This window comes from Lasioglossum baleicum, chromosome 19 (assembly GCF_051020765.1).
Source record: "Lasioglossum baleicum chromosome 19, iyLasBale1, whole genome shotgun sequence".
Lineage (NCBI taxonomy): Eukaryota > Metazoa > Arthropoda > Insecta > Hymenoptera > Halictidae > Lasioglossum > Lasioglossum baleicum.
The window spans coordinates 8,964,612-9,036,700 of NC_134947.1; the positions used below are offsets into that span (position 1 = coordinate 8,964,612).

General features: G+C 37.1%; 4 protein-coding genes across 9 annotated transcripts; 3 read left to right on the plus strand and 1 right to left on the minus strand.

Annotated features, from left to right (window-relative positions):
- The first annotated feature begins 17,838 nt into the window (after nucleotides 1-17,838).
- Nucleotides 17,839-27,759, plus strand: LOC143218263 (uncharacterized). 4 transcript variants are annotated; one of them, XR_013011010.1, is made up of 10 exons: nucleotides 17,839-18,197; nucleotides 18,753-18,895; nucleotides 21,555-21,664; nucleotides 21,738-22,214; nucleotides 22,824-22,887; nucleotides 24,660-24,834; nucleotides 25,718-25,892; nucleotides 26,840-27,102; nucleotides 27,404-27,512; nucleotides 27,621-27,759. XR_013011010.1 is itself a non-coding variant. In XM_076443351.1 (9 exons), exons 1-8 carry the CDS (start codon nucleotides 17,910-17,912, stop codon nucleotides 27,100-27,102), a joined length of 1,695 nt encoding a protein of 564 aa, XP_076299466.1. In that variant the 5' UTR covers nucleotides 17,839-17,909; the 3' UTR covers nucleotides 27,404-27,759. The 4 variants fall into 4 exon arrangements, 3 of the variants coding, with proteins under 3 accessions (XP_076299466.1, XP_076299468.1, XP_076299467.1); XM_076443351.1 differs by having other exon boundaries at nucleotides 27,404-27,759; XM_076443353.1 differs by lacking the exon at nucleotides 27,404-27,512.
- Nucleotides 27,760-27,802: 43 nt separating this feature from the next.
- On the minus strand, nucleotides 27,803-30,840 carry LOC143218264 (lymphotoxin beta receptor inhibitor). The gene is made up of 6 exons (XM_076443354.1): nucleotides 30,664-30,840; nucleotides 30,386-30,507; nucleotides 30,154-30,204; nucleotides 28,832-28,989; nucleotides 28,597-28,745; nucleotides 27,803-28,513 (listed from the first exon to the last, which is right to left on the minus strand). The coding sequence occupies exons 2-6, from the start codon at nucleotides 30,491-30,493 to the stop codon at nucleotides 28,338-28,340; spliced, it is 642 nt and encodes a 213-aa protein (XP_076299469.1). The 5' UTR covers nucleotides 30,494-30,507; nucleotides 30,664-30,840; the 3' UTR covers nucleotides 27,803-28,337.
- Nucleotides 30,841-33,337: 2,497 nt separating this feature from the next.
- Nucleotides 33,338-45,417, plus strand: LOC143218291 (uncharacterized). Of its 3 annotated transcripts, none has more exons than XM_076443413.1 (10): nucleotides 33,338-33,906; nucleotides 34,974-35,086; nucleotides 35,164-35,306; nucleotides 37,500-37,641; nucleotides 37,721-37,956; nucleotides 41,946-42,009; nucleotides 42,074-42,279; nucleotides 42,370-43,544; nucleotides 44,047-44,181; nucleotides 45,046-45,417. In XM_076443413.1, the coding sequence occupies exons 2-10, from the start codon at nucleotides 34,993-34,995 to the stop codon at nucleotides 45,065-45,067; spliced, it is 2,217 nt and encodes a 738-aa protein (XP_076299528.1). In that variant the 5' UTR covers nucleotides 33,338-33,906; nucleotides 34,974-34,992; the 3' UTR covers nucleotides 45,068-45,417. The 3 variants fall into 3 exon arrangements, with proteins under 3 accessions (XP_076299528.1, XP_076299527.1, XP_076299529.1); XM_076443412.1 differs by having other exon boundaries at nucleotides 33,339-33,906; nucleotides 42,071-42,279; XM_076443414.1 differs by lacking the exons at nucleotides 33,338-33,906; nucleotides 34,974-35,086; nucleotides 35,164-35,306 and having other exon boundaries at nucleotides 37,527-37,641; nucleotides 37,708-37,956; nucleotides 42,071-42,279.
- Nucleotides 45,418-52,581: 7,164 nt separating this feature from the next.
- On the plus strand, nucleotides 52,582-54,675 carry Jra (Jun-related antigen). Its single transcript, XM_076443303.1, has one exon. It carries the CDS (start codon nucleotides 53,290-53,292, stop codon nucleotides 54,097-54,099), a length of 810 nt encoding a protein of 269 aa, XP_076299418.1. The 5' UTR covers nucleotides 52,582-53,289; the 3' UTR covers nucleotides 54,100-54,675.
- The last annotated feature ends 17,414 nt before the right edge of the window (nucleotides 54,676-72,089 follow it).

Genomic DNA, 72,089 nt, shown 5'->3' on the forward strand with positions numbered 1-72,089 from the left:
AATTTTTTAAGAAATACAAAACATATTCTAGGATGAACCATTAAACCCGGTTTTTAAAAAAAAAATTTAGTCCAAATTTCGCTTTGATATCTTTTTTAGATCAAAAGTTATAGCAAAATGTGCACCGCGCCGCGCCGCGCCGTCCCGGGATTCAAATGCGCGCCGTCTCCAAATCCCGACTTTCCGACTCGTGCTTCCGAAACTTCGGCAACATGAAAATTGGTGAAAATCGAAGGAACGCGTCGCCGACGCGTTCGGTCGAGCAGGTAGTCACACGGACATGGTAGAGGTACGCTTGGTGTGTAGCGCGCGTGCAATCGAGCATGCACTCACACGGGCAGAGTAGAAGTACGTTCGTGTGTAGCGCGTGCGCAGCAGAAGCTACGGCGAGGACGGTCCGTCAGAGAGGGGGAACCTGTGCTGGAGGGGAAGCGTCCTCGCGTCCCCGATTCTGGCATCACTGTTTGGAACTGCCAGGAATAGTCCAGAGCGTGGAGTGAATTTGGAGGGCAGTATCGTTCCAGACGCCGCTTATTGGCTGCTCGGAGCAACGGTTGGAGTACATCTAGAAAGAGTGTGGAGTTGCATGCCAGTGGGCTTCCAAAAACGATTACAGGTGTACAAAGTCCGCCGTCACAGCATCTAGAGGGCAGCTTCTTCCGTCCAGATGGAAGGCAGCTCGTGGAGTCTGTGTGGAGCGGCGGATGCCGTTATACAGGGCAGCACCGTCGGTGAGGTTATGTCAGTAATGTTGGTAATGTCGGTGAAATGAATTTCTACACATTGTACAAATATGTAGCAGTCTTCCTTTTTACCGACAATTCCAAATACCGATTCTGAATGAAAACGAAATAATAAACCCGATATAAAAAAATATTAAATTTTATTTATTTCTATTACATCTATATTATTTTTCCTAGACTGCGGATCTTTGTGCAAAATAAAAATTGTCTGCATCGATCGCAAGAGAGATGGAAACTATATGTACAAATTGAATGTTACGTTCTTCCCCCCTTGCCGTAATTTTCTTTACAGTTACATTAAGAGTAAACCTACACATAAATCAATAAACTAATAATACATTAATTATCCCCTAATACGTACAGTTACACGAATTAATATTCGGACGATCTAAAGAAGATGATAACTTTTTAAATATTGTACTATACGATTTGAATTTTTTGGGGGAGCTGGAACAATTAGTTTACTGCAGGATGTGAAAAGAAATTTTTTCAAAAATTGCGTTTGGTCGGAATTGCAGAGAAAATACTAAAAGTTACATTTTACAACTTTTTCGCGCGGGCCTATATTGAAAATTTAAAAAGTACGTTTTGTAGGCCTGCGTAAATAATGTGCACTGTGAAAGTTTCATCGAAATCGGTTGATGCGGGAAAAAACGACAGGCCTTGAAAGATGTAAGAATTCTTCGATGTAGGCTGAAAATCTGCGATTTTTACCATCTTTAAACGTTTGTAGCTCATTGCAACGTCAACCGATTTTGACGAAATTTTCAAAATATGTTTAGTCGACACAGATCTACAAAGCGTATTTTTCAATTTTTCAATATGGGCCCACATAAAAAAGTTGTAAAATGCAACTCTTAGTACTTTTTCATACAATTCCGATCAATTGCAATTTTTGAAAAAATTTCTTTTCACATCCTGTAGTAAACTAATTGCTCTAGCTCCCCCAAAAAGTTCAAATCGTTTAGTACAATATTAAAAAAGTTCTCGTCTTTTTTAGAACGTCCGAATATTAATTCGAGTAATTGCAGTTCCAGTATAGCCTTTTTCCAGGATTGCAAGGGTGCGGGATTCGCCTCTTCTCATCTCTCGATAGTAATACAAACACGGGGTTTCTCACTAGTTAGAAACGCTAGATAAAAGATCGATCTAGGGCCCCATCTCCGTCAAAGGTCCTATTTTCCGTTTACGAGGCGAAATTTGCATTAGGCGTCACCGTAATTTGCATTATTCGGAAGAATACAAGCTATTTTCATAGCTACATGCTGCCGAATAATGCCAATTTGCCTCGTAAACGAAAAAATAGAACTTTTGAGGCAGATAGTGTCCTAGATCGATCTTTTATCTAGCGTTTTTGACTAGTGAAAAACCCCGTGTTTGTATTATTATCGAGAGATGAGAATAAGAGGCGAATCCCGCACCCTTGCAATCCTGAAAACGAGTCTACTTCCTTTTAATAAACTAAAGCAAGGATTTGAAACCAAGGAGTATGTTCGGTTGCAGGTAGCTACGGTATAAAGTTTAGTACCTTAAGGGGGTAGTCTACCCTCGATTTGTAACTAGAAAGGAACTAGAATCTTACTAGAAAAATGGCTCGAAACATGGGTTTGCGCGCTGTCGGTTTTCGTCCTTATTTCAGAAAATTTTGGGCTGAGTGAGGGCTTATCCTAAAGAGGAAGGTTAAACACACTGCGCCCTGGTTACGAGGTTAACGAGATTATGTTTATAACTAATAATATTAGTGTCCAAAGTAGAGAAAAAATCTAGGAAAAAAAACCAGCAGATTTCAATGCATTTTTCTGTCTCCAAAAGACTTTATGACTTATGAGATGACCAGGGCGCAGCGCGTTGAACCTTCCTCTTTAGAATGAGCCCTCACACAGCCCAAACTTTGCTCAAATAAGGACAAAAACCGACAGCGCGCAGACCCACTTTTTCGGACCCAAAATCTAGTGAGATCCTAGTAAATAGCAAATATCTAGCAAATAACTAGAATCTTACCAGATTTTCGATCGAAAAAGTGGGTCTGCGCGCTGTCGGTTTTTGTCCTTATTTGAGCAAAGTTTGGGCTGTGTGAGGGCTCATTCTAAAGAGGAAGGTTCAACGCGCTGCGCCCTGGTCATCTCATAAGTCATAAAGTCTTTTGGAGACAGAAAAATGCATTGAAATGTGCTGGTTTTTTTTCCTAGATTTTTTCTCTACTTTGGGCCCTCATATTATTAGTTATAAACATAATCTCGTTAACCTCGTAACCAGGGCGCAGTGTGTTTAACCTTCCTCTTTAGAATAAGCCCTCACTCAGCCCAAACTTTGCTCAAATAAGGACGAAAACCGACAGCGCGCAAACCCATGTTTCGAGCCATTTTTCTAGTAAGATTCTAGTTCCTTTCTAGTTACAAATCGAGGGTAGACTACCCCCTTAAAGGTGAGCGCATACTAGATGGTCGCGGGAAGGCCGCGGGAAGGCCAAAGCCGCCGATGGACGCCCAAAGCAGTGATGCCAGAATCGGGGACGCGAGGACGCTTCCCCTCCAGCACAGGTTCCCCCTCTCTGACGGACCGTCCTCGCCGTAGCTTCTGCTGCGCACGCGCTACACACGAACGTACTTCTACTCTGCCCGTGTGAGTGCATGCTCGATTGCACGCGCGCTACACACCAAGCGTACCTCTACCATGTCCGTGTGACTACCTGCTCGACCGAACGCGTCGGCGACGCGTTCCTTCGATTTTCACCAATTTTCATGTTGCCGAAGTTTCGGAAGCACGAGTCGGAAAGTCGGGATTTGGAGACGGCGCGCATTTGAATCCCGGGACGGCGCGGCGCGGCGCGGTGCACATTTTGCTATAACTTTTGATCTAAAAAAGATATCAAAGCGAAATTTGGACTAAATTTTTTTTTTAAAAACCGGGTTTAATGGTTCATCCTAAAATATGTTTTGTATTTCTTAAAAAATTTTTCTCGTTGATTTTTAAAGTTAAGGTAGTCCAGAGGGCCCCCAACACAAATTGATTTTTAGTCGAACCATGCTCAATAAACAATTACGAAAAAATTTATAAATATTCCACTTAATAGCACACATGATTGAGATTTTTTTCAGATTTTTCAGATTATGCAGACATGTTTAAAAAAATTGAAAATCTCGAAACATTCGAAGAAAATGCATATTTCGTATTGAACTTTTCGAGATACCAGTTTTATAAAAATTCATTAGTCCGATATTATTGAAACAATTGTCCTTAATTTTTCTCAGAATTTTTTATAAATTGTATCGTTAAAAAATCAAAATCAATTTTTTCCATACTTCTTTGTTGATGTATTATGTAATACTGAATATTTTTATAATCAGAAAAATAATGTACAGACTTGATAATGCAATATAAAATATTTTATTTACGTTATATTTCAATATACATATGTGCATCACTCCTAACAATTTTGGTAATCACATAATTATTGTAACGACATTTTACATATATCAGGTCGTTAAGTATGAAACTAGACAAATAAAACACAAATTTCAAACACATTTGTCAAGTTTCATACATCTCCGGTTACGAAAATCGATTTTAAATGGTCCCTGCCTTTCTATAACATAACAAAAAAAAAAAAATTAGTTAAAGTCATGATTGCAAAGTATAGAATAAAATATTAATGTATAACTTTATAGTATGGTTTATACTTATCTTTTTTCTTTCAAGTCATTCTTGAATCTGCTAATATTGATTTTACGTTATCGCGATTTTAAATGGTCCTCTGTCTTTCTACAACATAAAAAAAACACATAGTTAAAGTTATAAGTACAAAGTACTTACAGAATGAAATATTAATGTAACGATACACTTCTCTTTTCTTTGAAGTCATTCTTGAATCTGCTAATATTGATTTTACGTTACCGCGATTTTAAACGGTCCTCTGTCTTTCTACAACATAAAAAAAAACACATAGCTAAAGTTATAAGTACAAAGTACTTACAGAATGAAATATTAATGTAACGATACACTTCGCTTTTGTTTGAAGTCATTCTTGAATCTGCTATTTCATTACCGCTGATACCCACGCGTTGCTATGTTCAAGGAAAAAGTAGACATAATTAAAATCGTAATTCTAATTGCAATCTTGTAGGACTCAATATAAATAGTAACGTATACTTATCTTTTTTTATCGATGAATATGGTCACCACTAAAATAAATTCCTAATAAGATAAAAAAATGTTAAAACCCCATTAAAAAGTATTAAAAACGCGACAAAGAAACTGGAGGCTGTTTACTATAATAATAATAATAATAATAATAATAATAGTATTTTATTTCCCATTTCGGGGTACAAACGCGGACCTCCGCTCCGCTTACAAACTTCACCTTGCTTATCTCTTCATTCTTAACTTAAATTTACACTTAAACGCGATAGAGAGAGAGCCCGCCGTTCACTCATTCCTCACACATTCTTCTTCACTCATTCACACACTTTGGACCCCCGGTTCCGCTGCTCATCCTTTCTCTCATCACTGCTCTTGCCCACTCTCGCCTCTCGCCCAGTGATGCCAGAACATGCCAGAATCGGGGACGCGAGGACGCTTCCCCTCCAGCACAGGTTCCCCCTCTCTGACGGACCGTCCTCGCCGTAGCTTCTGCTGCGCACGCGCTACACACGACGTACTTCTACTCTGCCCGTGTGAGTGCATGCTCGATAGCACGCGCGCTACACAACAAGCGTACCTCTACCACGTCCGTGTGACTACCTGCTCGACCGAACGCGTCGGCGACGCGTTCCTTCGATTTTCACAAATTTTTATGTTGCCGAAGTTTCGGAAGCACGAGTCAGAAAATCGGGATCTGGAGACGGCGCGCATTTGAATCCCGGGACGGCGCACAGTGGTCGGAACGTATGGGAAAATGGAAAAAACTTCATAACTTCAGCAATTCTCAATATTTTTGAATAATTCTTTTTTTTTATTGCTTCTCAATCTTCAAACTTCTCATATTATTAAACGAAATATTAAACAATGAACTTAATATAATTGTTTATACATAATATTGTTTATTACATTACGAACTCTTATTTCAGCATACTAAAATTGAATACTTGAAATAGTATTAAGCAAACAGACTAGAAATAGAATTAAACAAACAAACTTCAAATAGTATTAAAGAAACAAACTTTAAATAGTATTAGACAAACAAACTTGAAATAGTATTAAACAAAAAGCTTAATATCATTTTGTATAAATTATATTACCAATAATATTATTAACGAATAGTATTATATTGATAGTATAATAATATTTACATAATATACATAAACACTATTTCAATAGAGACTGCGCTTGTTCAGTAAGTGGCAGTGATTTGGTCTTCGGTTCTGGTCTTAAAAGATTAATGTATGGATCCGAAATTATTAAAAGCATGTGTAACTCATTTGTTGCTAAACGAGATCACTTTCTGGTGTGGTGTATTCTATAGTATCTGTAATCTTTATTCCTACCCTCCTGGGCCTCTTCCGACAGCGAACCCATAGGCACGGATATCTCTATCCATGGTATTTAGAAAAAAATACTTCCAATGACATTTGTATGGTTTTCAAACAGCTGAGACGCAGAAAGTTAAACATCTTAGACTTGTAGAACCGGCAAGAAAATATTTAAACATATTCTAAGAATATGCTAAGAAAATTGGTATCCCACAAAAAACTCATTTATTGTTAGAACATTAAAACATCAGATTTTTCTCTAATACACTAGATGATTACATTTTTTGTAATCGGAGTGGTTTTCAAATTAAATTTTGTATCTATTTTATATACCCATACTTTGCTTTCGAAAATTAGTAACTGTATCCTAAAAATTAATTCGAATTAAAAAGTGGATACATACAGTATTTACATACACGTGAAATAATCATGGCGATTGATCATTTTGTTGGAATTTATTCCTATGAGAATAACAATTCGGTACAGGGATCATAATCCTTCGAACCGTCTAGCGAAGTGCCGCGAACTTATTCAGGAATCCTGCTTCGTTGCTGAAACTTCATGCGCTCTCAAACTTTAAACGTTAATATCAGCTAAACGTGGAAAAACGTGGCGCTGATTTTTGCAGGACTATTGTGTGATGGTTTTTTCTTTCAAAAGATGCCACTCAGAGAATGTAGGAACGTGTAGCTTTTTTTGTAGAGCTACAGAAAGCAGCTGTAATATGAAATTATACGTATCCTACTTTCGGGCTTTATATTGTTATTTTGGTTGTGAGTTTTCGAAAATTATTAACATCGGGCATAAGCTGAGACTATATACATTTATAATATATAGCATATATGGTTATAAATGTCCCCAAAAATGAATGAATAACGTCGAGCGTGTGGTTAGAAATCTATAAGAATCCAACTAGAATCTGAGAGGTCTACTTTAGATCTATTTTTCTCCGTTATTAAAGAGAAAAACATAGATCCATTTTCATAGCAAGATACATTGGTTTATGGCCTATCAGGAAATAGTGGTCAATATTTGAAATAACGACTTTCATAATTTAGGGTTTTTTCCTGCTTCCGACCACTGTGCGGCGCGGCGCGGCGCACAGTGGGTAAAATCGACGTTCTAGCTGTTCACGGGCTAAAAACTCAAAGTCCTCATATCGATTTTTAACGAATGCACAATGTTTCTTAAATGTCTATTACATTCGAAAACGATAATATTAATTAAAGCTATTAAAAACTCTCGTTACAATAAACATTCAAAGATCAAACTTTTTCAGATACGATTTATCACCGAAAAAATTCCTTGTCTTCATAATGATGTCCTGGAAAACCTACTGAAGATTAAGTGACCAATTTTTTTTTATATGAAGAATGTATATCTATGTTGAGAACGCACCAGGAACTAAACATCATTGTTCATAATTTATTATAAAAAAAAATATTTAATCAACTAAGGAAAATTGTCGAAGTTTTTCACCTTTGACAAGGGATAAGTTAAAATGTCCGGGGATGTCCATGTTCTGACAAAGTGGAACATTTTCGGCAAGATCTTCTCTAAAAGATCGTGCAAAAGATATCTTTTTTAGATCAAAAGTTATAGCAAAATGTGCACCGCGCCGCGCCGCGCCGTCCCGGGATTCAAATGCGCGCCGTCTCCAGATCCCGACTTTCCGACTCGTGCTTCCGAAACTTCGGCAACATGAAAATTGGTGAAAATCGAAGGAACGCGTCGCCGAAGCGTTCGGTCGAGCAGGTAGTCACGCGGACATGGTAGAGGTACGCTTGTTTGTGTAGCGCGCGTGCAATCGAGCATGCACTCACACGGGCAGAGTAGAAGTACTGTGGTGAGCTGACGAGAAGATCCCTGGCAGGAATGCGGTGACGTAGGCAAGAATGCGCACCCGATTGGTTGGCTTGGAGGGGGGCGCCTAGGCTCACACGCAGTTTCGACTAGAGCGTTCTATTGGCCGACGCAGTCATCCCCACTACTCGAGTCGCGTGACGAAGAGAGGGAATCAGACGTACCCTAGGGTACTCAGTGAGGGTACTCAACGGCGTAGGCACAAAATTCAGAATACTGCTGAAAAATTGTCATGACGTAAAACTTTCTTATTTTCCTATTCTTATTATAAAATTCTCTCTCTCCCGCTCTCTCGCTCTCTGTCTCTAATGTAAAAAGCTAAAAAAAAAGTATAAAAAAAGTTATTACGACGGGACACGAACCCGAGCCCACGGCATAGCAGTTCAGCTCGCTGCCACTACGCCACACCATTACTTAGTAAAAAATTGAACTATGTAAACTGACATGTTGCGTCCACAAAACTTTAATTTGCAAATATCTCGAAAATTACTGAATAGTTGCCCCTATAATGGGGTATATTCGTAATCAGGGGAACGAGATCTGTAACTCTGTAAAGTCTCAACTAAATCTGTGACGCGAAGGCTTTGCATTCTCCTTGTGTAAATTGTCACTTTTCATGACTGCAATAGGATCCTCGTATTCACGGCATTGAATATTGGCTGTAAGTCGTGAAACATCGTAGCCCTCCGTAAATACGGGAATCCTGCTACTATGCGTCGTGTGACGTAGCAGTTGAAAGGGCGTGGTCACGCGGCGAGTACGGGACCGTCAGAGGTGGGGGTAGGCGGCGAGTACGGACCGTCAGAGGTGGGGGTAGGCGGCGCTAGCTGGAGACCCCTCTTGCCTCTGTGCCCCCTCGGGGATCTTCTCGTCAGCTCACCACAGTACGTTCGTGTTTAGCGCGTGCGCAGCAGAAGCTACGGCGAGGACGGTCCGTCAGAGAGGGGGAACCTGTGCTGGAGGGGAAGCGTCCTCGCGTCCCCGATTCTGGCATCACTGGCCCAAAGCCGCCGATGGACGTCCACGCGGGAAGAAATCTCTAGCGGGTCGACGGCTCCACAGCAGGGAGCAGGGCTCCCTGAAAGAAAGGTCCCTTTCCCTAAAAGAGGTGGGGAGCCCACGGAGACCTTTTTTTCTGCCACGCACAGCAGGTAGCCCTGCTCCCTTGCCGCATGGACGTCCATCGGCGGCTTTGGGCGTCCATCGGCGGCTTTGGCCTTCCCGCGGCCTTCCCGCGACCATCTAGTATGCGCTCACCTTTAGGGGGTAGTATACCCTCGATTTGTAACTAGAAAATACCTAGAATATTACTAGAAAAAGGGGTCGAAAAATGGGTTTCGTACTGAACGTTGTTTGACCTTATTAGAACAAATTGTGGGCTGTGTGAGGGCTCATTCGAAAGAGGAAGGTTAGACGCAGCGCGCTTTTCTCACGAGGTTAACGAGATTATGTTTATATCTAATAATATGATGGCCCAAAGTAGAGAAAAGATCTAGGAAAAAATCCCGCAGATTTCAATGCATTTTCTGTCTCTAAAAGACTTTTTTGACATATGAGATGAGAAAAGCGCGCTGCGTTGAACCATCCTCTTTAGAATGAGCCCTCACCCAGCTCAAAATATGCTCGTATAAGGTCAAACAACGTTTAGTTCCGAACCCATTTTTTCGACCCAAAATCTAGTACGATTCTAGTAAATAGCAAATATCTAGCAAATAACTAGAATCTTACTAGATTTTCGATCGAAAAAGTGGGTCTGCGCGAATCGGTTGTTTGTCCTTATTTGAGCAGATTTTGGGCTGGGTGAGGGCTCATTCTAAAGAGGATGGTTCATCACACACGGGTCTGGTCATAATATAAGTCAAAAAGTCTTTTGGGGACAGAAAAATGCATTGAAATGTGCTGGTTTTTTTTCCTAGATTTTTTCTCTACTTTGGGCCCTCATATTATTAGTTATAAACATAATCTCGTTAACCTCGTAACCAGAGCGCAGTGTGTTTAACCTTCCTCTTTAGAATAAGCCCTCACTCAGCCCAAAATTTTCTGAAATAAGGACGAAAACCGACAGCGCGCAAACCCACGTTTCGAGCCATTTTTCTAGTAATATTCTAGGTATTTTCTAGTTACAAATCGAGGGTATACTACCCCCTTAAGGGGCTAGTCTACCCTCGATTTGTAACTAGAAAATTACTAGAATCTTACTAGATTTTGGGTCGAAAATATGGGTTTCGTACTAAACGTTGTTTGACCTTATTAGAACAAATTGTGGGCTGTGTGAGGGCTCATTCGAAAGAGGAAGGTTAGACGCAGCGCGCTTTTCTCACGAGGTTAACGAGATTATGTTAATAACTAATAATATGAGGGCCCAAAGTAGAGAAAAAATCTAGGAAAAAAACCCGCAGATTTCAATGCATTTTCTGTCTCTAAAAGACTTTTTTGACTTATGAGATGAGAAAAGCGCGCTGCGTTGAACCTTCCTCTTTAGAAGGAGCCCTCACACAGCTCAAAATATGCTCGTATAAGGTCAAACAACGTTTAGTTCCGAACCCATTCTTTCTAGTAAGATTCTAGTTATTTGCTAGATATTTGCTATTTACTAGAATCTTACTAGATTTTGGGTCGAAAAAATGGGTTCGGAACTAAACGTTGTTTGACCTTATACGAGCATATTTTGAGCTGTGTGTGGGCTCATTCGAAAGAGGAAGGTTCAACGCAGCGCGCTTTTCTCATCTCATAAGCCAAAAAAGTCTATTAGAGACAGAAAATGCATTGAAATCTGCGGGATTTTTTCCTAGATTTTTTCTCGACTTTGGGCCATCATATTATTAGTTATTAACATAATCTCGTTAACCTCGTGAGAAAAGCGCGCTGCGTCTATTCTTCCTCTTTCGAATGAGCCCTCACACAGGCCACAATTTGTTCTAATAAGGTCAAACAACGTTTAGTACGAAACCCATATTTTCGACCCAAAATCTAGTAAGATTCTAGTAATTTTCTAGTTACAAATCGAGGGTAGACTACCCCCTTAAGGGGGTATAGATTTTGGGTCCGAAAAAGTGGGTCTGCGCGCTGTCGGTTTTTGTTCTTATTTGAGCAAAGTTTGGGCTGTGTGAGGGCTCATTCTAAAGAGGAAGGTTCAACGCGCTGCGCCCTGGTCATCTCATAAGTCATAAAGTCTTTTGGAGACAGAAAAATGCATTTAAATGTGCTGGTTTTTTTTCCTAGATTTTTTCTCTACTTTGGGCCCTCATATTATTAGTTATAAACATAATCTCGTTAACCTCGTAACCAGGGCGCAGTGTGTTTAACCTTCCTCTTTAGAATAAGCCCTCACTCAGCCCAAAATTTTCTGAAATAAGCACGAAAACCGACAGCGCGCAAACCCATGTTTCGAGCCATTTTTCTAGTAAGATTCTAGGTATTTTCTAGTTACAAATCGAGGGTATACTACCGGGGTAGTATACCCTCGATTTGTAACTAGAAAATTACTAGAATTTTACTAGAAAAATGGCTCGAAACGTGGGTTTGCGCGAATCGGTTGTTTGTCCTTATTTGAGCTAATTGTGGGCTGGGTGAGGGCTCATTCGAAAGAGGAAGGTTCATCACACACGGGTCTGGTCATGGTTTTAACGAGATTATGTTTATATCTAATAATATGAGTGTCCAAAGTAGAGTAAAAATCTAGGAAAAAAACCAGCAGATTTCAATGCATTTTTCTGTCTCGAAAAGACTTTTTGACTTATATTATGACCAGACCCGTGTGTGATGAACCATCCTCTCTAGAATGAGCCCTCACCCAGCCCAAAATCTGCTCAAATAAGGACAAACAACCGATTCGCGCAGACCCACTTTTTCGATCGAAAATCTAGTAAGATCCTAGTAAATAGCAAATATCTAGCAAATAACTAGAATCTTACCAGATTTTCGATCGAAAAAGTGGGTCTGCGCGCTGTCGGTTTTTGTCCTTATTTGAGCAAAGTTTGGGCTGGGTGAGGGCTCATTCTAAAGAGGAAGGTTCAACGCGCTGCGCTCTGGTTATCTCATAAGTCATAAAGTCTTTTGGAGACAGAAAAATGCATTGAAATCTGCTGGTTATTTTCCTAGACTTTTTCTCTACTTTCGGCCCTCATATTATTAGTTATAAACATAATCTCGTTAACCTCGTAACCAGAGCGCAGTGTGTTTAACCTTCCTCTTTAGAATAAGCCCTCACTCAGCCCAAACTTTGCTCAAATAAGGACGAAAACCGACAGCGCGCAAACCCATGTTTCGAGCCATTTTTCTAGTAAGATTCTAGTTCCTTTCTAGTTACAAATCGAGGGTGGACTAGCCCCTTAAGGGGCTAGTCTACCCTCGATTTGTAACTAGAAAATTACTAGAATCTTACTAGATTTTGGGTCCGAAACATGGGTCTGCGCGGATCGGTTGTTTGTCCTTATTTGAGCTAATTGTGGGCTGGGTGAGGGCTCATTCGAAAGAGGAAGGTTCATCACACACGGGTCTGGTCATGATTTTAACGAGATTATGTTTATATCTAATAATATGAGTGTCCAAAGTAGAGTAAAAATCTAGGAAAAAAACCAGCAGATTTCAATGCATTTTTCTGTCTCCAAAAGACTTTTTGACTTATATTATGACCAGACCCGTGTGTGATGAACCATCCTCTCTAGAATGAGCCCTCAGCCAGCCCAAAATCTGCTCAAATAAGGACAAACAACCGATTCGCGCAGACCCACTTTTTCGATCGAAAATCTAGTAAGATTCTAGTTATTTGCTAGATATTTGCTATTTACTAGAATCTTACTAGATTTTCGATCGAAAAAGTGGGTCTGCGCGAATCGGTTGTTTGTCCTTATTTGAGCAGATTTTGGGCTGGGTGAGGGCTCATTCTAGAGAGGATGGTTCATCACACACGGGTCTGGTCATAATATAAGTCAAAAAGTCTTTTGGAGACAGAAAAATGCATTGAAATCTGCTGGTTTTTTTCCTAGATTTTTACTCTACTTTGGACACTCATATTATTAGATATAAACATAATCTCGTTAAAATCATGACCAGACCCGTGTGTGATGAACCTTCCTCTTTCGAATGAGCCCTCACCCAGCCCACAATTAGCTCAAATAAGGACAAACAACCGATTCGCGCAAACCCACGTTTCGAGCCATTTTTCTAGTAAGATTCTAGTAATTTTCTAGTTACAAATCGAGGGTAGACTACCCCCTTAAGGGGGTAGTCTACCCTCGATTTGTAACTAGAAAATACCTAGGATATTACTAGATTTTGGGTCGAAAATATGGGTTTCGTACTAAACGTTGTTTGACCTTATTAGAACAAATTGTGGGCTGTGTGAGGGCTCATTCGAAAGAGGAAGAATAGACGCAGCGCGCTTTTCTCACGAGGTTAACGAGATTATGTTAATAACTAATAATATGATGGCCCAAAGTCGAGAAAAAATCTAGGAAAAAATCCCGCAGATTTCAATGCATTTTCTGTCTCTAATAGACTTTTTTGACTTATGAGATGAGAAAAGCGCGCTGCGTTGAACCTTCCTCTTTCGAATGAGCCCTCACACAGCCCACAATTTGTTCTAATAGGGTCAAACAACGTTTAGTTCCGAACCCATTTTTTCGACCCAAAATCTAGTAAGATTCTAGTAAATAGCAAATATCTAGCAAATAACTAGAATCTTACTAGAAAGAATGGGTTCGGAACTAAACGTTGTTTGACCTTATACGAGCATATTTTGAGCTGTGTGAGGGCTCATTCGAAAGAGGAAGGTTCAACGCAGCGCGCTTTTCTCATCTCATAAGCCAAAAAAGTCTTTTAGAGACAGAAAATGCATTGAAATCTGCGGATTTTTTTCCTAGATTTTTTCTCTACTTTGGGCCATCATATTATTAGTTATTAACATAATCTCGTTAACCTCGTGAGAAAAGCGCGCTGCGTCTAACCTTCCTCTTTCGAATGAGCCCTCACACAGCCCACAATTTGTTCTAATAAGGTCAAACAACGTTTAGTACGAAACCCATATTTTCGACCCAAAATCTAGTAATATCCTAGGTATTTTCTAGTTACAAATCGAGGGTAGACTACCCCCTTAAGGGGCTAGTCTACCCTCGATTTGTAACTAGAAAATTACTAGAATCTTACTAGATTTTGGGTCCGAAACATGGGTCTGCGCGGATCGGTTGTTTGTCCTTATTTGAGCTAATTGTGGGCTGGGTGAGGGCTCATTCGAAAGAGGAAGGTTCATCACACACGGGTCTGGTCATGATTTTAACGAGATTATGTTTATATCTAATAATATGAGTGTCCAAAGTAGAGTAAAAATCTAGGAAAAAAACCAGCAGATTTCAATGCATTTTTCTGTCTCCAAAAGACTTTTTGACTTATATTATGACCAGACCCGTGTGTGATGAACCATCCTCTCTAGAATGAGCCCTCAGCCAGCCCAAAATCTGCTCAAATAAGGACAAACAACCGATTCGCGCAGACCCACTTTTTCGATCGAAAATCTAGTAAGATTCTAGTTATTTGCTAGATATTTGCTATTTACTAGAATCTTACTAGATTTTCGATCGAAAAAGTGGGTCTGCGCGAATCGGTTGTTTGTCCTTATTTGAGCAGATTTTGGGCTGGGTGAGGGCTCATTCTAGAGAGGATGGTTCATCACACACGGGTCTGGTCATAATATAAGTCAAAAAGTCTTTTGGAGACAGAAAAATGCATTGAAATCTGCTGGTTTTTTTCCTAGATTTTTACTCTACTTTGGACACTCATATTATTAGATATAAACATAATCTCGTTAAAATCATGACCAGACCCGTGTGTGATGAACCTTCCTCTTTCGAATGAGCCCTCACCCAGCCCACAATTAGCTCAAATAAGGACAAACAACCGATTCGCGCAAACCCACGTTTCGAGCCATTTTTCTAGTAAGATTCTAGTAATTTTCTAGTTACAAATCGAGGGTAGACTACCCCCTTAAGGGGGTAGTCTACCCTCGATTTGTAACTAGAAAATACCTAGAATATTACTAGAAAAATGGCTCGAAACATGGGTTTGCTGGTTTTCAGTTAGTGTCCTTATTTGAGCAAATTTTGGACTGGGTGAGGGCTCATTCGAAAGAGGAAGGTTCACCGCAGGGGGCTCTGGTCATGAGGTTAACGAGAATATGTTTATATCTAATAATATTAGTGTCCAAAGTAGAGTAAACATCTAGGAAAAAAAACCAGCAGATTTCAATGCATTTTTCTGTCTCCAAAAGTCTTTTTGGCTGATGGGATGACCAGAGCCCCCTGCGGTGAACCTTCCTCTTTCGAATGAGCCCTCACCCAGCCCAAAATTTGCTCAAATGAGGACACTAACTGAAAACCAGGAAACCCATGTTTTCGACCCAAAATCTAGTAAGATCCTAGTAAATAGCAAATATCTAGCAAATAACTAGAATCTTACTAGATTTTGGGTCGAAAACATGGGTTTCCTGGTTTTCAGTTAGTGTCCTCATTTGAGCAAATTTTGGGCTGGGTGAGGGCTCATTCGAAAGAGGAAGGTTCACCGCAGGGGGCTCTGGTCATCCCATCAGCCAAAAAGACTTGTGGAGACAGAAAAATGCATTGAAATCTGCTGGTTTTTTTTCCTAGATGTTTACTCTACTTTGGACACTAATATTATTAGATATAAACATATTCTCGTTAACCTCATGACCAGAGCCCCCTGCGGTGAACCTTCCTCTTTCGAATGAGCCCTCACCCAGTCCAAAATTTGCTCAAATAAGGACACTAACTGAAAACCAGCAAACCCATGTTTCGAGCCATTTTTCTAGTAATATTCTAGGTATTTTCTAGTTACAAATCCAGGGTAGACTACCCCCTTAAGGGGCTAGTCTACCCTCGATTTGTAACTAGAAAATACCTAGAATCTTACTAGATTTTGGGTCGAAAATATGGGTTTGCTGGTTTTCAGTTAGTGTCCTTATTTGAGCAAATTTTGGGCTGGGTGAGGGCTCATTCGAAAGAGGACGGTTCACCGCAGGGGGCTCTGGTCATGAGGTTAACGAGAATATGTTTATATCTAATAATATTAGTGTCCAAAGTAGAGTAAACATCTAGGAAAAAAAACCAGCAGATTTCAATGCATTTTTCTGTCTCCAAAAGTCTTTTTGGCTGATGGGATGACCAGAGCCCCCTGCGGTGAACCTTCCTCTTTCGAATGAGCCCTCACCCAGCCCAAAATTTGCTCAAATGAGGACACTAACTGAAAACCAGGAAACCCATGTTTTCGACCCAAAATCTAGTAAGATTCTAGTTATTTGCTAGATATTTGCTATTTACTAGGATCTTACTAGATTTTGGGTCGAAAACATGGGTTTCCTGGTTTTCAGTTAGTGTCCTCATTTGAGCAAATTTTGGGCTGGGTGAGGGCTCATTCGAAAGAGGAAGGTTCACCGCAGGGGGCTCTGGTCATCCCATCAGCCAAAAAGACTTTTGGAGACAGAAAAATGCATTGAAATCTGCTGGTTTTTTTTCCTAGATGTTTACTCTACTTTGGACACTAATATTATTAGATATAAACATATTCTCGTTAACCTCATGACCAGAGCCCCCTGCGGTGAACCTTCCTCTTTCGAATGAGCCCTCACTCAGTCCAAAATTTGCTCAAATAAGGACACTAACTGAAAACCAGCAAACCCATGTTTCGAGCCATTTTTCTAGTAATATTCTAGGTATTTTCTAGTTACAAATCGAGGGTAGACTACCCCCTTAAATGATTTGATTCTAAAAAAAGAATGTATACCAAGTGTATTTGTATATATTGTGTAACTCGTAGGACACGTCCTGGAGTCTTTGTGTGCGGTAAGATTATTTCGGTACATTCCTGCCAATATAACTGCCTCAGGGCTCTGGCCGCTCTGCTACCCAATAGTATGTAGATTGATGTAGATACGTTACTGTTTTTTCCGCGCAGCGCCTCTAGCGGCCATCCATCGTACGAACATCGTTCCGCAACATCGTTCCGTAACACCACTTCCGTTACAAAAGAAAATCGTTACCCTCAGCACTGCTCAGGGCTCTGCTACCTCATCACAGTCAATCACAGTGTTCCGATATCGTCCAAAATTTTTCATACGATGGATGGCCGCTAGTGGCGCTGCGCGGAAAAAACAGTAACGTATCTATGATGACGAGGTAGTGGAGCCTTGCGCCCGATGCGCCCTGCGCCTTGAGACAGTTATATCGACGTGGAAGTACCGAAACAATCTGTTCCGGACAAAAAAACTTCAGGACGTATCCTACAAGTTACAAAATATACACAAATGCACATGTTATACATTCATTTTTCAGAATCAAATCATACAAATCTTTTCAAATTATGCGGGCTGCTCAAGGTACCCCATTTTATCGCGAATCTTACTTTACTGAGGCTGAAAGCGCCACCAGCGGTCATCCATCGCACGAAAAATCTTGGTCGATATCGGAACACTGCCTCATCATAGATACACGTACGTTACTGTTTGTCGCGCATGCGCATAAAATCTTGCGCATTTCTGGCATCACTGATTCGAATCCAACCAAAGTCCGAATAGGTCCGAATAAGGATCGCTTTATGCTGGCAGGGTGTGCTGTCCAAAATCGAGCAGATTCCGAGCATCCTGAGCTTCGAGCGCGTTCTGATGCATCTGCTGGCATCTTACGATTGCAGGCTATGCTCGATATCTGCTCGAGGCAGGCCTGGCTGACTGGGTAAGTAATAAGATAATACTTCAAGTTATTGATTAATAAACGGGAATCTCGAAAAGCATGCGCGGTTTTACCCAGTTTTACCGTAAGTTGTGAGGATGATGTTTCACGAAGTTGTGCGAATCCTTTTCCATTTTGTTACAATATTTTACTATGTGACTGGTGAAACGTTAACAAAGAGAAATGAAAAACGAATTAGTGTTATGAACAATTATCCAATGTGTCTCGACAGCTTCGACATACACAGAGATAAAATAATTCGGACGTACGAATCTCTCCACAGGAGTGCTAAGTATTTAAATGAGACAGAGGTTGATTCAAAGGAAGAATGTCTGAAGTTTTGCTGTGATACCGTGGGCTGCGATGTATTTATTTTTGAAGAAAAGGTACATACAATTTCCAACATTGTTTATTAAGTGCTTAATATATTATTATTTATAACTAGACTGCGTTGATGTTTATGCAAGTTTCAATTTTTGTAGACAAACTTTAAGAATAGCTTAATTAAGTAATAGTATTTGTATAGATCTAAAATAAATAAAAATCGTATTAAATTCTGTTGAATTTGATACTCTAGCAGTTTTTGAAAATTTTTAGAGAGCATAAATGCATAAAGATCCGCAGTCTATTTACATATAGTATTTTCTGTGCACTGCTATATGAAATTATTTACATAGCTACTGGTAAGCAAATAAAAGAGTAACACATTTGCATCTTTATGCAAAATAAAAATTGTCTAGCTGGATTGCAACAAACTGGAGCGAAACAGAAATTTATTTTCCATCTTATAATATTTTAAATAAGTTGAAAATAATATAATAGTATTTTTAAATTCTTCTAATGTTTTTACTCTTTCGAATTACAAAAATATATAAAATCTGCTGTCTACTTATTAGCATTCCGTTAATAATAAATTGTTATTTATGTAACATACAATTTAGAAACCCGGATCTTGTTATCTTTTCCAATGCGGGCCATTGCATGATTTTAAATGTAAATTTACAAGTCATGCAAATTATAGTAGTGCAGTACGTACTAAATATAACATGGAACAACAACAAGAGCATGAGTTAAAGTCTCTTAGGTGAGTAATGATTATACAATGGTTCAGTATACAGTTATTCGGCGGGGCAACTATTGTGACGGAGAAGTTCTTTTTCTCCAGGTCATATTTTCCGATATTTCAAGGTCATTGTCATTCTTTTAAATGGATTTTGATTAGTGTAACATTATAGCTAATGAAAAGACAAATTCAATCATGTATAATATGTTGGCCTCCAAATGACCTTCGAACGAGTTATTCTTCAAAAAGCATAACTTAACGTACAAAGACCATCTTCGTGCTTACCGTACTCTACCAGGGTTCCGTTGATGTGGGACCATGATTGCAGCAAGTCCAAATATCAAGTACTTGGGTATACATCTAACTAAGATGAACAATTATTTCTATCGTGTGGACATGTTAGAGGAACGCGTGAGCAAAGTGATCGGAGAATTGTCCAGGATAATGACAAATATTGGCGGACCAATGTATGCCGGATGTCGACTCTATTATAATATTACAGAATCCATTGTGTGTTACGGTAGTCCCGTATGGGCAGAGACTGCCCTTAAATTCAAACGTTGTAATTGTAGAAGACTTGCAAGAATTCAACGCGCAGGATTGAACAGAGTAGCCAGAGCATACAGATCTGTTGGAAGGTATTCATTGCGTATCATCACCGGATACTTACCTCTGGAATACACATTGGCCAACCGTAAACCTCTTTACGAGGCCTCTAGAAAATATTTAACTAATCCAGATGACGATGACAATCTTGTACAATGGAAAAATGATCAACTAGAGATGGTTAAAAAGGACCTTCTGGAACAATCATGGAGAAGATGGCACAATTTATGGCATCGGCAAACCACAGGACTATGGACGAAACACGACTGATCCCAGATCCTAGAATATGGACAGAATGAAAATTCGGATTTCTAAATTTCAGGCTTATCCAAGTCTTAACGGGACACGGGGTCTTTAAAGCTTACCTTTTCAAGATCCAAAGGGCATCTAATGATTGTTGCTGGTGGTGTACAGGCATACGGGACGACGCCGAGCACGCTGTATTCTCCTGTGAACGATGGGCAGAACAGAGGTTACAATTAGAGATCGACTTATTTATTTAGATCGAAGTTTTACAGTAGATACATTTACTGAATGTATGCTACACTCACCGGAATACTGGAAGAAGATGAACACCTTCATAAACGTTATTATAGCAGGAAAAGAAGACCATGAAAGACAACTCGAAAAAGAAAATATAGATAAATAAGAAAAATATAATAAATAACCGTTATCTTACTTGAAGAGGTTGAGCGATGAACCAGAGCCGGATAGCATCACGGATAAGACGAAGACCTGGAAAGAAGACCGGTAAAAGAAAAGATTTGAGTATTAGTTTTAGTAATTATATGTAAATAGTTCTGGTTTGTGATAGAATATTTAACTAAGTATGATTCGGTAAAAAAACTATCCCTGGAACACTAACAAAATAAAGAATAACATCAGTAAAGCCAAGAACAGGCTATGGCCCAACTCGGGATAAGATGTCGGTAAGCGAATCGAAGAAAGGGGCTGTACCGACATCCCGAGATAGTAAGGGAGGAAGAAATCCCTTAGGGAGCAAAAACAAAGGGTTCCGTTGATGTAAACATTCTGTTTCATTGTTTACATTTGTTTTTGGTTTATTTCGTACACGTTTTTTCTTCTCTACACTTCCACTTTCTCGAAAGAGCTTCAAGACGCTTCTGATAGTTTGAACGCTATGCTCTCTCCGATCAGAATATGTTCTTGCATATTATAATTGAGCTTGCACTGCATTTTGTCTATATTTGCAGTTGACGGTTACAATATCACATTATTCAACGATCAAATACAACATTTCAACAATATTTCAGTGTTTACATCAACGGAACCCTGGTAGAGTACGGTAAGCATGAACATGGTCTTCGTACGTTAAGTTATGCTGCTTGAAGTATAGCTCCATCAAAGGTCATTTGAAGGTCAACATATTATAATATTTGAATTTGCCATTTCAATAGTTAGAATGTTACACTAATCAAAATACTTTTTAAATATCTCGAAACAAGAAATACAGTAGCGGACAAAAGCTTAAGACCGCTCTAATAAAGAAGACGATAACTTTTTTAATATTGTACTAAATGATTTGAACTTTTTTGGAAAGCTAGAGCAATTAGTTTACTAAAGGATGTGAAAAGAAATTTTTTCAAAAATTGCAATTGATCGGAATTGTTGAAAAAATACTAAAAGTTGAGTTTTTAGATTTTCAGCAATAAATCTTGAAAATCTGCAATTTGTACCATCTTTAAACGTTTTGACGAAATTTTCAGAATATGTTTAATTCACACAGATCTACAAAACGTATTTTTTAAATTTTCGATATAGGCCCACAACAAAAAGTTAAAAATTCAACTTTTACTATTTTTTCAACAATTCCGATCAATTGCAATTTTTGAAAAAATTTCTTTTCACATCCTTTAGTAAACTAATTGCTCTAGCTTTCCAAAAAAGTTCAAATCGTATAGTACAATATTAAAAAAATTACCGTCTTCGTGAGAGTGGTATTAAACTTTTGTCCGCTACTGTATATGACTTAGACCACATTCATAATTATGGACACATATATCAACAAATTCTAAATACAACTGATATATGCGCATAAATTTGGTATAAACAGAAACCTAGCAGAACCTGCACCAATGGAATATTCCTACACTGAACCATCTATGAAATTAATTGCAACTTTGGCACCAAAATTATCATTGACGACGCAACTTACTAAACAAGGTACCTGTTAATTAGAAAATTATCCAATAACAACAAACACGAACGAATAGTAACATATTATTTCATATAATAGCTTGCAGCCGCATCAATCAATATGAATGTAGAACATCTGGAGATTGTATTGCGGTGTACAATGTGTGCGATGGTATCCCACAATGCGCAGATGGATCTGACGAAGCTGCAGATCTATGTCCAACAGAGAAACCAACAATACCTCCTCCTTTAATGCAAAGGCCTCAACCACCACAATCACTTTTGCCAATTGACGTTCTAAAGTATCCGGGAGTGGATCAACAAAAGTCTCTTGCACCATTGTATGCTCGTGCTCCAGAAGTTAATCCTAAGTCATGGGAGTCACTATCTAACATAGCCCATCCAATGATACCACAACAACCGCCTCTTTTATATCCAGCGCGACAGCTGGAAGGTCCACTGCCTAAAATATACGGCGCTCCAGGGTATCAGTGGGATTATCATCAACCCTTATATGAACAAAACAAAGACATGTATAATTCTTTTCATGAACCGAATAATATAAATTCGTACGAACGTAAGTCAAGCATTTGTACAGGGTGTTTCGTTTATCTGAAAACGGAAATATCTCGTGACGCACTGAAGTTACGAAAATAATTTGTTTACAAAAATTGTTCGATGTGAAGGAAACAATGATATGAAGTAATTTTTTTCAGGACTCGAATGTTGGAGGAGGAAATTTCAAAATCAAATTAATTTTTGATAAAGGGAACCATATACATTTTTATCATAATACGGTAGCATTTTCCGAGACGAATTCAACGACATATCTAACAAACAACAAGAACAAATTACAAGAAGGTCGATCTTTCTTTACAGCGTCTAGCTAATAGCCGGTAATTTCGAATGTTTTTTAACAGTAAATAACATAATGTGATATGTCGTTGAATTCGTCTCGGAAAATGCTACCGTGTTATGACAAAAGAAATATATGGTTCGATTTAAAAAAATCAATTTGACTTTGAAATTTCCTCCTCCACCGTTCGAGTTCTTAAAAATATTACATCACATGATTGTTCCCTTCACACCGAATAATTTTTGTAGACAAATTCTTTTCGTAACTTCAGTCAATACAACCATATTATTAAAAAACCTAAAATTACATTATAGATATATTGTCTTCTAGAAAATCAACCGCATATTTTCAATCACATGGGATCAGGTGTTATAGGCGAAAAAGAAGCCGATAAGTAAGATGTTATAATAATACACAGGGTGTTCTAGATAAAGTGTTACAAGCTGTTTTCTCAGAATCTAATGAAGATATATTATATTTTAGTAATATAGCTAATATAGCTAATATTTTAGTATGTATTAAGTATTTTTTGAGGTAATTCTTTGGGGGAGAAAAGGGAGCCCCAACATTTTTGAAATGGAAAGTATTATTGATTTTTTGTTATTGTGATAGCTCTCTCATTAAACTCAATAGCATTTACTTGAACTTTTTTTTATTGCACATAGTTACAGAGTTACAAAGAACAATTTGTTGCGAAAAATATCATAATATTATCACATACAACGTTTTATTATATGTTTAAAATCTAAACAAGAGTAACACTGTTGACAAAATCTTTCCAGAAGTCGTCGTTGCATTTTACCAAGTTGTATGTACAGAAGAACGGTAACTTTTTAAATATTGGACTATACGATTTTATTGAGGAGTCAGAGCAATTATTTTACTACAGGCTGTGAAAAGAAATTTTTTTAGAAATATCAATTGGTTGAAATTGTAGAGAAAATACTAAGTTGCATTTTATAACTTTTTTATGTGGGTTTATATTGAACATTTAAAAAATATGTTTTGCAGATCTGTGTCACTTTTTGTGAAAGTTTCATCGAAATTGATTGTTGCGGAAAAGAACGTTAGACATGGAAAGATGTAAGAATCCTTACATTTATTGCAGTTAGAGGCCGAAAATCGTGAAAAACTGCAATTTTCACTATCTTTAAACGTTTGTAGCTCATTGCAACGTCGACCGATTTTCATGAAATTTTCAGAATATGTTTAATTGATACAGATTTACGAAACGCGTTTGCTTAATTTTCCATGTAAGCCGACATAAAAAGGTTGCAAAATACAACTTTTAGTATTTTTCTGCAATTCCGACAACTTGCAATTTTTTTAAAATTTTCATCATGCCGTGTAGTAAACCAATTGTTCTAATTTCCCAGAAAATTTCAAATCATATGGTCCAATATTTAAAAAATTGTCGCCTTTTTAAGATTGTCGGAATATTAGTGGGAGCCACTGTACAGGGTGTTTTAAAATTACATGTCGCAATCACTTCATTCTACACCTCTAGATAGGTGTTTGTTATAAAAATGTACCGCAAAATTTACCTTAACATTGAATCCCAAGATCAAAATTGTTCTTTTGTTTATTGCATCCTATAGTACTCATCGCGACGAACAAAAGTCTCAAAGAAACTATAGGTATCGATCCAACCGTTATAGGAGTTTCTTCAAGATTTTTACAATTTTTACAATTTTTATAGTACAATGAGTACTATACAATGAAATAAAAAACAATTTTGATCTTGGCATTCAATGTTAAGGTCAATTTTACTGTCCATTTTTGTAACAGATTTCCACCATTCCAGAGGTGCAGAATCACGCTATAGTGGTCACGTCATATAATTGTGAAACACCCTGAAACTAACTTTGTAACTGTGCGCAATAAAAAAAAACCGTTCAAGTAAATGCTATTGGGTTTAATGAAGTATCACAATAACAAACAATCAATAATACTTTCCATCTAAAAAATGTTGGGGCTCCCTTTTCTACCCCAAAGAATTACCTCAAAAAAATTTAATACATACTAAAATATTAGCCCTCCGTAATCATTTAATAAAAAAAAAATTAAGTTAAAACAGCTTGTAACACTTTATCTGGTACACCCTGTAGAAGCGGACAGAAGTGTTGACAAATTGTTTGTATAATTATATATTAAAACATTTTCCAGTGGCGCCTTGTTAGACTCAAGACATCCGTATACACCACATTTGGTATCATCGAATAGAGATTTGTGGCAAAATACTCAAGTGTTTCCTTCCCCGTCTCCGCTACCAAATGTACAACAAAAACAGATACACGAAGCTGAGGGGAACATAATTATTACAACTACACCACCTTGCGATGTAAGTTTATTTCCGTTTTATCGAGTATTATGGTTAGACTGCTGATCGTTATGCATTTATAGAAAAGTTGAGTAGATGAAATTATAAATTGTTGGAGAATTTAAAAAATTGAAGATATGTCAATATACGATTTCTCCTCCATTAAAATCATTAAGGGAAAAAAAAGCATGCAATTTGGTTTCTATTTTTTGCAATCGATGCAGACAATTTTTATTTTGCATAAAAAGAGCCGCAGTCTAATTATAGTAGTATGTACCACGATCTCCCCACTCACAATCTCCCTCCTTTCCTCCATCATTTCTTCCGCCTCCTCTGCTGTCCTCCCCTCTCTTCCCAGAAACCCTATTTCTCCTTCTCCCACCCATCCACACATCCCACCCTCCTTCCCCTTACCTCCTCCCAACATAGTCTTGCCAACTCCCCCCCTTTGCCCTCCCTCAATTTCTTTTCAAAACCCCATGCCCTTAACCCCGCTCTCCCCCGTAACAACTCCCTCTGCAGCTCTTCCCTAACCATGTACTCTGGCGTACACCTCTCTACCCCTAGCACCCATCTCAGATACCTCTCCTGCATTCTTTCCAGCCCTTACCTCACCTTCCATCCCCATATTTCCACCCCGTATTAGCTGATCACCGACCACACCAGCTTGTCAAACAGCTAGATCTTCCTTCCCAAACCTTCTCTTCCCAATCCCCCACACCTGCCTCATTACCGCCGCCCCCTTCCTAATCCTGTCCTCCACGTGTTTCTTCTGTCCCCCATCTCTCGTAATTACATACCCTAGGTATTTATACTCGCTCACTTCCTCCAGCACCTTTCCTTTCCATCTCCAAATCATCTTTTTCCATATAGTAGTACCAATGCAATATACATATTATTTTAGGTATCGCACGAGCAAACAGACTTTCCACTAAAAACAAAGGAAATGAAGAAAGTCGATCAGCAAGGAGAGAAGCACCTTGCGCATCAGAAAGAAGTTGATCAGAATAACAATAAACAAAATGTATTAAACAAAGAAACTCCGAAGCAAAATCATGTTCAAGCAGCGGAACCTAAAGGTGCATAATAATATTGCGATCCATTAGAAATCTCACAGGGCCATTCCCTGCCAAATCGATCACTTTTTGCAGGCACCATCGTCGATTTTGTTCTAAATGAAATATGTTGTAGTCCATGCGAAATTAGAGGGGGGTTTAAGTCATCATTTTGCCGGTTTCGAATTTTTTTTAGAAATGGCAGGCCTTCAAGGTTTTCAATTTTAACCCATGTTGGCGAAAACGCGCCTCACTTACGAATTTTTATCTCAGGAACTGTTTGTTCGATTGAACTACATTTTTTTGTTTTATTCAGAAAGGATTGGGCTATTACAAAATAAATTTTTCAACCTCGAAAATCAACTTTATAATGTCGAAAAATTTAAACAAATTCTTTCTTTTCGTTTTTTTTCGATGAGGGGCCGGAGTGATTTAAATGTTGAAAAAGATATGGTTATATTCCTTGAAGTTTCCCCTTTAAAATGAGCCCTTGAAAAAGATGGAGCCACAAAAATTAGCGTCACAATGAGCAGGTAAAGGACGCCGTGTACCCCCGTTTCAGGTACAGACGAGTCGGGCGCACGGATATTATAGTCCGTTGTCTATATCGCTGGTCTCAAGAAAATACCAGCAGACTGTATACGACTAAATAACCCTATTTATACCTGAAAAAATTATTTTGTAATAGCCCAATCCTTTCTGAATAAAACAAAAAAAAATGTAGTTCAATCGAACAAACAGTTCGTGAAATATAAATTCGTAAGTGAGGCCCGTTTTCGCCAAAATGGGCAAAAATTGAAAACTTTGAAGGCCGGCCATTTCTAAAAAAATGTAAACCCCCCTCTAACTTCGCATGGACTTCAACATATTTCATTTAGAACAAAATCGACGATGGTGCCTGCAAAAAGTGATCGATTTGACATGGAATGACCCACAGTGCTTCTTTTACTCATGTATTTTTTTCTGTACAGAACACAAAAATGTAATAGTGATCAAAGATCACAACAAAGAGCATGGGAAAGATATCGTAATGGTAGAACCTCTGAGACAAGTGAATGAAATTATAATTTTAAGACCTAGAGGGGCTGTTATATCGTTAGCTTTGGGTCTTGCGATAACAGCGATCACAGCTACGTTAATAGTATGCCGCCTACGAGTAGTTCGTAGACGTGGAAAACGTCATGGACCGTATGCTCACGATGCGGACTATTTAGTTAACGGAATGTATCTTTAAGTAAGTATATTTTGATTTAACTGAAGGATTTTAGTAATACCTTTTATTGTAATCATTTCAATTCGACATCTGACTTACGATTGATATCAAAATACCAATTTGGTACATATCTTGGTGAAACTGTTGATATGTGTATAATACATGTTATGTAAGTATAATTGTAAAAAACTTTATGAGAATGTACTATAAAATTTATATATTCTGTTAAATTTATATATTCCGAAAGAAAAATATTAAACATGTTTTATAAAATCTATTTTTGTTCGACTAATTTATACTTTTCTGCACTGTCGAATTTTAGTTTCAGATAGAAATTTTTCATTCATTCAATAAAATACGAATGCACATATAACTTTCTGTGGCATTACATAAGGAAAACGATTAACGTTCGTAAAAGAAAAACTATATTTGTATGTATATCATTTTTACAATGATACGATACACGTCCCTGTTGAGGATTCTCAAAAGCCAAACCATGATTTCAATTACTATATCAAACACATTCTGATACATTGTAGGTAGTCCAAGGCGGTATAAATATCGTATAATATTACGCTACGAAACGCTACGAAAATCTAGGAAATATTTATTATACTGCAATCGCATACGTCAACTCTTCTAGCAGAATAAAAACAATTTATTAAAAATCTTAAAGTTATTATAAATTGTCTTCGAAGAGCATGATTCAAAAATTATAAAATTTTACGAACAATTAAACTGTTGTTTTATTAATTATTACAAGTTTTGTATCACAAAAGTAGTAGATTGTTATTAAAAAACCTATGTCTCATGTAAAAATCAATTATCTTTAATGTATAACACATGAATACTAACGTGCCAGATATTAATTACAAGTGTTGTCTTAGTCAACTATCATTACAATTATTTTTCTTATAAATATTACAGTACTATTTTTCCAGATATAAATAATGCATGTCAGGAAAAATAGTAGTTGGAATGGTAGAAAACAAATTTATTTCGACAGAACACGAAAGAGAAATGTATGTAACTTTGAAATAAATGATGAATTTGTAAATTTGTTTTTATTTGAAAAAAAGAAATTAAGAAAAAAACCAAAATAATTGCAATTCTGTAACAAGTAAAAAAAGTCCATATAATTACTTACACTGTAGCAGCCGGAAATTATGAGACGTTTATAAATGTAACTGTACGTTTGTTCAGAATGAAGTAAAAATATTATTTAATTCCATTTAATGTCACACTCTTCGATGCAACTACTGACGATTCGTAGCTGCTGCATTTTGCTGTGATTGTATGAATTCAGGATAATCTATGTACCCGTCATTGTTGTTGTCATCCACTGAAAGTATTGGGTCTATCACCGTAACCAATTCTTCATCTTTGAACAGTTTCTCTCCAGGGTGGGCTCCTCCTGCTTCCCTACCTTGCTCTAAATACGAAATATTTTTTTTACGTATAATTGCCGTAGCGTTAAATTGTATTTTAACAGATTATAAGCAAATAAATATATACCGTGCCAATGAATCAAGGACTTGATAAGTTCGCAACCGTCTAACTTATTATTGTTATCGGCATCGTGCATCTTAAAGTAATGGAACTGTAGCTCTTGTTCCGTCATTTTACTAGTATCTAGTGGAACTTCCATATGTTCTTGGATATGACTGCAGAAGAAGAAAGTTTGTCAAACAATCGAAAGGCAGAAATATTTCATAGCAGAATACAATATATCGAAATTATATGAACATACTCTTTCTCGTGAACTATGTTGGCAGCGTTAAGTATTTGCTGTGGATGGTCATGGTGTCCTTGTTGAACTGGTACTTGATGGGTTGGCATATGTTGCTGTACAGGTACTTGTTGAACAGGAACCTGATGCATGGGCATCTGTCCTTGTGGTTGCTGGTACTATGGAAATTTCAGAATATAAACACTTCGTACGTGTTATAATTACAAGATTAACCGTTTGCACTCGAAGCTATTTTAACACATTACTGACCGGTGATTATTGCATAATTTTGAAAAATTTGTGGTACATGGCTAATCACTTTTTAATGGAATCTTTTATAGCAACAGCAATTTTCGTTGTGAACTAACAAGTCATCCTCAATAACGTCATCTAACAGTTTCATTTAAGATTGCAATGTAAAAGAAAATTTCTATGCTTTCTTTTGGTATAGCACAACTATTTAAAATCCTATTAATAGGCTTCCGGTAGGTAAAGTGGTAACTAGGGCTTTTACTTTCCTTCGAAGCTTCAAATTTCGAAGCATTGATTTCAGAAACTTCGAAGGTGGTGAGTAGACTGCGGATCTTTATGCATTTATAGCAGAATCGAGTAGATGAAATTCAAAATCGTTGGAAAATTAAAAAAATTGAAGATAACAATATATGATTTCTTCTCTACTAAAATCATTAAGGAAAAGAATAACATTCAATTTAGTTTCTATTCCTTGCAATCGATGCAGACAATTTTTATTTTGCATAAAGATTCGCACTCCAGTGATGAGAATCAAACTTTTGAAGCTTCGAAATTCGAATCTCAGTAATAAATTATTAGAGGATTCAAATCGAAGCTTTGAACTTCGAAATTTATTGCCAAAAATCGTGAAAATCTGCAATTTTTACCATCTTTGAACGTGTGTAGCTCATTGCAACGTCGACCGTTTTCGACGAAATTTTCAGAATATGTTTAATTCACACAGATCTACAAAATGTATTTTTTAAATTTTCAATATGGGCCCACATAAAAAAGTTTTGAAATGCAACTTTTAGTATTTTTTCTACAATTCCGATTAATTGCAATTTTTGAAAAAATTTCTTTTGACATCCTTTAGTAAACTAATTGCTCTAGCTTCCCAAAAAAGTTCAAATCATGTGATCCAATATTTAAAAAGTTATCGTCTTCTTTAGAGCGGTCTTAAACTTTTGTCCGCTACTGTATATTATAGTATATTGTATAGTATAGTATATTATATGCAGAGAACATACAATTGTTGAAAAGTAGGTGTTAAACGATTGCTATAATCTTTTGAATTACCACACGAGTTTACTTGTTGTTGTGGAATTTACCTGTTGTTGTTGTGGCATGTGTTGTGGAACTTGATGGACTTGTTGAACAGGCTAAAACAAACAAAATGCAGTCCGAATAAACAATTAAGGAAAATATTGTACTTATATAATTCGAAGGTAACAATTGTTCAACGATGTTTTCCGCGAAACAGTCAAAAAGAATAGAATACATTTGAGCAATGCTTTCGTAAATAGTAACCATATGTTTAACGATTCAGACAATAAAACTCACTTGTTGATAGTGTTGAGGTGACACACCTGGTGGAACCCTTTGAACCTGAGCGTGTACATAATTACAGCCGAAGGATCCGATTATAAACAGCCAAAAAGTCCAATTCATTTTGCAATGTTATTCTATGAACAATGAATACACACACGTATATTTACATAGTTGTACATATATTAGAACATAGCGGGCGAATGAACGATCTCTCTGTTATTATACTCGATATTATTATATTGACACTCGGATTAAGAATATAGCGAAGCGCAAACAAATGTTTAATATACCTTGTTTACAATTGGGGAGGTACATGCACACAAACTGACATAGAATCGAGTGGCTTGATCATTGGCAAGACTGTATGCCGGATCAGAAATTTCAGGTTATGTTACAGGAGTCATGTAGACTGACGTGGACAGATTATGCAGGTGTTACATTCCAGCGGTGTTTTCGCCCAGGTATAAAATATACTAGAATCGAATGCATGTCCATCATTTTGCTTATCATCCTACATATATATACAGCGTTGCCGTTTTTCGAAGATAGTCAGAAGATAGTATTCTGTATAAATACATATATACAGGGTGTCCCAAAATTCGTGAAAATCCCGAAAGGGGGTGGTTCCTGAGACCATTCTAAGAGACATTTTCCTTTGCACCAAAGTCAACTGCGGCTTTGTTTAGGAGTTATTAACGAAAAACACGGACCAATCAGAGCGCGCCCTGGGCCGCCGCGCCGTCACGATGCGATGTCACGGCGTACCGCAACACTCGCTTGCCGGCGCGGCTTGGCGCGCCGGGCCAGAGCGCGCTCTGATTGGTCCGTGTTTTTCGTTAATAACTCCTAAACAAAGCCGCAGTTGACTTTGGTGCAAAGGAAAATGTCTCTTAGAATGGTCTCAGGAACCACCCCCTTTCGGGATTTTCACGAATTTTGGGACACCCTGTATGTATGTATATATATAGTTCATATTCGAAAAATTAGAATCGTTGGAAAACGCGACAACATGTTATGAATAGAATGTTTATAAAAAATAACTTACATTATTTCATACGTGTAATTGAACGTGTTTACATATCTAAAACGAATTATACATCTAATATTTTGTGTTGGACAAGAATACATAAATATTTCCGCAAGATGACGCATGCGATTTCTAATCTATATAATAAAAGTCAAATGCTGTTCGTTGGTCACGACATCACGGAAGAACGGCTGGTTTATAATAGTTTATTTGAATATGAACTGATGGAAAAGGAAGCGTTTCGGCAGTGTTCCAAGATAACAGATTATCTGGTGCCCACAAGTCGCGTCACAAGATAATTCAAAATGATCGATAGCGATATAAAGTGTTACGTGCGTGGTGTGGCGTGGTGTTACGTCGCAGTGTGGTGGGATTAGGGAATTTGCTGGGTTCGGGTGCAGCAGGGTGCAGGCAGTTCGGGTGCCCGTGGAGCGCTGAAGCACTCTGCTCGTGGAAGGTTTGCAGAAAATAACTTTGAACAATGTAATGTAAAGAAAAATAAATATAGACTTTATTTAATAGTGTACTCGTTGTTGACTCTAATTGTAAGCTCTGAGAATTCTATCTGCCTTGTATTTGCCTCGTCCTGAAGTTTTATCTTCTTCCAGCATCCATTTCCTTAGCCAATAGGAAAATTCGGATCTTCCAGCTGGACGTTGATTCGTCGGGTGGCTCGTCTTCGGTTGCTGCTCGATGGTGATTGGTGGTGGAGGTGCCTCAATAGCGCGCGCACGAGAGTGGAGTACACGCGAGGGTGAAGGCCCGTCAAATCAAGGGTCGTGGGACCGAGCGAGAGAGAGGTCCGAGGGAGTTCCAAGAGGTCCTTGACTGAGAATTTACGACTTCCCGTCCTTGACCGATTCTAGACTTCGACTGCCTATTTATGCGAAATTGGAGAAGCTCCTCCAAGAGTTACATGACTTTACCTAAATTCCTCGATTAGTCTCGCCCATCTGGTTTCGTCAAGGATCTCTGTGGAAACCTCTTGTTTCCCTACTTATTCTAAGCCCAAGCTATCGTGCCCGAATAAAGAATATGTATATGTATATGAAATACGCGGCTTTGACCTAAACGTTATGCTTTATATTCAAATTTCCCTCTCAGCGCCATTAATCGAACCTATATTGCGGTACGCTATCGTAACTATGTTCGCGTGATCAACGGGTCACGCTGTACATATAATACAAGTATATTTATTCATTATTTCGTAAAGATTCGGAAAAAGGTGTACATTTGTTGCATAAAGAATTGTAAAGCGGACCCTACACGGTCAATCAGGAATGACAGTCTGATTGAACCATAGACATAATATATATTATATATATATATATATTTATTATATTATATTATATATTATATCCATATATGTCTATGGATTGGACAGTCAGACTGTCAATCCTGACTGATCCTGACTTCAATCACGAAGGACCCTATCAGCACCTATCAGTCAGACTGACAGTATTGAATGACAAAATTTTTTATAACCAAGAAGTCGCAATGTCTTCTAAAGAGAAAGCCTGTTTGGCGATTATTTTAGCATTGGGAACCAAAAAAAAATCAAAAGGTCAATATGGACATATGGATGAAGGAATCGACCAATATCAGTGGATGCCAGCGGGTACAATTTTTCTCGCGCATGCACGTCCAAAACAGTAACGTATCTATGATGAGGCGATGATGTAGCAGAGCCCTGAGGCAGCTATATCAGCGGGAATGTACCGAAACAATCTGTTCCGAATAAAAAGACTCCTGGACGTGTCCTACGAGTTACAAAATATACAGAAGTACACTTATCATACATTCGTTTTTTATAATCAAATCATATCAATTTCTTAAAATTCTGCGGGCGCTCAAGGTGCCACATTTTCTCGAGAATCATACTTTACTGACGTTAAAATCGCCGCGCATGCGCGAGAAAAGGTGACCCGTGCAACAGTGCAACCCGCCATCCCGCCCAATATCCCAACACTGCTAACTGCTACTGCTCTAAATATGATAGAAAAACCGTAGCCGGCAAATCCTACAATTTGAATTCCGAGCAATTGTAGATACAAAAAAATCATTGTTTGAGGTTTAAAAGTAAAAATTCATATTGTTTTGTCAAATTGATGAATATCGTACAAGAGTTTATTGAATTGCTTGTAAAGGAATTTAATTCTAATTAGACTGTCTTCATGCAAAATGTTATGAAAAGTATTATACATATAGGTACGTAGCTGTATATGTAGATAACACTAATATAAATAGGGACGCCAATGGCAATATATTATCACAACCTCGTCTGTGATACTATTTATCATTCTATTTAGTTGTGAAGTTCATGCTTTTGCAATGGCGGAAATATACTGTTCCTTTCGGTGTGAAATAAATTGTGTGGTTGTACTATATTAAAAGCTGGTTAAGCAGTTGTTGGTAGGCTATAAGTACGATAAAAATAGGATTTTAACAACGTACCTTAAAATTACAATATCAAAGGAAGTCTAGTCGTAAATATTATTTAGAGAAGGTATGTATCAAAGTTGCACATTCTTCTTATATTTCTGATAATATTGTATTTTATACAATTTTATTTCATTTCTTTTTTTTAACTTTATAGTATTCTTTTTATTTTATCATATATGTGTATAAAACATCCAGAACAACAATGTTTTAGTATTCAACACTGGAATGACCACAACAAAGTTTTTGTACACGTTTCGCGATTATTTTGCACGATAATTGCAAATATCAAGTTTCGTCGAATTCTTTACAAAATTTGGATTATTTGGATTATTTGTTATAACCCTTTACACTCGGATCTATTTTAATTCGAAAATTAAACATTTCTTCCAACCTAGAATATAATTCCATTCTATTAATATATTATCTTTTTATATATAATACCTCATACAATACTTAAATGTTTAGTAGTTGATTAGATACCAACATGTTTAAGTTTACAATTTTCAGTTTACCACTCGGGTTCTAAGAGTTAAATATTAGGTTGGAAAGAAAGTTCTTGCGGTTTTTAACTATTAAATTCAAATGCACATATCTCAGCTTGAACAAAACTTTATTAATCAAAGTAAAGACCATTGCAATCAATGCACTTTTGCCAACGAGAAACAAGTTTTGTTATTCCGGTTGAATAAAATTCTGGAGTCCTGGAACCACTTTTTTAAGCACCTCGACAACTTCTTGCGCAAGAAATGCTTCAAATCGCAGAGAGATGCTGGAACAACATTCAACGAGTTTGTCACCTCCAGGACTCCAGACTTTTATTCAACCGGAATAACAAAGCTTGTTTCTCGTTGGCAAAAGTCTTTATTTTGATTAATAAAGTTTTGTTTGAGCTGAGATATGTGCGTTTGAATTTAATAATTAAAAACCGCAAGAACTTTCTTTCCGAACTTTCTTTCCAACATAATCTAAAATACCTGAAAGTATCTGTCAATTTTTATAGAATTTTGGAATGACCCCAGAGCGATACTTCATAGTCTGATTGAATACGATACCACTCAAGGGATATCCATTGAGTATTAATTAAAATAGTTCCATATATATATATATTTTGGATATTGTTCTTCATTCTAGGTCAAATAATAAATAGAAAATGCCGCAGATAAGAAAGAAATATCGGAAAGTGACGAGGGTTATGGACATTAGAAAAAGAGCACAAATCATGAAATATAAATCGTATGTTCCCTGTAAGTCTGTATAGTTAAGAAATTGCTATTCTCTAGTAAAATTGATTGTTAACAGTGGAATACGTTGTGTGTTACAGTATGCGAAAAATTAAAGACAAACAACAGTTCATTAGCAAAAGCACTGTCCGAAGAAAAACAGGAGTGCCAGTTATTATATTCTCAAAAGATTGCTTTGATCGCGGAGGTACAAGATTTAGTATCAGCGTGTAATAAACGAGACGTAAGTAAAATATATACAGTAGGACGTCAATTATCGGAACTAGTTGGGACCGAGGCGGTTTGGAAAATCGAATTGTTCCTATAATCGAGGTTCGGATAATTGACGATCTACTGCAGGCCTGGATGACGCTGGCCCGCGGAACAGATGTTGCTGCTACTCCTCTTCGGGTTCGTGTTGAAGAAAATGTCAGAGTGGACGTGGTGAAAGTAGCCACATCTGTTCCGTGGGCCAGCGTTGCCCAGGCCTGATCTACCGTACAAAGGTTCGTGTCCATCTGAGATTCTTGTCGATAGTTGCTCTCGAGAGTACTCTCAATTTGTGTGTCCATATGAGAGTACTTCAGAAATTGTTCGCTCTTGGAGATGTAAGTAAAATATACAGAGTGGTTCACCAGATATTACCACCTCGATTTTCATAATTATTATTATTCGCAGCAAAGAATATTTATGTAAGGTTCAGTGGTTTCGAGAGATGCATACTTTGAAGTTGTGTAGAAGAGATACCAAGGTAATTGGTATTTTTTTAAAAATGGGATCATATGTTTTTCCCTGCACCAATCAATAAAACTTCATATTCTCTACAAAAAAGTATTAGCCTATTAATATCAAAAAACCATCAGTTAAGGAGAATATTTTGATTTTAGTGTTGCTATGAAATCACGACTCTTATAATAATGATGTAATGATTTCATTCACAGAAAAGGTTCGAATATAGCGACCGTTTGCATCGCAACATTTTCTGAATTGAGAAAGTAATGATTGTTTTACATTATGTAATAAAACTGGTGGTATGTTATTGCATTCAGTGATGATATGATCTTTCATATTATTTTTCAAGTAACCCCATAAGAGAAAGTCGAGGGGTGTTAAATCAGGTGTGATTTTGCTGGAAAATGAATGGGACCACCTCGTCCTATCCAACGATTCGGAAATATTCGATTTAATGCATTTCTTGTTAATCTTTCGTAATGAGCAGAAAAATCATCCTGTTGGAGCCACATGGTGAACCATCCTGTATACTATAGGATGTCAATTATCCGAACTAGTTGGGACCGAGGTGGATGGAAAATCGAATTGTTCCCATAATCGAGGTTCGGATAATTGACGTTCTACTGTGTAAAGGTACGTACTCTCAATTTTTGTGTCCATTTGAGAGTACATACTTCAGAAATTTTTTCTCTCGGAGATTTACGCGAGAGTCAACTCTCAGATGAATTTCGGTAGTTATATAAGTAGACAGCGGACTTTATGCATTTATGACAAAACTTAATAAGTGTAATTTAAAACAGTAGAAATATTAGAAGAATTTAAAAATACTGTTATATTATTTTCAACCTATTAAACATATCAACTTTGTTGCAAAACAGGTAGAACATTTAGAACATAAAGATCCACTGTCTAATTATAAGAATGCTCATGAACAGAATTGATGCGCCTAAGTTTGCTGCAATTGTTGCAATGTACTTAATAAGAAAAAAAGAAATATTCCAAAAAGAGGAAATGCTGTATATTGTACAAACAATACTACTCCTGGAGTTTAATTTCTATATATTTAACAATATATAATAATAATTTGGTTAATGAATTTTTCCATAGAAATCGAAAAGATCAGTGTGGACATATAAATATTTTTCGGCCCGTTGTTCGATTTATGTACAACTCTCATTAATATTTGGACGCTCTCTAAAAAAAAAACGATAACTTTTTAAATATTGGACCACACGATTCGAACTTTTTTGGGAAGCTAGAGCAATTAGTTTACTACAGGATGTGAAAAGAAATTTTTTCGAAGATTGCAATTGGTCGGAATTATAGAGAAAATAATAAAAATTGTATTTTACAACTTTTTTTATATTTAAAAAGTTATCGGTTTTTTGAGAGCGTCGTCATATTAGTGGGTGTCACTGTATACATATGTATATGTATACGTATAATGGTAGTGAAAACTAACTAGAATACTCTCAGTTATACGAATGGCGTTCGTATAGCTGATAGTCGTTCGCCGAGAAAAAATTTGAACGTGTCCATTTGCGAATTTCAACTTTCTGTTCGCTCTCTAAGCATTTTTTCGTACACACTGACGAATTTGAATCTCGAGAGTAACTCGCGATAGTTCTACTCTCAGATGGTCACGTACTGTGAGTATATACAAGCATTCTGTAAATGCAATGTTAATATCTAATATATGCTTCAGGCCGTGATAATGAACATTTCCAATAATTCTAAAGAGATGCTTAAAATGTTGGTATCAATGACTGGTTACTTGACGAGTACAATTTCCATGTGTCAGGAATACACATCTGCCAATACAAATACACCTTACAGTTCCATTGGGAGTAAGATTTTTCAGAAGTTATATTTCATATTCTGCTGGTAATGTTAACGCTGCTATTAAGCATTAGAAAATGATTTTAGGGAGAGACTCGCATAGAAGGGTGTCGACAAAATCACCGACTAAAGGAGTTGTGAAACCTATGGTTAGCGGGCACACCATAACAAAACCCACCATTAATTTGAGTCGAGTAAATATGCAAGACATTAATAATGCATCAAACTTAAGTGTGATACCAGAAGTAGTCACACCTCCGAGAACTCGAGAAACAAACAGCCTGAGGTCTCCTGTATCTGTTGCTGTGAGACAACGTAGATGTGTAAGTATTCGGACAAAATTTTAGGAGGTAGACTCGTTTCAAGGATTGCCAGGGTGCGGGATGCACCTTTCCTTCATTTCCTCCTCCATTGCCCAATTTTCCCGTCCACCTGTCACTATTCCTCCTATTGCTCTTCCTTTCTTCGCCCTCTTTTCTGCTATCTGGCATTGCCATATAAATCCTTTCGGTAGCTTTTCCTTACTAAAAGCTGTATTTTGCAACTTTTTTTATGTGGGCTTATTTGGAAAATGCAGATAACACTCCAGTCAGCCGGGCCTGCCTCGAGCAGATATCAAGCACAGCCTGCAATCGTACGATGCCAGCAGATGGCGAGCATTACGCTGTCAAAACTCGATTTTGGACAACGCACCCTGCCACCATAAAGCGATACTTATTCGGACGCAGAACTATGCTTTATGTAGGGTGTGCCGGCACAAGCTGCGGGCAGATGTTAGGGCAGGCCTGCCCCCAAATCTGCCCTCGTTTAAGAGGACAGCACGGTCGCACTAATGTGGCGAATGCCGTTATACACTAATATTAGTGCCACCGACGAGAATACCTCGTCTGTGTTAGTGCGACACAGGCAGAATCCAGGATCGTGCTTACCTCTTAAACGAGGGTAGATTTGAGGGCAGGTCTGTCCTAATATCTGCCCGCTCTTTCTGCCAGCAGAAAGCGATACTTCTGCGCACGCAGAGGCCCGTCTAAAATCGAGCATTTTGCTTACTGGCACGTTTCATAGATCTGTACCAATTAACACGTTCCGCGCCGAGTCGCGTTTACTCGACAATTGAACAAACTTACGCGTTTTGTTCTAAACTGCATTTTTTATAATGCCCCCTTCTTTTGGTGGAAATACATTCCACAGTGTTAAACTTGTTATAAAATATACGTTTTTAGCGCATTAAGTATGCCAGTGTGGTAAACGTGGCACAGAACGTGTTAAACATATTCTGAAAATTTCATGAAAATCGGTCAACGTTGCAATAAGATAGAAACGGTTAAAGTTAGTAAAAATGGCAATTTTTCACGATTTTCAGCCTCTTAACGGAATAAATCTAAGGATCCTTACATCTTTCAATGTCTGTCGTTTTTTCCCCGCATCAACCGATTTCGATGAAATTTTTACAATGCATATAATTGACACAGATCTGCAAAACGTATTCTTTAAATTTTCAATATAGACCTACATAAAAAAGTTATAAAATGGAACTTTTAGTATTTTCTCTACAATTCACATCGTGTAGTAAATTAATTGCTCTGACTTCTCAAAGAAGTTCAAATCATATAGTCCCGTGGTCGGCAAACTACGGCTCGCGAGCCACATGCGGCTCTTTAGTCACTTGAGTGCGGCTCTTCCACGAATGACGTGTTTAAAATGAATCTATTTTACTTTAACTTAATAGTATTTTAATACAATTTTCAGTCAGTCACTGTGTTATATCTAAGTTCAAATAAAGAGCAATTTCTACTCTATTTGTATCAATAGACTGCGGATCATTATGCTAAATAAAAATTGTCTGCATCGATTTCCTTAATGATTCGAATAGAGGAGAAAAATTTGCCATGTCCAATTCTAAAAATTTTCAAAATTCTATTCAATTTTGCTATAAATGGGTAAATATCCTCATTTTATTTATCAATAATTAATATTATTATAAAGTATATCTAATTTTATTCAGAGTTCCTAATTTTAACCGAACTTCTACAAACAGGGTTCTTGTAAAGAAATTTGGCTCTCGAAAGAAATCTAAATCGTTGCACTGCTGATATTTGGCACTTTTGACTAATGAATTTGCCGACCACGGGTACAGGTTTTGCACTCCAAATTCACCCTTCTGGAAGTCAAATACACCCTTTTGCAAATCAATTTCACCCTTTTACAAATCAATTTCACCTTTTCGCAAATCAATTTCAACCTTTCAGAAATCAATATTTCAACTTTCTACAAAGTGTTTTTAAGTAAGTTTTTGTAAAAGAAATCAAAATCAAATTTAAATTAATTGTTAAGAACTTGAAAATTTTATCTATATTGCAAAGACATATGTATGTACATGAAATGCTTAATTGATAAATAGTAATTACCAATTCATTAACTTGAAAATGAATAAAACTGAAAACTGTGTGTAGATATGTACAGTAAGGAGCATAACTGATTCTACACACTTTAAATCAGAACAACTTTTTTATGAATGGACCAAACGACTCCAATTTCTCTGTAAGGCTAGAAGAATTAGTTCAGTAAACGATGTGTAAAAAATATGTTGACAAAAAGCATTTGGACGGAATTGTGAAAAACAATAGTAAAAATTGATTTTTACAACTTTTTTAGCTGGGCCAATAACGAAAATTCAAAAGATGTGTCTGGTCAACTGGTATAAATTATATACGCTCTGAAAATTTCATTGAAATTAGTTAATTGGTTTGCGAATTATAAACGATCAAAAGTGTTAAAATTGCAATTTTTTAAGATTTTCGGCCTTTTTACCACTTTTGATCGTTTATAATTCGTATACCAATTAACCAATTTCAATGGAACTTTCAGAGCGTATATAATTTGTACCAGTTGACGAGACACATTTTTAAAATTTTCGTTATTGGGCCAGCTAAAAAAGTTGTACAAATAAATTTTTAGTATTGTTTTTCACAATTCTCTCTCTCTCTCTCTGTCCAAATGTATTTTTTCAACTTATTTATTAGACGTCATTTACTGAGCTAATTCTACTAGCCGTACAGAGAAATTTAAGTCGTTTGGTCCATTCATAGAAAAGTTATTCTGATTTAAAGTGTGTGGAATCAGTGTTATGCTCCTTACTGTATATATATTCATTCTAGCCATTTTCTGATTAATAAATTTCAAAAATGAAAGTACGTATGTATTTATTGAAGCGTATCGAGTATTGACTCTTACGTTTTCCTCGCAGTAATGACACCATTCACGCGGGTGTCTAAATAAATATATAATGTAATTTAAATGAGTAAATTATTAATTTTAAATATTCTTAATGGGTGAAATTGATTTGCAAAAGGTTGAATTTGAGTTACAAAAAGGTGAAATTGATTTGCATACAGTTGAATTTGACTCGCAAGAATTTGTAGTGCGAATATATATACAGGGTCATCCGTTTTTAAACGGCCAAACGTTAACCAGCTGTAGAGGACCCCAAATGGAACAACTCTTACCCCTATCACTTTTTTTGTTTCGGCCTTGATTTCCAGATAATTGCAAAAAACCATCATTTTTTGAGTTTACATAAAATTAAATATCTCAGGATTCCAATGACGAATCTTCATGGTTTTTCCTTTGTTTAGTTTAAAATAAGTAGGGGCATCTTTTTTATTGAATAATCTTTTTTGTATGACCTTCGGATCATGGTTTTTTTGGCGTGGGGCACACCGTGGAGCCTGAAAGAAATAAGTCGGAAAGTGGCGGTGTGCCCCACGCCAAAAAAACCATGATCCGAAGGTCATACAAAAAAGGTTATTCAATAAAAAAGATGCCCCTACTTATTTTAAACTAAACAAAGGAAAATCCATCAAGATTCATCATTGGAGTCCTGAGATATTTAATTTTATGTAAACTAAAAAAATGATGGTTTTTTGCAATTATCTGAAAATCAAGGCCGAAACAAAAAAAGTGATAGGGGTAAAAGTTGTTCCATTTGGGGTCCTCTACAGCTGGTTAACGTTTGGCCGTTTAAAAACGGATGACCCTGTATATAGTCCAATACTTGAAAAGTTATCGGTCTTTTGAGAGTGTTCAAATATTAATGGGAGTCACTGTACATGCTGGCGAATAATGCAAATTACACCTCGTGAAGATTGACTTTTTATCTAGCGTCTAGAGTTGTTTTATCAAGCACTGAAAAACCCCATCTTTGAGAAGGAGCATCCCGCACGCTTGCACTCCTGGAAATGCGAGTCTACTCCTTTAAGTTCAAATCGAAACATTTAAATAACTATACTATGAATATTCAATTATTTTATAGGATACTGACCGCACATGTAGACTGCCAGAAAGACTGACCGTTGTTAGTTCACCAAGAAGTAGTGGTACGTTACATTACTAATAATGAATTACGCAAACATGATCATAATATTTATTCGTTTCTAGAAGAAAACGAACGAAGATTGAGCAAAAGAAGTAGCAGACATTCTGGAAGAATGTCAGGAAAGCATTCCAGATCGAAGTCCGGTAGACTTTCCGGAGGTAATAGTACGCGGTGTAGTATCGGAAATTTTGAATGCATAAGAAGCCCCACTGTGAAACTCAACGATGTCTCAAAATTTCTACAAAATTCTCAAAGCATCAATATTCGATTGGTTCGTGTTTTTTTTTTCTTATTAATTTCCTTTGTCTGGCGTGAAACTGTGGACGATTCAATTGAGATTTGCTTTTTATTTTTGTTGTAGTTAACAGAGACGAGGAAGATCGAAACCGATGAAGCGAGTGTTCATGCAGAAAATAGTGACGATTTAAATCAAGATGATGCTCAAGATGATTCCGAAATTAGCGTTACAATACCAGAAACACCTCCATCTGACACATCAGTAGAGACCAACGAAAAGACCGTCGTAAATAATGTAGAGATTCTTCGTGAATCGGACGATAAAAATGAACAGAACTCTACAACAGCGCAGGATTCTTCATCGAATTATGATGATCCTCTTGAAGGACCAAGTTGGTTATTCAACAATTTCCAAACTGTGCCTTGTAATATAAATATCGAGAAGAAGACTGATGATATAAATGTTTCTATTGATAATAGTATGTCTAGATCTTTGGTAGTAATAGAGACAAGCGATGAATCAGACGACGAAAAGCCTATGGAAGAATCGCAGTCACTATTAAGCGAACAGGAGAGTAAATTAACTAGCTTCTCTGAATCTGTTGAACAAGAGAATACTGAAAATGATAGTGTCAGTAGTCAAGATGTAAGTAACGACACTGGTTGTGATATATTCGTTCCGTCTACTCCAAAGGATACTAATCAGAAGGAACATAAAACCGAGAGTGAACCGGCACAAAATTTGGCTAATTTTGTTACGCTAAGACGAGGCTGTCCTGTAGAGGAGGAAGAGGACGAAGATGATTTTACTTTGATGTTTGTGCGCAATCCACGTGACATGCAGTTCGACATAAACGATTTAAAGTTTCCAGAAATAGAAGAGTCCACGCTAAAGCCAATAGCTTCGGTTGAACCAGAACCAGAAGTAACAACTACGCTTCGTAAAATATCTCAAATCTGCCAAATACCGTCGATTACGAACAAGAGTATAGACGAATCTGTGTTCAATTATTCCACGGTGAATTTGCCTTTACTAGTGAATAATGAATACGATAATAAAGAAAAATCAGATCCTACGCAACGGAAGAAAAAAGCGAAGACCATACCTTTGAGGGATTCGGATGATTTTATCGATGCTGGAACAACGATAAAAAAACAAACCGGCCAAACAAATAAGAAGACTAAATCTGCAGGTCAGGATCCGAGTGCTGCTAAAGTGGTATTGCAGAAATTGGACAAATCCGATGTGAAATCGAGGACACCTTCTCCGGAGGAGCTAAGCAATTCCAGTCTATCACTGTACGCATATAAATTTCACTTTAAAGGAATCATCCGGTCAAAATGTTGAGAAAACAGGCGGTTTCTATTATTTCTTTTTTTTAAAGATGTTACATACATATTTTCGACAATAACGAAAAATATTCTGAATTCTCTTGGATGGTTTTAATAACTTTTTAAATATTGACATTTTGACTTCTTATAAATTCGAAAACAATTCTTAATTAGATTAATATTAGACATATATACAGGGTGTCTCAGCTAAAGGAGGCCACCTAAATATCTCCTTCATTTTTAATGGCACAAAAAATATGTAAGTATGGTATAACTTAAATGGTATCGAAAGAGGAATATCATAGAAGAACAATTTTTTTCCCCAGTTATTTTTCATAGTTTTTTCAAGGTGGCCGTTATTTTTTTGTGCCATTAAAAATAAAGGACATATTTAGGTGGCCTCCATTAGCTGAGACACTCTGTATATTCTTTTAATGTAATATAAATATCTACAATATTCTTACCACAGCAACAAGACATCTTTACGTGGAGGAGACTTGAGTGATTCAGAAAATAGCAATGCTAGCACAGATAGTATGCCTGCTGTACCTCGATCTCGAAGGAAGCGTGTTACGAAAAATATGCAGGAACCCAGCTTGAGAAAGTAAGGGATTAAATGTCTAAAAAATGTCTAGCAGACTAAGATTGGTCTAGCGGCCCCACCTACAATTTTTATTGATATTGTGTGGAAAACAATGGTTTTAGGTTATGGAAGACAAACCCCTAAAATTTTAAGTCGCTAACCCTTCGTATAAGGATGATATGAGGGTAAATACCCTTAACTGTATCATTTTTTTTCTCGGTTGTTGATTAAGATATTCAGATAAAAAAGAAACGAAAATACTCGAACTTACCTCCTTCATATCATACATTTTTTTCACCATTGTGATCAAATTATTAAGGGTAGAAAAAGATCATTTAATTTTTTAGGGGTGGGAATTGCAAGCAACCCTTCGAGTGACCACTTCCAAAAAATTCAAGAACAATGTTCTGTTGCTTATCTAACATAGAAAAAAGTTTCAAGATGGTCGGATTGGTGGAACATAGTTAAATATTGAAAAACAAATGAAATAACGGTATTTTTGTACCGTAATGGTATTTTTTATTACGGATTCGGATTTTATGCGAAAAAACAAGAAACTTTTGTCTGAAACATTTTTTCAAGAAATGTCATTTTATGTCCTTTATGTAACTTTCAAAATTACACAGATAATGAAAACATTATTTCGCCAATTTTATCTGAATATCTTAATCAACAACCGAGAAAAAAAATGATACAGTTAAGGGTATTTACCCTCATATCATCCTTATACGAAGGATTAGCGACTTAAAATTTTAGGGGGTTATCTTTCAACCTAGAACCATTGTTTTCCACACAATATCAATAAAAATTGTGGGTGTGGCCGCTAGACCAATCTTAGTCTTGTGTACAATCTTATTACTGACTGGTAATTGCTCTTCGTTTCAGAAAATTACGAAGGAACTCTTAATGAAAGGATATGTCAAACGCTGGACCTCAGCGATTTTATACAGTTGACGTGTTTTTTTTCTATGTTTGTAATGTAAATAATTATATATAATTACAGAAATGTAGAAATAATGTAGAAATTTTTATATTTTAACTGGTTTAACGTCTATGATATAATCCGTTCATACATGAATCTTTCTGCTTCCATCGCACATTTTTACCGAATCAGCCACTATTCATCATTTACAGAATATCTCTGTTCGCGACGTTGTCGTAGCTTCGATAATTTGGCTTCCTCACTCGTAGTATTCTTGTTGTACATATATTTTGTACCCTTCTATATGTTGCCAGAAATAAATATGAAGTATTTAACACGTGTTAAAACCTTTAAATCCTTTAAGCAAACACAGTGTTTGATTCAGGACATTTCCTAGCGTAGTTCAGCTGTGTCAATCAAGTTCCTCAAGTTCCTCAAGTGAGATCAGCAGGATATCTCGGAGGACGTTGTAGCTATCAAAAAAGTGTCCCTACAAAAGTTGTTCGGTATGACGGGCTACATTACATAGTATTAATTGTTCTCTTGTGGGTGGAGTGATGGAGGACATTTCAAGGTCACCTTGATTTTTTTTAATGGAATGTTCTATTTTTTATACCATAGATCGATAGAGTATCAAATTCTGAGTATAAAAGTCTTGACCTTTATATATCCCAAACCTAATGGTTAATGAGATATTATCCAAAGAAGAAAGGAAATTGTTTCGATAATATTTCGTTAACTATTAGATTTAGGACATATGGAGGTCAATACATTTTTACTCGGAATTCGATAGTCTATCGATTCATGATACAGAAAGTAGGTGTTGCCATTTTAAAAAATCAAGCTGACCTTGAAATCTCCACCACTCCACACCCACAAGAAAACAATTAATACTACGTAATGTAGCCCGTCATACCAAACAACTTTTGTAGGAACACCTTTTTGATAACGACAACGTCTTCCGAGATATCCTGCTGATCTCACCTCAGCAGGACACCCTGTATATTTAAAAGTATAGATGCGAATAATAATAAGAGATAATAAACAATTAGAAGAATTTGTATTAAAGTAAAATCATTTACATATTTGCGATAGGACTGAATCTATTATTAACAAATTAATTGTGCATCCATCGTCAGTGGATTAAAAGACTGATTTATAGAAATTAACGAAAACAATGCGATTTAAAGTGCGGCAAAACTCAAATCAATTTGTAGTTATATCACTGGATTGCGGATCTTTATGCATTTACAGCAAACTTGAGTAGATGAGATTCAAAATTGTTCGAAAATTTATAACATTGAAAGTGCCAATATATTATATGGTTTCTTCTCTATTAAAATCATTAGATAGAGAAATAACATTCAATTTGGTTTCTATTTCTTGCAATCGATGCAGAAAACTTTTTTATTTTGCATAAAAATCCGCAATTTATACAGGGTGTCCCGAATTTAAATGGCAAAACTTCAGGAGCGTGTAGGGGACCGAAAAAGTAAGAAAAATATCAAATCGCAAAAATTCAATATCTCGTTGTCAGTTGCTCTCTTGAGTCGTTGTAAAAAAATAAGAAATTAAAAGAAAATTTTTAAAAAATTTAAATAAATAAGTACAAAAATGAAAACTTGTTTTGTTTCTTTTTTTGCGATTATCTCCAAAACGAAGCAAAAACGAGCAAATCTCTAAAAGACTTTTTGTCTTAGTTTTTCGGTCCCCTACACGCTCCTGAAGTTTTGCCATTTAAATTCGGCACACCCTGTATATCACTTACCTATAAAAATTAATACTGAGTCACATAAAATTCTATTTAACCCTTAGCACTCCAATGGCGACACTGAGGCGTCACTAAAAATTGCTTTTCCATTATTCAAAATATTGTTTACATTATTAAATGTGTCGGTATCTAATCAATTACTAAACATTTAGGTATTATACTAATTTCATATCCATACAATTCCAACCCTTTGCACTCCGAATTATTTTTCAATTTTATTGCCAACAACTCCCTACTAATTGCAAGTGTTCTATTTGAAATTTACTTCAAAGGACAGTTCCATGACTGCTACTTTACTTTAAACAATTGTATTTGTTTACTAAGTACATTAAATATAGCTCTCGAACTTGTAATTTATATATATATTTGCGGAACTTCTATTTGTTTTTAACTAACAAAATAAGACAAATAAATGAAGGAAGATGCAAATTATAAAAAGCTGTTTCATTTACATTTTTGTTTCTCTGATATCGAGTCACACTCGACAAAGGATTGCAAAGGGTTAATAGTCATGGGGAAGAAATGTTTTATTTTCGAGTTAAAATATAGTTTCGAGTGCAAAGGGTTATATATATTCCTTGGAAACTGTTTATAAAAATGGAGAATTGCATAGGCGTTGTTTATATTAGAGTGCAACATTGCAAGGAGTGCAAAGGAATAAAAATCATACGGAATGGTAACATTCTAGGTCGGAAGAATTGTTTAATTTTCTAGTTAAAATAGCTCCGAATGCAAAGGGCTAAATATATTCCTTGGAAACTGTTTATAAAAATGGAGAATTGCATAGGCGTTGTTTATATTAGAGTGCAACATTGCAAGGAGTGCAGAAGGGATAAAAATCATAGAGAATGGTAACATTCTAGGTCGGAAGAAATGTTTAATTTTCGAGTTAAAATAGCTCCGAATGCAAAGGGCTAAATATATTCCTTGGAAACTGTTTATAAACATGGAGAATTGCATAAGCGTTGTTCATATTAGAGTGCAATCATTCAAAGAGTGCAACGGCGTTAAAAATCATAGAGAATGGTAATATTCCAGGTCGGAAGAAATGTTTTATTTTCGAGTTGAACTGTTTATAAAAATGGGGAATTGCATAAGCGTTGTCTACATTTTAGTGTGCAACGTTTGGTCCTATGGATGATGCTAGTCAGATGTTTGTTCGAAACAGAACGTTTCGGAAGGTTAATCCGGGCAAGGAATTTGCAAAGCATAGTTATGATTCAGGGTACCGTGGTATGCGTTGGGGTACAGCCGGTTTTCTAATTGGTAAACAGATTACCTGACGGTCAGAGAGTTTCGATGCACGCGGAAGTAAACATTTTACCTGAACGGCAGCTGGCCAGGCGCGTAGCCTTGACAAACAGTGCAATTATCTTCTGGGTGAGTAACACTCACGTTAACGATTCTGTTTTCGTAAACAAGTGACCTGGAAGGGTCGCCGCGATAAACGAGGAAACCTAAAATCAAAACGGCATCTTCCGACGACGAAAAAAAGAAACATGTTCATTCTGTTCATTGCAATAGAATTGGCGCATTTCAATCAGTATCTTTAGCAGAAGGAACTGAACAAATTGTGAAGCAGCTATTCTCCAAGATGCTGGATGCACAGGTTTTGCACTCCAAATTCACCCTTTTCCAAGACAGTTTCACCCATTCACAAATAAAGTATTTCTAAGAAAGTTTTTGATAAAAAAAATCAAATTAATTGTAAATTAATTGTTGAGAAATGTACATCAAATACTTACTTAAAAGTTAATTACCTATATGTATTTATTGAAGCATATTTATAAAATGAAGAAAATCATACAAAATGAAAATATTTCAGGCCGGAAGAAAAATTCGGTTTTCAAATTAGAATGGCTCCGAGTGCAAAGGATCAAAGGAAAAGGATATTAACATTAAATGAATTTCGTATAATCTTGAAATAACAATGAACACTATCTAATAGATCATTTTTGAAAATATCGTAAAAATTAATTGATTGATTAACTTACAAACTCGTTTTTTCTAAATTTTGACTTGAACAACTATACATATATTTAAAATTTAAATGATTAAAAAATTCTGAGCGAAACGTTTCGATATTTTGGTTTTCATTCGAAATAAAGATAAATTAGCAATTAATGAAATTCAATAATGCAGATCTGAAGATCACGATTTTTAAATGTCTTATCTGTGCCTGTAATGCAAATTTCAAACACGTATTTTGGAAACTAAGTAAATTATATACATGTACAAAGTTTCATTGAAATCGGTTGACGCAGAAAAAAGCAGTGGGCTTTGTAAGATGTAAAAATCTTTGAACATAGCGTTCGCGATTTATTTAAATCGCAGATTCTTACAGTTTTTGTTATTTTCAAACAATTATGTTTCATAATAACCTTGATCGATTTCGATGAAACTTATGTACAGGATAAAAGTACCAGTTACCGGATATTTAGCGGCTACTTGGAAGTTTTTTTATTAATTTGAAGGCTTTCTGTAATTTATTTTGCATTGTTTGTGATAGACGATTGATTATCAACCTCTTTTCTGTATCGTCAAATTTTTCTGGACGATTTTGTTAAAAAGGAAACGATATATTAACGAAGTTTTAATCCGAAGTTGTGGTCCTATTTACCGGACACAAAAAATTTCTGATTACAAGTTATTTAATTAATTTTTTTAAGCCGTAGAGCTCAATAAAATCGTTATTCTATTATCCTCTGGTGTATCACAGTTTTCTAGCATTTTCTATAATCGGAAACGAAAAATTGCATTCTTCAGTTTCGGGGAATAAGTTTTCGATATCTTAAACAAAAAAATTATTCTAATACTTTTAATTCATATACGAAGGGGATACATCAATTTTATTTTTAAAAATAAAAGGAATACTGTACTTCATACTATGTTTATTAATTTCTAAAAAGTTTGTTTTGTGTCCGATAATCGACAAAGATGGTATAATAATTGCAGTTTCTCTAAATGAATGAATTTAAGGATTCTTGCATCTTCCAATGTCTGTCATTTATTCCCGCATCAACCGATTTTGATGAAACGTTCATAACGCATATATAATTTACACAGATCTACAAAACGTATTAAACGTATTATTAAATTTTCAATCTAGTCCCACACAAGAAAGTTGTGAAACGCAACTTTTAGTATTTTCTCTACAATTCCGATCAATTGCAATTTCTTAAAAAATTTCTTTTTACAGCACGTACATTAACCTAACTTTACATATCTATTTATCTTATTCTTATTTCACACATTTGGTCCATATACCTTCTCTCGCTGTTTTTCTTTGTCTCACTCATTCCTACCCTAACCTACTCTGCTTGTATCCTAATTATTACTAACCTAATTATTACTATTACTAACCTAATCATTGAATTCCTTCCTATTCCCTAACATTTGTTTTTTCTATGTATACATACGTATTTGATGAAAACAGAAATGCAGACGAAAAGCGTCCAGATCACACGTAAATACATAATTCGCGTTAAATTCGTCGTTCCTGTTTTTCTGCTGTGCCACGCGAGTTGGTTCTTTTTCCGAATTTACTATTCCACTCCCACGCGCGACGATGTTTTTACCTATCCGCAGCGCCCAATGCGAGACCAGCTCCGTTTCACATTATGTACCCTGTTTTAGCAACGGCGATGTTTACAAACTGATTTAATGCACGGTTGGGTATCCGAACGACTACGTTACGAATACCTAAACATCCGGATTTTACCATCTAACTAAGCAGACTGCGATCTGACAAACTTTTAGCAATACTGACTTGCAATTATTACGAAACTCTACGCAGTTATGTACAGTGAGTGTATACAAAGTGTTCGTACTACTTTTAACCTTTAAAACCACTAAAAATTGCTGTATCATTTATACAAAATATTGTTTACATTATTAAATATGTTGGTATCTAATCAATTTCAATATTTAAGTATTGTATGAGGTATTATATCAATTTCATATTCATACAAAGAACAAAATTAATATAGAATGGAATTATTCTAGATAGAGAAAGAAATGTTTAATTTTCAAGTTAAAATAGCACCGAGTGCAAAGCGTTAAAAGCAAATAACTTGAGCTTGGGTTTTTTTGAAACGTTAGAAGGATTAATTTACTATCTAATGTGTAAATAATTCTTCTCTTGAATTGTTATAATTGCGAAGGAAAAAGAGTAAAGGTTGCGGTTTTCTAATTTTTTATCTGTGTATAGGTCTGTTTTTTTTTTATCTTTTAGATCTAAATAAGTTATAGGGTAAAGCAAAACAAACCTTTTAGAAATTGATAAAAATAACATGAAGTATATACAGTTACTCGAATTAATATTCGGACGATCTAAAAAAGACGATAACTTTTTTAATATTGTACTATACGATTTAAACTTTTTTGCGAAGCTAGAGCAATTAGTTTACTACAGGATGTGAAATTTTTTTTCAAAAATAGCAATTGATCGGAATTGTAGTAAAAATACTAAAAGTTGCATTTTAAAACTTTTTTACGTAGGCCTATATTGAAAATTTTAAAAAGTACGTTTTGTAGGTCTGTGTCAATTATATGCACTGTGAAAGTTTTATCGAAATCGGTTGATGCGGGAAAGAACGACAGGCATCAAAAGATATAAGAATTCGTGAAAAAATCGTGAAAATCTGCAATTTTTACCATCTTTGAACGTGTGTAGCTCATTGCAACGTCGACCGTTTTCGACGAAATTTTCAGAATACATTTAATTCACACAGATCTACAAAATGTATTTTTTAAATTTTCAATATGGGTCCACATAAAAAAGTTTTGAAATGCAACTTTTAGTATTTTCTCTACAATTCCGATCAATTGCAATTTTTGGAAAAATTTCTTTTCACATTCTATAGTAAACTAATTGCTCTAGCTTGCCAAAAAAGTTCAAACCGTTTAGTACAATATTAAAAAAGTTATCGTCTTTTTTAGAGCGTCCGAATATTAATTCGAGTAACTGTATCTAATATGTATGACTTTATTTTTTAAAATAATTGACAATGATTGAAAGTTGAATTTGAATTTAGATTCAAATATAATGATTGAAAGTTGAATTTCGATTTAAATTGGGATGCTGAGAGTTGAATTATTAATTTAGATTTAAATATAATGATTGAAAGTTGAATTTTGATTTAAATTTGGATGCTGAGAGTTGAACTTGAATGTAAATTTAAATATAATGATTGACAGTTGAATTTCGATTTAAATTTGGACGCTGTGAGTTGAATTTGAATTTAGATTTAAACGAAACGATTGAAAGTTGAATTTGTTTCGAATTATTCATCGCAAATATGCCTTCAGATTAATAAAAAAAACTTCCGAGTCGTCGCTAAATATCCGATAACTGTTGCCTTTACCCTAGTTGTTATTATTACGATCATATGGCAGTTCGTAATCATCGATGGGAAAGAAATTGATGAGATACGTGTGTTATGAGGCCAGTACGATACATACATAGGTAGCCGTCCCTTAACAAGCATATTCAGGCGAGTAAAAGTTGTTCGGAGCGTTAACGCGCGGTACCGGCGTTTAAACTCTCCCTCCACGAGAATTGGTGCGGTGGGCCGCGCATGCGCCAGCCATTTCCTAGTACTGTCGGATTGTTGGGCCAATGGCGGAGCGTTCGTGACGCCATCGTCGGCCAATGAGAGGGGTTCTCGGTGACGACCGTGCTATTTTTAGGAGACGTGAGTCACGGGATATAAGGCAGTACGTTTAGTTGGGTGTTCACAAGTTGTCGAGACCTCGTACGGTGCAGCCGCGAGTGACATTCGCGTCGGACGTACGATCACGGACTGTTCTAAAGAGGTGCACACGCGCAGAACCTCACGTTCGTCGGATTGCGTCTCGTGAGTCATTGTTGTGTTGACAGTTGACCCAGCTCGGTCCTCGTGTCATCGTCGCTTGGCCGAAACTGCTTTGCGATTCCGTCGCGCGACCAAGGCCTGCGTGCCGTTCGCGTAGTAGGCGGACGAAAAAACGGTTTTGCGTCGCGGAAGAGTTTCGGGCGAGTACTTAATTCGCGGCGATAAACCGTGCACGGGCGAAATCGCTCGGAGGTGGTGGTGTATATAACGTGTGGAGCACGTAGTTTCCAGTTCGGTGGGTTTCGTGGAAAACGGACGAATGAAAAAAGACTGATCTCCGTCGGTGAATTTCCGAACTGGTTATGTAACGACGTGTGGAGTGCTCGGTGAAAAAAAAGAAGAAGAAACGGAGCTCGAGAACAGACCGATCGATTATTGAGGGTAACCGATCGTCGTCGTGCAATTCTCCCGAGTAAGTACGCGTGTGGCTCAAAGAGAAGAGAAAGAGACATCGAACACACAGGGGCAGCAGTGTGTTGTCATTCTCCATCCCGCGAGGCCAGCGCGTTGACTGACCACTTTTGATTGGCAGCAGGCACCTATTCAGTTCTACTGCATCGATGGTGCGGAGTTTAACAATGGAGCAGACGTTCTACGAGAACGCGAGCGTGTACGGAGCCGTGAATCGCGAGAACAACATGGGCCAGTTGAAGCGTAATCTCACGCTGGACCTGAACCTGTGCCAACGACAGGGTCCGCACGCGAAGAAGCCGCGACTGGGACCGGTGCCACCAGCGTTGAACAACATGCCGATCCTCAGCTCGCCGGACCTGAACATGCTAAAGCTGGGCTCGCCAGAGCTCGAGAAAATGATACTGGCTCAGCAGGACTTGGTGGCGAATTTACCGACGCCCTCGCAGATCCTGTTCCCGAAGGTGGTGACCGAGGAGCAGGAACAGTATGCACGCGGTTTCGAGGTGGCCTTGAACGAGCTGCACCATTCGGATAGCTCGCAGGAACCTGGCAGCATGTACGGCGGAGCGACGTATCACACGCTGGAACCACCGAGCAGCGTGCAGAGTACCGAATCGTCCGTGAGCCAGGGTCTGATGCAGATCAAGGACGAGCCGCAGACGGTGCCGAGCGTGTCGAGTTCACCGCCGATGTCGCCGATCGATATGGAGAACCAGGAGAGGATCAAGCTCGAGAGGAAACGTCAAAGGAACCGCGTGGCCGCGTCCAAGTGTCGCAGGCGCAAACTCGAACGCATCTCGAGGCTGGAGGACAAGGTGAAACTGCTCAAGGGCGAGAACAGCGAGCTCAGCGCCGTGGTTCACAGGTTGAAGGACCACGTGTGCCGGCTGAAGGAGCAGGTGTTGGCGCACGTGCAGTCCGGCTGCCAGATCATGGCCGTCCCCGGCCAGTTCTGAGCCTCGGACACCCGGGGACCAGACATTCTGACGTGTGTACGTTTCTTCGTTTGGTGGGGGCTGGCTGTGTGACTCCCGTCGGATCTGGTGATTTACCAATGACCTGTTTTTTCCACGAGGACCGCCGCTGCGCCGCGCCGGTGGCCGTCGCCTACCACGATCCGGACCTACCCGGATTCGTCGTTATCTTCTCATCGTTTTGCTTCGTTCCCTCCCTCCCTCCCTCCCCTGCTAGACGAAGAGGAGACACGGTGATGTGCGACGACGTGAGAGGAACCGGGAGTGCCTTGGTGTGCCTAGAAGGAATACGGGATACCACGACGAGGATTAATTGTCGTCCGCGTCGTTTGTAGCTTCGGCTCCGCGTACGCGCGTGAAAATTGTATTGCGTACACGCGTGAAAATTGTATTGCGTACACGCCTGAGGGGCGGCGACGCGATAAGTGGAAGAACTGTGTGCGCGAGACCAGAACACGGGAGAACGGAGGAGGAGTGGGTGACGAGAAGGCGACGGAGATAGATAGATAGATAGAGGGGGAGAGAGCAGTTGGAAAAAAAGAGAGAGAGAGTGGGTGGGACCCGACGGTGAAGAGAGAGGGACCTCGCGGTGCGCGCGGTGGCGGCCATTTTGGAGAACCGCGAGTATTGGCGGGAGATTCGAAGGTAATTAGGCGTAAAAGGTTACACCTCGCAGATTACAATGATATTTTTCTTGTATTGTCAGAGAGGATCAAGATTTTGAACTGCTTTTCCTTAGATATGTATCCGTCGCTCGGTCTTGGTTTTCGAGATATGTACATATGTAGTCGCGAAACACCGTAGCTAAGTATTACTACATTGAATCTTGACGCGAGAACATTTTGAAACGAATAAAATTGAATGATTCGGTTAGATCTAGAATGGAATTGGTTAGTCGCAGAAGCTAGTTAGTAGAATGAAGGTTTTGGATTAGTTCTGGGCGAGTTTCCGGTTATTTTTGGAATCGTTGTGTTATTTAAAAGCAATAAAAACTGTGTATTTTACGCAAGAGATGCCCAGGAAGACGTGCGAGGCTTTGAACCCTGATCTAAACCGTAATCTAAACCTACCCTATTGAAAAGAGTAAAGAAGTGTATATTTGGCACTAAAACTGCCGAGCACAGAGAGCAATTAAAATGTTGCAGCCGATAAAAATGACACGGTTCTAGATAGAGCTCTAAATAGATATTTAGATTTCGTGCAATTTTGATTGTGTAATATGTGCTTGGACAAAGAAGTACTCATAAAATTAAAAATGTAAGATCAGTCATTGGCAGTGGTAGGTTCAGCGTTGAGAAACCGAACGTTCATCATTATTTGTTTTAAAAAGTTCACACGGTGTATAGATCGTTTAAGGATCGTCGTGATTTTACGCAATGTAGTAATAGCTGCAGTGTTTCGCGAATATCTCGGAAAACTAAGGCACAAGTTGTTCGGCATGTTGAGTTTTTAAATTTGATCAGAATCGGGGTGAGGAAAACCTCTTACGCACAATTACCGATTAGAAATTCTCGCAGTTTCGTTCGATTCGACTCGGCGACGGTCGGATTCGTTGTCTTTCTTTTTCTCCTCTGTTCTCTGGTTTCCCTCCGCTCGAGAATAATACCTTCGCGTTCTTTGTAATCGATTCCCCGCGGATATTGTTGCGTGATCGCTCTCGCATCGTTGTTTTGCTAACGGGACACACAGACACACGCGCGCGCGGGCGCATACGCGCTTACTTAGAGCGAGTAAGATGAACTCTACTCGTCGGAATCTTCCGATTCGATTTCTTCATTGTATTCTCTCGTCCCCCCCCCCCCCTATCTTAGGAGTTTTACAATTTCGAGCGATCGGTGACGATCCTCGGTTGGTCCGGGATTTCGTGGCAATCCGCGATCGGAAACGATTGGAAATCTTTTTTATACTCTGGCGACGGGCGGCGTCGCAACGTTTGCCGCGCCGTGTCTCTTGTACGATAAACGTTGTTCTTGAACAGCTTCGTTTTTCCGAAGACTCGTACGATGTATGTACATAACGCTGTATACGTATTCACGCGCAGAGTAACAATTTTAATAGACTAAGGAACCGTTTTTCGTCGGAGGGTAGGACGGGCGAACGTACGGATTCATGGACGAGTAACGCTGTAATTGTTAGATAACCACAACGGTGCTGTAAAAGATTTTTATTTGAAACACATACACACGTCCGTTAGAACTCTTTGTTAACTCTCGAGGCTCTTATTGTTTACCCACGCTCGAACGACAACGCGAGCTTGTGTTTTGCGGGACTCCTCGATACTTTTCGGCCGAACGATTTCTCGATCGCGATCGTTTAACACCGCTTTTTAACCTGTTAACCGGGGAGGACTTATCTCTCTCGTGTTTCTATACGTTTACGCGAACAGACTTAAATCGAATCGCATCGAAATACTTGAGCTAGTATCGATTACACTTTGTCCGCGCCGCTTTCATTCGTTTCTTTAACCGTTTGCACTCGAAACGCGAACAGTCACCGACACTGTTCGCATTGTTAAATTCGTTTACTACTAGACAGCGGATCTTTATGCAAAATGAAAAGTTTCTCTCTAAATTCCAACAAACTGGAGGGAAATAGAATTCATTTTCTTTCTTGATATGTGTGTGTTCGATAGGTCGAAAATAATATAATAGTATTTTTAAATTCTTCCAATGTTTCTCTCGTTTTAAATTACACCGCCCATTTTTGTCGTAAATATCCGCTGTCCATTTATTATCTAGTAATTCATTTGGGTCGCGGCGCGACCAGTATACGCGCTCAACTTTCCTTTTTTGTCGTTTGCAGATAGACGGCGGATCTTTACGCAAAGTAAAAATTTATTTTCTCTCCTGGTAGGTTCGACAGGTTGAAAGTAATTATTTTTCTGATAAATGCATAAAATCCGCCGTCTGTTCGAAGGGTTGATCGCGCCTGCGATCGAACACCGACAAAGTTGCCCGTTTAACAGGTTCGAACAGAACTACCATTGTTTTTTAAGGCTGTACAAATAGATTAGACGTTAGGAGCGCAGATGTCGGCGTTGAGATCACCGTCGGAGACCATCCCGTCGGGTTCGGACGCGATACGCCCGCCGGGGCGAGCTGTTCTTGTAAAAATGTTTTTAGGTAAAGCCGTTTCGAGCGTTCGACGAACGGAGGCGGTTCGCGTCCGAACCCATGACCTTTGGCATGGGGTAGCCCCGAATCTTTCCTTGTTAGATTTTAAGCTGGAGACTGGTGTGTAACGAGTCGCGTCCCCCCCCCTAGGCTCTCCGACATCTCCGGGTGTCGCGAAACATCTTCGTTTTGTCATATGTGCATCTAGTCTTGTCCAAGTATGCCCCCGTAACTTACGCGCGGGTTTGCATGAAATGTACGCGTCGCGTACACACGTATACATACACACAAGTGCACCAGGCATCGGTTCTGTTACCACGAACAGTCTTTTCAGAGAATCCTTCGAAACTCCGCTTCGTTACAATAATTAGAGTCAAGTCAGGGAGCTAGATCGCCTGAGGATCTCCACGATCATTGTCCCTTCGGCTAACTCTTCCACTGGGTCCGTGTTTACATGCTGCCCTTTTCCACGTTCGGCATACTTTGTACTTTCCACAGTCATAAGAAAATAGTTTTCCTGTGTAGGACGGTATACGACCCAGATAGCACACGACGTTAAGACGTCTTTAAGAAGAAGTCTATTAGATTTTAAAAGACGTCTTCAAGACCATAAACAGTGAGGTTTTTATACACCCATAATCTATTTAGCAGTATGAACATTGGTATTATTTGTTTGAGTTAGTGTTTTTGCTTCAATTTCAATTCCAATTTCTATATCAATTTCAATTTCTACATCAATTTCTATTTCAATTACAATTTTAACTTGTATATCAATTTCTATTTCAATTTCTATATCAACATCAATTTCTATACCAATTTCAATTTAAATTTCTTGTATATCAATTTCTATTTCAATTCCAATTAGAATTCCAATTTGAATTTCCATTTCTATTTCAATTTCAATATCAATTTCTGTTTCTATTTCAATTTCAATTTCTATATCAATTTCAATTACAATATCAATTTCAATTTCTATTTCAATGTGTATTTCAATTTCAATTTTTATTGTGATTTTAATTGTAATCGTAATTTTTATTATATTTATTGTGATTTTAATTGCAATTGTTTTTGTTACACTTTTTCATGTCAATTCCACATGCGTTCTTCTGATAAAGCTAGGTTCAACTTTCAACTCATTTTTGTCAAAATCTATTTCTACTCGTCCCTTCTTTTAATCTAATTAACATTTATGGACCTTTAAGACTTCTTAGAGACGTCTTAAAGACCTCCCGAGTGTCCTACAAACGTCTCCTGAACGTCTTTTCGACGTCAAGCTAATGTTTTTAAGACGTATCTATCTACGTTTTCTAACACAAGCCGTTTAGAAGGCGTTGGGAAGATGTTCGTAGGACATTCGGGATATCTTTGAGACGTCTGAATGTCCAACTGCAGACGTTTGTAAGACGTCTTTGTGCTATCTGGGGATTTGTGTCCTTGCTGGGAACAGGCGAAGGGAGCAAGATCACTACTTTAGCTGTAGAACGATTCCAATAATTTCAAAACGCTCCTCGGGCGATTAATTGCAGAACAAATCTGTGGTTCCAGTGTTTCAACACTAAACCTACCGAGCCTTTTAAAAGTAACTGGTATTTACATGTTCCCTTATAAAAATGACAAGATTGATTTTATTTAGTCCTTGTACGGCTCCTAGTGTAACACGTGCACTACTAAAGATATCTATACAATCGTTCTCTTATGAAATCAGTTTTATTACTTTTCTAATTGTAAAATAAAAAACCTGGAACCGGTCATTCTGACCGATGACGGCAGGTTTAGTGTTGAAAAAGAAAAAGGACGCGTTGCGGAACGCTGTTCGAGGTTTGATTATTTCGTGTCCGACAACCGCGCGTGGTAACAGAATCGCGCAGCAGCGTTACCGTTGTGCCATCGCGCAAGGAATCGCTGTAAGGAACAACAGAGTTTTCCCTCGTTGCGCCGCGTAACACACGTCGTCGTCGGCCTGTGTAGAACGGACGCGCGCGAAGACCATGAGAATCTTTACGGCGATCAGCAATAAACTTTCCGCGCGACATAGAGTATAACGAGCAATAATCAAGCAATCGTGCGATGCGTTTCTTCGTTCTCTCCTCCCGTCTTCTTCTTCATCTATTTAGTACAATGAGTCGCGCGATTTCGACGAATAGTTGGGTGATCGAGCGTGTTTGCCTATCCGCTGCAACGCGGCGTAACTCGTTACGCAACACCGTTTGAAAAAGCTTCTCGAGGATATTCGGAATTCAGTCTGCACAACCGATAACGCGTAGCGCATAGTCTTTCGAGAGGCGCGCGCGCGGACCGAAGAAACGCTCGTCAGGATTGCTCGTTCCACGAACGGATACATAAGAATACATATTTTGCTATACAACTGTCGCGATCCCTTGTTCTATCGCAGTTAGATTTAATCGTAGTACAACGGGCGAGCGCACGAGTCTCGCCACCCGGGAGATTGCAATTTTGTACGGGAGGTTAAGAAATTTCTATTTTTCGGATACGTGATTCGAGACCGTCGGAAAAAGAAGAGAGAGAGCGGACTTACCTCTCTCTCTCTCGCGTTGTCAGAGATTCTCAACTTCGTTTTCTTCCCCCCCAGCCCCTGTTCACGCGCGACTTTCGGCACACGATTCGACAATTGTAACCGTGTAATTTATTTCCCTTAAGATAAGCGTGCTCCTCGTTTTCTCCTGCTTCGCTTTTTGTTTTTCGGAAACCTGTTAACCGGGGAGATGAGCCGGTGATGTTATCGAGCCCAACTTCTCTCGCGCAGGCGCCGGAACAATCTGTACCGGGCGAAAAGACTCCACGTGTCCTACGAGTTACAAAATATACACAAATATACTTGTTATACATTAATTGCGGGGTGCTCGAGGCACCCCATTTTATCGAGAAGCTTACGTTACCGAGGCTGAAATCGCCGCCATCGCGTGAGAGAAAAGTTGGGCTCGATAACATATCGCCGAGGTGAGCTTGTCGGGCATCTTTCAGATCTCGACTCGACTCGTCTTCTTATTTATTCGTCCGACGATGTCCACGTTCTGTGAAAATTGTTCGAAAAGTGCCTGGATATCGGAGTTTCCGGCCCGCAAACAAGGTCACCCGGTTAACAATGTATCGCGACGATCACACACACACCCACACACACACACCGACCTCGACGAAAGGTGTCTTCGGCGTTTGATGAACGCGCGTCGGAAGAAGGCTCCGCGCGTGGAACCCTCATACATTTTGTGGAAACTCTGGCGGCGTTGTTTGTACAGTGGGAGGCTCCTATCCGTCGATTTTACGGCGAACACGTTCCCGTAATGGAACCAGGAGAAAGTTGACCGAGAAATTTAGGGAACCGAGGCGCCTGTGCCTCGCGAAACAGCCATCACATACGGCGTGCCTTTTTTACCATGTAATAGAACCGCATCGCGCCGCGGCGAGTAGTCCCGCGGGGCCTCTCGTTCGCGTTAGCGCACTCTCTCTATACATATATTTTCGTTGTTTCCCGTTGCCGGCTACGCGAGAAACGGGAAATCGCGGACGATATATTCGCCGGGGTGTTATTTTAAACCACGGATCGTTTGTAGCGGATAAGATATGCGAGAATAATATAAACTTGAAAAAGTGATCGAGGGCGAGATTAAATATGCCAGTTAGGGAGCGAGCGAGAAAAGCGGCGGCACAAAAACGTATGAAAGTAAATGAAAACCACAATGTGATTTAGTCAGTAAGCGAAAACCCCATTAGAGTATGTATATGTACATATATATATATGCATATATATATATTTCGATAAATTTATATATATATATATATTTATATATATGTAGTGGTACGGTGATGACGACACGTGGATGAGCACCGCATATATAGAGTTATCTATAACCCTATACATGAGATGATAAATATTACTATTATAATGTAATATTATATATATATATAAATATATATATGGATATATATGTATATATATTTACACATATATATATTATATATATATGTATATTGTCTACCGACCAGAGCGGAGAAATCTTTTTTTACGAATAATTTTATTTTTGAATGAAATACGATGAAAAATAAAATTTCATTATATTGAACGTAACGCAGTGCATACTTTCTTCGAATTCAATCCTATCCCCAGTCCCCGAAATTGCGAAATCGTTTTAGAGGGTTATGTCACCCTGAGATTGGAAAAAACCGATTTTTTTTTTTAATTTTCCTTCAACCTTTAACACTTTGCCTACCGATAGCCAGGGCCGGCCTTCTCTGTAAAGGGGCCTGGGTGCAAGAAACCATTTGGGGCCCTAAATGTTTTGTAAAGTAAAAAAATTACAAACACGATCATATATTACTAATGCATGTTTATTTAATGCGTAATTTTGTTCTCGCTAATACATTAATTACTTCAGAAAAATTACATTAGTTTATTTCTTGATCATGTTGGGGCCTTCTCAATCGCGGGGCCCTGGTGCATAGCATCCGCCGCACCCCCCAGATGTCCGGCCCTGCCGACAGCCTATTAGTGGGATTTTCAATAACTGTGCTATACCGAAAGAAAACAGAGAAATTTTCTTTTACATTACAATTTTAGATAAAAGTATATTACATAACGTTATCGAGAGTGACTTGTTAGTTCACAATGAAAATTGCTGTAACTGTTGAAGGTTCCATTAAGAAGTATTTAGCCATGAACCATAGATTTTTCAAAATTATGCAATAATCACCGGTCGGTAATGTATTAACTACCCGCGCCCTGAATTTTCACGTAACTATCCGCGCGGTGTACATATTTAGTACACCACTCTGTGACTGAGTACATACTGTGCGGAGCACGAGAGAAAACTAGCGGGCAGGGAACGGGGAAAGAAGATTGCCCTTGCGTTCCTCTTGCCCCGTTTCCCTCCCGCTAGTTTTCTCTCGTGCTCTAAATAGTCGATATATTATTGTATTGGTGTACTTTTTACACCAGCGCAGGTAGTTAAAGGTTAATTTAGAGTTCAGGGAATAATTTAAGCCACGGTAGATGCAACAGGACCCAGAAATAGCGAAGTTACAGTGCTTAGAAGTTCGTGCGGCGTCGCCGTTTTCGAGCAGGTAGGTGCCGTTTCCAAGTCGCACTTTTTCCTTCTCTTTTACAACTGGTGTAAGCAAAATCTCAGAAACTATACGTCCGATTTTCTTCAAATTTGATACACATAATTTTAATAACATTCTCTATCGTGTAGCGTAGAATTTCTTTTGATACGATATCCCGATTGTTTATAACAATCGTTTAAAGTTTGATTTTTTTGATAAAAATTGAATGCGTTCATTTTTGCTTTCCTCGCATTTCTACAAAAATGATTTTTTCTCGAAACCACTTCGCTACGCGATAGGCAATTTATCAAGGAACAATGCTTTGTTCTTGTTCTTTGTTGTTAATTCTTCTTTTATCAAGAAACATTACTTTTTTTTATTCTGATAATCGTGGACTGCAGAATCACTTACACCGTCTGCGCGCGTCCTGACGGAGGAGTGTTGCAGGACAAGGGATAACTCCGCCATTTTTTAATATTTTTATATGAAATTTATACTATATATCCTTCAATGTATGCCCTAACCATGTATCGTAATAAAATGATTGTCACATTCATACTTTCGGAGAAAAAAATTCGTAAACTTTGATGTCATTTCGCCGCCTCAGGGTTCAATTTCAATTTCTATTTCAATTTCAGTTTCTATATCAATTTCTATTTCAATTTGTATATCAATTTTAATTTAAATTTCTATATCAATATCTATTTCAATATCAATTTTAACTTTTATATCAATTTCTATATTTCAATTTCTATACATCATTTTCAATTTAAATGTTTATATCAATTTCTATTTCAATTACAATTTCAATTTCTATATCAATTTTAGTTTTTATATCAATTTCTAGTTCAATTACAATTTCAATTTCAATTTCTATATATCAATTTCTATTTTAATTTCTATATCAATTTCAGTTTCTATATCAATTTCTATACAATCATTTTCAATTTATATTTTTATATCAATTTCTATTTCAATTACAATTTCAATTTCAATATCAATTTCTATTTCAATTTCAGTTTCTATATTAATTTCTATTTCAATTACAATTTCACTATATCAATTTCAGTTTCCACATAAATTTCTATCAATTTCTATTTCAATTTCTATGTCAATTTCTATTTCAATTACAATTTCAATTGTAATGTCAATATCTATTTCAATTTCAATTTCTATATCAATTTCAATTTCAATTTTTATTGTGATTTTAATTGTATGTAATTGTAATTTTAATTTTTATGTCAATTCCACATACGTTCTTCTGATAAAGCTTATTTATTGGTATAACTTTAAACTCGTTTTGTCGACATTGTTTTTTATTCTATATTCTTCCCTTCCTTTAATTTAATTAACATTTACAGAACTTTAAGACTTCTTAGGGACGTCTTAAAGACCTCCCGAATGTCCTACGAACGTCTCTTGAACGTCTTTTAGACGTCAAACATACGCCTTACAGACGTCTTTGTGCTATCTGGGACTAAACCTACCATCACCGGTAAAATTTCCAGTTTCAGATTTTTCGTTTCGCAATTATTGAAATTATAAAGATGCTTTCGTGGTGAATTATTAAATAAATATATCCAGCCGCATACATTTAACCACAAAAAGTTCAAATACATTGAATCTTGTTATTTTTATAATTATTAGAGCTTGGTAAGTTTAGCGTTATTTACGTTGTTGAATTGAAATGCAAGGAATAAGCACTTATTACGTCTGTAATCGGAGTGTACTCATAGTATCGAATACATTAAGTCAATGATATTACGCTATTGGGTTATAAGTTATTATTATTATTATTATTATTATTATTATTATTATTATTATATACGGACCGAGGTCCTTTTATACAAATGTGTACAGTTTTGACAGTATAACTGATATAACAAAAAGAAGATATGACAAAAATCTTGACATAAAATCTTAACCTAAGTCTTAACTAAAATTTACATACAAATGGACCGTGCGAAACTAAACAAATACAGGTACGATTAACATATAGTATTGCGCAATTTTGTTTTGAATGCCTGTAACGTGCCATTAAAAAAAAATCGATATTGTTATAAAATATGTTAGGGCAAGCAATAATGCGATTTAATGGATTTCTTATTCCATATGAGGATTTGGATTTCATTGTTTGAAATCCTGCTCTCGTTCTCAAAACACGTTCAGGTACGTAGAAATTGATTTGCCTAAGGAGTGCGGGACAATCTATATTGTTATTAATTAAATTGAAACTGTTCTACGATCGGATAATGTTTCAAGGTTGACTGTGTTTAATATTATTGAGTAATTATGATCAAAGAATGACATTGGGTTGTTTGTCTTATATGCACAAAACCTGAGGAATTTATGCTGCACTCTCTCTCTAGCATGATTTCATATTTAACGCTTTTCGGAGACCATATAGTTGAAGCATATTTCAACTGGGGACGGACAAGGGTAATATACATATAGCAACCTAAGTGTATGGATTGAATGAAAATCTGTGGAAAAACGAAGTATGAAACCGAGCATTCTTGAAGCGGAGTTGACAATGTGATAAAAATGGTTGGAAAAGTCTAGGGTAGAGGAGAAGTGAATTCCTAAGTCGTTAACTTCTGTTATTGAGGAAAGAATACAGTCATTAAGACGGTAAGGATATATAAGAGGTACAGAACGACGGGAGGACCGCATAATATGGCACTTTTTAATGTTAAGATCCATACCGTTCCTGTGACACCAGTCGCAGAAACGGTCAAGGTCTGTCTGTAGTCTGGAAGAATCATCCATGGACGAGATGATGATAAAGATTTTTAGATCATCTGCAAATAAGAGAAAATTGCAGTATTGAAAAATGGTAGTTAAATCATTTATGAATATTATAAATAGTAGAGGCCCCAGGTGGGAGCCTTGTGGTACTCCGGATAGAACAATTACTGGGGATGATAGGCAACCGCCTATACATTATATAATTGAAAGCTAGTTACTCCAATATTTTTATACAGCTATGTACCCTTTTTTAGTAAATTCGCAGCAGGAAGAATCGGTGACCGCGCCTCGAAAAATATTCTGGGACGAACCAGAATTCCAGCCCCGGGACTCGTATCTCATCGTGTACCGCGTTAATTATCACAATTGACTAATTGGCTCAATTGGGAAAGTTCTCGGTACGAATTGAGATCGACGCGACCGGCGATCGTAAACTTTTACAAGTCGTTTAAAGTCGATTCGAGGGCTCGTTTAGACCACCCTTTCCCAGAACACGATTGTTCTAGAACGGCTCTAAATCTTCCAATTCAACCGAGAAACAAGCGCGAGTCGCGTCGCGTCGCGTTCAACAGAATACATATTTCCTAATTCGTTGGTACGTGTTTTCCGAGGAGATTTACGAAACTATTCGGCCGTCCAACAAGTTCGCGCAATTTCTTGCGATCGCGCAACTGTTCTGCTTTCTTTTCAAAACTGTGTAACAATTTTTCGTCTATTGTGCATAGCCAAGAAGCGAGTTTCGGAAATCGTGGACATCGCTTCTTCGATATTTCTAAGTATGTATGTATTTACCCTATTCGTACGTCATGGAATTCAAATTTTCAATTCAATTATTATTTTCGTGGGTTATGAATAGACTGCGGATCTTTATGCATTTATGACAAAAATGGGTAGGTACAATTTAAAACAGTGGAGGTATTAAAATGATTTAGGGCCGCCAGTGTATTAGTTTCACCTTAATAAGTTAATTAAAAGAAGAATGTAATTGTTATTTGGCTCCTGTGTCTTGCAATCAATGCAAACATTTTTTATTTTGCATAAAGATCCGCAGTCTAGTTATGAATCTTAATCTTCAGTTACTCGCACATCACTTTCTATGTACAGTGTACAGTGGCTCACGAAAGTATTCGAACGCCCTTTAAAACACTATAACTTTTTTATAATCGTAACAAACGACCTGATTTTTTATAATCAATTAGAAGCACTGGTTTATGAAATGATATGCAAAAAATATTTTCCAAAAAATTATAATTTAAAAAGTTACATGCAAAAATAAAAAAGGCATATTTTTAACTTTTTTATTAGGGCCCTTAATGAAAATTTAAAATACATGTTTTGTAGATCTATGTTAGTTATACACATGCTGAAAATTTCATCGAAATCGGTTGACGCAGGAAAAAACGACACGCATCGAACGATGTACGATTTTGTGGATTTTAAGCAGAAACTGATCAAAAATCGTGTAAAACTACGATTTTCAACATTTTTAATAGTTTGTAGCTCGTGTGTGTGTTAATCGATTTTGACGAAATTTTCAGCATGTGTATAACTAACATAGATCTACAAAACATATATTTTAAATTTTCTTTAAGGGTCCTAATAAAAAAGTTTAAAAAATGATTTTTTTATTTTTGCATGTAACTTTGTAAATTATAATTTTTTGGAAAATATTTTTTGCATATCATTTCATAAACCAGTGCTTCTAATTTATTATAAAAAAATCAGGTCGTTTGTTACAATTATAAAAAAGTTATTCTGTTTTAAAGGGCGTTCGAATACTTTCGTGAGCCACTGTACATAACTGGTTACATGGAACTTTATACAATTCCAACGTAAATAAATTTTTGTTCAATAAAATAATTAATTATTCTAGTTTTAATCGTGTACAGGAGGGTAAGTGGACCCCCCCCCCGGATAGCACAAAGACGTCTTAAAGATGTCATTAAATATTGTGGATGATATTCAGTACATTGTACGTACAACAATGTCAGAATATATGTTGACATATTCAAATATTCATTTCCTTCAGTTTAATGTACCAAACGAGGAAAAATAGACGATCTTTTTGTCCCAGTGTGTAGGTTTAGTGTTAATTTGCACATATCCACACGACTGAAACCACAATGTTCGAGCAGCAGTCTCGTATAACATATAAAACACTTGCGAAAATAGCTGTAATAGATTTTGGATTCTACACGGTATTACTTCCGCCACCTGCGACATTCTACCCCGGCGCACAGTGAGTAAAGTTGACCTAACTCGATTCAAAATCAAAGAACTTTCGATAGAAATGAGGTAGAGCGATTAATTTTTTTTTAAATTAAAGCTGAAACTTTGCAGAACATGGGAAAAATAGGGAGATTGCGGTACGAACGGTTTTTTACCTTGAGAAAATTCGTTAAACTTGCACAATTTCAAGAAAATGTGGTTTCTTCGTTACCACGGGAGGAACATTTTTTTTTTTAACATTCTACATATCACTTCCGTAGATTTTTTCACGCTGATTTCAAATCTGGTCTCAAAATTTATCTACGACCTCTGGTTTTTTCAAGAAATCGATTTTTGTGATAAGAAATTAATGAAATCATGTTTTCGTTAAATGATTTCTTGTCACAAAAATCGATTTCTTGAAAAACCAGAGGTCGTAGACAAATTTTGAGACCAGATTTGAAATCAGCGTGAAAAAATCTACGGGAAATGAAGTACAGCATGTTGAAAAAAAAATTTTTCCGCCCGTGGTATTGGAAAAACCACAATTTTCTTGAAATTGTGCAAGTTTAACGAATCTTCTCAAGGTAAAAAACCGTTCGTACTGTAATCTCCCTATTTTTCCCGCATGTTCTGCAAAGTTTTAGCTTTAATTTTTAAAAAAATTCATCGCTCTACCTCATTTCTATCAAAAGTTCTTTGATTTTGAATCGAATTAGGTCAAATTTACCCACTGTGCGGCGTCGCACAGTGAGCGAGAAACCGATTTTTTAGGACACAAATCTGCCGACAACTCAGTTTTTCATCGATTCAATTGGAATTATTTTTTCAAATGTTCGTGAAGGACTATACTTTGACGACATGCTGCGCGAAAATCGTCAACTGTCACAATAAATCAGGAATCCTTATCTACAAAACCCAACAACTCCGATACTTCATCCGCCCATACCATTTTGCATGTCCCAGCCGAGTTGCCGACACTTCTTAACCCTAAACCCTAAACCGCAACATTTTAAACTGTAAATCTGGCCTTGAGAATTACCAATTGAATAGAATTACATTCGGCACTTACGAGACTCACCATTAATTTATTGATCCAACAGCAGCGTTTTCGCTTCTTCAGAAAGAACTTCCTTGTGCTTGCCATCTTTTATTCTTAGAGAGCTTATAAGTGGATCGCATGATAATAACATATGCCGTATAATATCTATATTTGTCTTTTTGCGGCAACAGATTCGGGAGTTTTCAGCTCGTGATTTCCTGAAGACTTTATTATTTGTCTCTTGCGGTTCTTCTGAATACAAACCAATTGGCAGTTCAAATGTACAGAGGCGGATCTAACGGTACGCGGACTAAGCGGTCGCGGGGGGCCCCGAGCTCTTAAAATATCTGAACTTAAAGATTTTGGAAATGACCGAAAAGGTTCAAAAAACCCTCCATAAAATAATCGAAAAAATCTAATATAAATAATAAATACATATTGTCAGCAAGAGCAGATGCTGTATTAGCTATAAAACTTGGTTTCATCCATATAAAAGAGGCTTTAACTGATATTTGTAATTCAAAAGAAGAAAAAAAAGTCACCATAGTGGAGGCGACTTCACTCCTGACAAAAATGGACAAATATAAAACCGTTCTAATGGTAGTGATTTGTGGAATACTATTTTACAAAGAATAAATGCTACTAATAAATCACTGCAATCAGCGGAGTGCGAACGATTGAAAGGATCTACCCTATTGAAGTCATTATAAAAAATTTTATAAATAATTTCAGAGAAGAATTTGAAAAAGTTGAAAAAGGGGATGTAAATTCTTGCATGAATTTGCAAGAAACAAAGCAAGATGGAAATTCATATAAAATAAAAAATGTGTAAAATGTATGTATGTTTTTTAATAAATTTATTTAATGTCTTATGGTATGGAATTTCTGATTACTTTTCTTTTTTGCTCATAACTTAATAAGAGTTTTCTCGAAACTTTTTGTTGGGGGGGGGGGCCGAAATTTTGACCGCTTAGGGCCCCCACTTGCCTTGGTCCGCCACTGCAAATGTAGCAAGTACTTCACTTCCATGTTGCAGTACCTTATGAACTGATGAAGGTAGTTAATACCATGGATAAATTTTAATTTCAACTTCACGAACTTTCAATTTCACGAAGTCAGCTTTCTTGTCACATGTAATTACCTGAAGAATGTTATGCAATCTTATGATAATAACCGCGTTTAATCCAGTCACTGCAGCAGCAACTGATTCAGCTTTTCTAAAGAAAGTTCGGGCCACGTTCCCAGTATTTGATGCACCAGCTCCCTGTAAATACAAAATGATATAGGCGGATGAAGTATCGGAGTTATTGGGTTTTGTAGATAAGGATTCTTGATTTCTCGTGACAGTTAACGATTTTCGCGCAGCACGTCATCAAAGTATAGTCCTTCACAGTCAGAGTTGTGCAGAATTACAATTGAATTACTCCAGAATTATAATTACAAAGTAATTCAATTATGTTGTAATTTATAATTCAGACCTTCAGTCAATTAAATTACAATGTAATTCGTAATTGCAATGGAGTACAATTATAAAATACATTGTAATTGAATGACATTGTAATTACATTGTAATTCAATTATATTGCAATTTATAATTCAGATCTTCATTCAATTAAATTACAATGTAATTCGTAATTGCAATGGAGCACAATTATAAAATACATTGTAATTGAATTAAATTGTAATTCAAAATTATGTTGTAATTTATAATTCAGATCTTCAGTCAATTAAATTACAATGTAATTCGTAATTGCAATGGAGCACAATTATAAAATACATTGTAATTGAATTAAATTGTAATTCAAAATTATGTTGTAATTTATAATTCAGATCTTCAGTCAATTAAATTACAATGTAATTCGTAATTGCAATGGAGCACAATTATAAAATATATTGTAATTGAATGAAATTGTAATTCAAAATTATGTTGTAATTTTTATAATTCAGATCTTCAGTCAATTAAATTAGAATGTAATTTGTAATTGCAATGGAACCTATTTTCAAAATTTCATCAAATTCTGAGAATGGACGTAAACGGAAACACAGCCCATGAAATACTGTTCTCGAAATAATTGTGAATATTTCGAGATGAAATAATTGTTCTCGGCTCGGGTATATCGGTGTGAACACCACACATTGACTCGACAACCGCGTTTCTTTCTTTCCAATACGCTTTTCTTCGTTGCGTTCGAAACTTTCATCGTCGATTACACCACTAAATACAGTTGAAATTATATCGTGTTTGGTACCATTTTGCATTAGAAAAATGCCACGAATATGTTGGCGAAAGTTCCATAAAATAATAATGAAAATTAAAGAAGATTAAATATTGGTGTTACATTGTGGAAAAAGTGATGTCACTGCGGGAATACTGTCCGTGCAGAACACGGCTGTTCGACAGTAAACCCGCGGTTACTCTGTATATGAAAGAAAAATATAAAAATATATCGAAAGTTCTTCCAAGTTCTGGGCTATAATTTGGAGAGCTGTATTTTTATTATATTATATTTCGATTATATTGTATTTCAATTGCATTGTATTTCAATTATATTGTATATATTTCAAGTATATTGTATTTCAATTATACTATAATTCAATTATAAATTGCATTTCAATTATATTGTATTTCAATATTACATTGTGTTTCAATTATATTGTATTTCAATTACAAATCTGATTAAAATACTTAGTAATTGAATTACGTTGTATTTGAATTATATAGTAATTCATTTACGACGTAATTGAATTACTATTAATTGAAATACAATGTAATTCAATTACGTAATTGAATTACAATGTAATTGAATTAGCACAACTCTGTTCACAGTGCCGTAACGAGAGTATGAAGCGCCTGTGGCAAGTGTCTAACTTGCGCCTCCCCGTAACCCAATAATGACAAAAAAATATAAAATTTTAATGTAACAAGTTAAGTTTTATTAAATGCAATATATTAAATACTATTAACCTCATCAAAATGAGTTACCTGTATAATGTATTTGGGGTCATTCCTTGCCAAATCGATCACTTTTTGCAGGCACCATCGTCGATTTTGTTCTAAATGAAATACATATATTGTGATAGCGGTGCGCTCGACTCGCCTCTACCTAAAACGGAGGTACACGGCGTACTTTACCAGCACATTGTGACGCCAATTATCACGATACCATCTTTTTCAAGGGCTCATTTTAAATGGGAAACTTCAAAGAATATTACCATATTTTTTTCAAAATTTAAATCACTGAGCCCCACCATCGAAAAAAACGTAAAAAAAGAATTTGTTTAAATTTTTCGACATTATAAAGTTCATTGTCTGGGTTGAAAAAATTATTTTGTAATAGCCCAGTTCTTTTCGAATAAAACAAAAAAGAATGTAGCTCAACCGGACAAATTGTTCCCGAGATAAAAATTCGTGAATGAGGTACGTTTTCGCCGAAATGGACAAAAATTGAAACCTTTGAAGGCTTGCCATTTCTAAAAAAATTCGAAACCGACAAAATGATGACTTAAACCCCCCCTAATTTCACACATAGACTACAATATATTTCATTTAGAACAAAATCGACGATGGTGCCTGCAAAAAGTGATCGATTTGGCATGGAATGATGACCCTTCGTCAAGGTATTTGTATGTGAATATGAATAAATAATCTATAACCTAAATAAGAACAAATTTTTATTCATATTCAATGACGACAAAATAAAAGAAATACAAAACATAGGTATATGTTAAAATAATATAATAAAAACATAAAACAGTTCAGCATATTTTATCAAGTAATTTTTCTCGTTTTTTCATTTTCAAAC

Excerpts from the sequence above, each read along its gene's own strand:
- LOC143218263 (XM_076443351.1), top strand. The coding sequence starts at position 17,910 with ATGATGTTTCACGAAGTTGTGCGAATCCTTTTCCATTTTGTTACAATA. Across the intron at positions 24,835-25,717 it reads CAACTACACCACCTTGCGAT|GTATCGCACGAGCAAACAGA; the intron begins GTAAGTTTATTT and ends ATATTATTTTAG. Across the intron at positions 25,893-26,839 it reads TCAAGCAGCGGAACCTAAAG|AACACAAAAATGTAATAGTG; the intron begins GTGCATAATAAT and ends TTTTCTGTACAG.
- LOC143218264 (XM_076443354.1), bottom strand. The coding sequence starts at position 30,493 with ATGAATTGGACTTTTTGGCTGTTTATAATCGGATCCTTCGGCTGTAAT. Across the intron at positions 30,205-30,385 it reads CACCTCAACACTATCAACAA|CCTGTTCAACAAGTCCATCA; the intron begins GTGAGTTTTATT and ends TGTTTGTTTTAG. Across the intron at positions 28,514-28,596 it reads GTCCTTGATTCATTGGCACG|AGCAAGGTAGGGAAGCAGGA; the intron begins GTATATATTTAT and ends TTTCGTATTTAG.
- LOC143218291 (XM_076443412.1), top strand. The coding sequence starts at position 34,993 with ATGCCGCAGATAAGAAAGAAATATCGGAAAGTGACGAGGGTTATGGAC. Across the intron at positions 42,280-42,369 it reads AAAGCATCAATATTCGATTG|TTAACAGAGACGAGGAAGAT; the intron begins GTTCGTGTTTTT and ends TTTTTGTTGTAG. Across the intron at positions 44,182-45,045 it reads CAGGAACCCAGCTTGAGAAA|AAAATTACGAAGGAACTCTT; the intron begins GTAAGGGATTAA and ends TCTTCGTTTCAG.
- Jra (XM_076443303.1), top strand. The coding sequence starts at position 53,290 with ATGGTGCGGAGTTTAACAATGGAGCAGACGTTCTACGAGAACGCGAGC.